A 72,089-nucleotide genomic window follows, 5' to 3' on the forward strand; every position below is an offset into this window, starting at 1 on the left:
TTTCAATCAAACTCGAAGGGATATTATGGATACAACTATCAAAATTCTTTGCATAAATGTAACGTGGGGACAAAAAAGAACTTATATACATGTATATGTAATAACTTTATTAAAAATTATGGAAGTGCCGCTGACTACATTTGAAACGCAGCATTCTGTTTTAATTGCTTTTAATCCTCTTTTTTAAGGAAAATTTCACTTATGACACATTTATGGAAATAAATGCTTCCGCCACAAGCCCATCAATAAACATGCATTTTAAAAATAATTTTTAAAAAAGTGATTAACAAGTTTCTTAAACCGGTAAATACAGAAAAACAAATCTGTAAACTCAGGGACCAACCTACTAACCTAGACCCAAAATTTAGGGAGACATCACTTCTAGGGCTCCAGAAGTTTTAAATTCTACGAAGACTTCCTAGTGCACATTAATCATTATTTAAACTTAAAAAAATAAATACGTGTGAATGTATATACCTTAAATAGAATACTTAGAGACAAAAAGGTATTTATGAAAAAAAATAATTATTTGATATTTTCCAATTGCAAGGCATATAAATGTCTACCTGGAAAACAAAATTTTAGGTAAATTGTCAATTTAAAATCTTTCAACTGATAGACTTAGGTTTATCAAAGTAACTTCATTTCTTGTATAGTTTATCAAAGTAACTTCATTTCTTGTATAGTTTATTTACATAATATTTACACTTAACGAGGCCGAGTCTAATTCGAGTGCGCATGACTTTGCGCAGCGTTTTAGTTTCATGCAGTCGTAGGTGCAACATAACAGCTTTCCTAAGTATTGCAATTTTAATACAAAATTAACATTATATTATATTATCTGTGACGTTTATGGATCTTAAAATGTGCTTTTAAGACAATAATTAGGAATGAACGCTGAAATGGCTATCACGACGTCACTGCCTTCCGGTTCTGTAAGCAATACATGGCGCTGAAGAATGACGCATGACTCGCTCGAGTATTTAAGATGTCTGTGGACATTTTATTAAAAACCGTTGACAGAACATCAAAAGAAACATACCAACAATGTATCTAACATTGATATTTTTTACCAAACTAATTCATCTGCTCCGGATCCGATATATACAAAATGTATACTGCAATATGGCAAATTTAGAGGTATTGCGTATTGGGGGAAAAACTTTGTAATAATTCCTTGACCAACCCAGATGGTCAACTTTTTTGAAAATTCACAGTTTGGTGACTTTTTACAATAACTTTCATGTATTTGACTTGAAAGGAAATCCCTAAGGCAGAAATACAAAAAACATGGGGAAAAATGTTATAATTTGGCGCTTTTCCAACAAAGTCCCATAGGGTCCAATAGTAAAAATTGACAACTTTTGAGACGGCACCCTAAGAAATCGGGATGGTAAACATTCGATTATTTTATCTTAAAGTAATTAAAATAATATTAAAAATTCATGCAAGAAAATTATCAAAATCTCTAGGGTAGAAATAATTAGACTCGGCCTCGTTAAGATTAAACATTTTTCTCTTCTCATCTCTCCATATTTTCAGAGTCTTATCATATAGTAGCAAATTTGTTACATTCTCTTCAAAGTTCATTCTTCAAATTCCTTATTATTATTTCTTTTTTGTGAATGTGTATTTACATGACTGTATTAATGAACAAAGAATCATAAATTAATTACTATATTATGAAAACTAGTAGATCTACTACTGCATGACGACTGAGCGACTTTATCATGCAGTCAGCCTTGATTTTCACATGTGTGATCGCCAAAGACAGTTAAAAGCTCTAAAATATTATGCTGTATTCACAGCATAAATTAATCTTTTGATAAAAAAAACTTGTAGTCGAATTTCATCTCCAACATATTTGGTATGACATCGGAAGGGGTCCAGCTGTTTTGCTTCTTGTTACATGTATGTATTACTTGTAACAACGTACTTTTTAATTTAAGCGTAAATTCTAGAGGAGTTCCGATCGAGTATTCTATGAAGTGGTCATTAGCAGCGCACAGGCGCCCTGCTGTTATTCACCTATTTCAACAATGATAACACCAAACAGAATAATTTTTTTATGAAATACTGACAACATTAGCACGTATTTTAACAGATTTTTTAAAATGATATACAAAACAGAGGGGGTGAAAATGTTAAACTTCGCTTTTGCGATAATTTAGTTTTGAGCTCATTAGCGACTATTGCGCCTCAGTCGCCCTTATGTTGATCCCCGAATTCAATTAACTGCATATATCAATGTAAGCTGAACGCTTCTTTCAGCTGGTTTTGTTCCATGATTCTGTTCTCTCCCTTGCCTGTGATCGACGTTCATGTAGGTCACGATCTCTGTCATAGCCATTTGGTTACATTTTACCCTTGCTAAAATCGTTGGGAGCGTAGGGATACTTCATATCTTATTCCAACTCAGGAACTTGTATTTTATATTTGCAAATCCATGAAAACTGCTTATTGCTTGAAAACCACATTAAATACATTTTCGATCTTGTTTTGCAATTTTGATTTCAATGCATGTAAAAACAGAGGTATATATTTCTTAGTGAACTGATAAAAATTAACGTTTTAATATTTCCAATCAATCTTGCAAGTGCTATTGTTTACATGTAAGAAACCTCTGATTTAATCATTGCTTGCTAAGGTATCACGTGTTAACATCAACAGTAGTGAATTGTCCCGAAGTGTGAAGATAAATAAGAAATTGCAAATGGAAGTGATCAGAGGGGTGCACCATTGAAGCTGGTCAGCAGCTTACGAGGCTGATTTGTGTCACCTCGAAAAACGGTCTTTCATGTTACCAAAACTGTAGTATTAGAGTATTTTTTTTGTAAGATTTACATGGTTTCGCCATAATGACAACAGAGAACATTTTAAATCCGATTGTACAGCCTTTGTTTTCACTTGTAAATTAAATGGTAGGTGTTTCACATATCGTATTGGCATTTATTCACAATTTTCAACAGATCAAGAATATGTCAAAGAAATTATACAAGAATCTGTATCAAATACTTGAAAGCAAAATACGACCTACTGTTCGTAAGCATTACTTTGTTTAAAAAATTATGGATGGTCGCTTAGCCAGTGGCAATTTCTTCAGATTATGTCAAGAAATTACTTAAGTTTGCTTCTTTATCACATTCATATAACTCATGTAAGTTGTTTTAAAGGTTTAAATAGCCTATAAAAATATACTTCTGCTTGATTCCAGACATGTTAGATGGTAAGAAATGGTAAGGTACTTTGATTTTAATAACCGATATTTTGTATAATATTTAATGCATTTGGCACCTGTGGTTAGACCTCTTTCTAAATTATACATATTCAAACAAATCTGCTTGGAAAGTAGCGTTTTGAATGTCTTTTTATGCCCCCGTATCGAAGATTCGGGGGTATATAGTTTTTGCCCTGTCCGTCCGTCTGTCTGTCTGTTTGTCCGCAAAAACTTTAACATTGCCCATTACTTTTGATTGGTTGGAGCTATGGCACTCATATTTCACATGACTGTGCATTCCTTGTGACAAGACCTTTCTTTGGGTACCACCATATTTGACCTTTTGACCTTGACCTTGGAGTTTGACCCGGTTTTGCAAATTTTACCAAACTTTAACCTTGGCCATAACTTTTGAACGATTGGTGCTAGGGCTTTCATACTTTACATATGTAATCTTTGTGACAAGACTTTCCTTTGGATACCAACAATTGTAATCCATCGACCTTGACCTTGGAGTTTGACCTACTTTTGAAAAATTTAAACCTTGGTCATAACTTTTGAACGATTGGTGCTTCAGTTTTCATATTTCACCTGTATATTTCTTGTGAGAAGGCCTTTCCTTAGGCATCATTCATTTTGACCTTGACCTTTATGATTGACTTACTTTCGAAAAATTTTAACCTTTTCAATATCTTTTCAATGGTTGCTGCTAGGGCTGTCATATTTCAAGGTATATTCCTCGAGACAAGACCTTACTTTGGGTACCAACATATTTGATTTGCATTTAAGAAAATTTAACCTTTGCTGTAAGTTGCCATACGGGGGCATCAGTGTTTCACAAACACATCTTGTTTTCAGTAACTTTTGCAACGCCATTTGATATGAAGTGATTTAGTAAAACCGAAAAAAATGTTTTGTTTACTTAGTATTTAATTAGGCTAACGGTCAATCATTGTTTATATAACTACTTTTAAATACATGTACAAGTACATGTAGCTACTCGATGCTCCTTGCGAGTATCGGTTAGTTTATTAGGTAATTCTTTTGCTTTGAAGTTGATGCTCCTTATGAGCATCAGCCAGCGGGTATATAAATGGGGGGAAATTTTGGGTCAGTCAGTCACTATGCCGTTTGGAATTTATCAGTATATTACAGATTGTAAAAAAAATAGAGGATTATTGTTTTCAAATTGTGATGTGTGTTACGGGCACCTTGCTCTGTAAATAAATTGTATATAAACTTACTAGATTGTTTCATTTCCAGCCTTGAGGAGAGTTTAAGACGGAGGAAATATTTCTTGTTTACTATTTACTGAATAATGGGATATATAAAGCCGTTTACCGCTCGACGGCGCTAAAGATATACATGCATGTATACTAACTTGTGTACCCCGCCTTGCACTTGGATTAAAACATTAGAAAAATTGTTTGCAAACATTAATTCAGACAAAGAAACAGACGAACGAACACTGTGCTATCACAAACTTACTGTGTGTGTAGATTTCGACGACTAGAGGGCATGATGCTTTAATAAATCAAACGTTTAACATGTTTAAATTATAAAAAAAAATGAGTACAGAGATATTTGTCATGTTTTCCTTGCATAATTAATTTGATGAAGTATTTAATAAAACAAAACATATAAAGAGCGGATTGGGAATTATACATTCCAAACTTTCCAGTTTTTTTTTTTTAAATATAGATATTTACAGTAATCACAATACACAAACAAACTAGCCAATATATATTGCTGAGCTGTAGACGGGTTTGCTTTCTTATCTCTGTTTCTCTTCCAAACTGTTATGATTTCTGTTTGATCTAAGAGCAACCTCTCCCTTTTCTGATTTCGACGATGATTTGCTCATTTGCATGTAATGATTTAGATTTAACATTAAACTTAAAGTCACTGAGTTTTTGTAATATAATAATATCATAATTTGACAGCATACCAACAAACACGTAACTATAAGAAAGATTACTGGTATTCAATTATTTATTTAGCAATCGAAGTTCACAATACAGAGTAAGATCAAGACGCAAGAATTTGAAAGGTTTGATATGAAAGCCCAGAAGGCTCATTCGAGATTCGAGTTTCGAAATACGAGATTCGAAATTCGAGTTTCGAGATTCAAGATCCAAACTAATCAAAAAGCGGATTCAATATTTGATTACTCCTCTTTATTAAGTTTTTACTATCAAGAAATCACTGAATATATTTATAACAAATGGGTCATTTGCTTTAATAATAATGCAAGAAAAAATGTTATATGTATCAAAACGAAATAAAAATGAATTTTGGGGTATGTTTTAAAAGATATATATAAAATCTTATTTTCCTCATTAAACAAAACAATAAATACGTATATAAAATATTATATGGTCTTATCGTTGATTGCAAAATTAATAGGTCGATAAATTATTTAATAAGGATTATGATGAGGGAAAAATTATCATTGATATGAAATACCAGGAACGTCTTTACACTGCAGAGTAATATAATTAAGGGTACATTTAATTACATCTAAGTACATTTATTTTGTACATTTGTGCAGTTAGACTGATCTATTATTTGATAGGAAATAAAATAAATTCCAGTTTGTATTGTATATTCAATTTTAATTAATTCAAGTATTCAAAGCCTAGGACCAAGATAAGTAATTGAAAGCTTAATTTTTATGTATTTCTCCTATTGGGAAACAGTGGTATATATTCCCTTCTGCTAATGTGTAGGTTAATGTAAAGTCACAGATTTCACCAAAATCGCATCATTGCCGAATTGCGGATAGGCAAGGAGGGAGTCGCCCCCTCTCAATAGAGGGGGGGGGGGGGGTCGGGTCGGAGGACCACTTTCTGCGATCTTGGATACATTTATCATTGTCATTTTCTCCAGTGAATATAATTATAAATCATTTAAACATATTTTTATGATACAGAAATTAAAATCTTCATGACCACTCTTAATAAAATTGAGAAATTTTAAAATCCTTACACAGTGCTTGGAAATTATGGAAACTTCTTTACTAAATAATCTAAATATAATTTTTAAAATATTTTATATTTGACTTCCTACTATTCCAAATATATTCCCTAATCGTAGACTCCTGCGGCTGTAATTTTTATAGTCTGATATTGACTTCATTTCAATTCTAGATTTAACCAGCTATAAAAATCAAAAGTTTTGTTTACTGTAAAAATTGGATAGGCATAAAAGTGTGGATTGCCAAAAATACTTTCATTGCATTTGATGAAAAAAATATTCTAGTAACTGGTAAATAAATAAGATTTATGATCAACTTTTCCCCGTTTTCAACCAAAGACATGTATACATAAATATATTTTTTTACATCAAGACAATGATGTGTAGGCTACAGCCTTATTGCCTATATGGAATATACGCCATTAAGAAAGCGAACGCGATTTTTCTTTATCTCTACTACGATGTCTTTCAAGATTTCCTGTGTACACTAAAAAGGCATACCTGAACTAAATAATTTTAATACGAACTCCTTTAGACTATACGATTTTTTCGAAGTCCTAAAGGTGTATAGAGGGTCCATTGTTTTGTTAAAATAATTTATTTTTTATCATTATTAAACACTTTTATATCTTTTTTTTTCTCTATGGCCATTACATCATGAATTGAAACTTGTGTATTGATTAATTATGTATCTTGCGAGACCCGAGCGGTTTCCTTATAAATAATTATCGAATATATAATTATTTTGCCCATGCATCGCAAGATTGAAACTGAATGTTGAAAACCGAACATTTGTCTACCGTTGTAATAAAATAAACAACATAGCCATAGGACCCTGGTCACTTGTCTCTCTCTCTCTCTCTCTCTCTCTCTCTCTCCCCCATTCCCCTCATATTTTTTACCGATATAATGTACAAAAGAAAACGTAGCAACTTTATGCTTGTGTCCTTTCAAGAATAACGTCTAATAACCCTGATACATGTAACCCCTGTTTTTTTTTTTTTTTTTTTTTTTTTTTTTTGGGGGGGGGGGGTCTTTATATTACATTTTTATTATGTCTTACGGGCCTGAACAAAGAGAAATCATTATCTTTATTAAGCATGTATATTTCAGCCATCCTTCCTTAAGGGGCTGTCTCTTGGTTTTACAAACTAGGTCACTGGTCACTTTCACAAACTATATCCACTTTGAAACCCGTATTGGTCACTGGTCAGTTTCTAATACCTTGTCACAAACTATATCCACTTTGAAACCCGTATAACTTTTTATCATTAATCGCTAGTCACTTGTTGAATTGCACACTAGTAATTCTAATAGACTACAATAAATCATTTAAACATATTTAACAGCCCCCCCCCCCTCCCCTTGCTCTTTGAATCCGATTAACAATATTTGTTATTATGACCACAAAAATATAAACAAACTAGATAATACGATATAGATATTCTTGATATAAATCTATCATAATATCTAAGACGTAATTATATAAATTAAAGCATACTTTGCAGACCAAAAACCCAATCTTTTTTCTAATTCAATTCTGATATATGTAACACTCTTTCTTGTACATGTATTGCAATATAATCGAATGACCTCTTCAGTTTGAATATATTAAACGATTTCTTGAATTGAAGCTTAAACCGCCTTTTGATTGGTTAGTTTGGATCTTGAATCTCGAATTTCGAATCTCGTATTTCGAATCTCGAATGAGCCTTCTGGGCTTTCGTAGTTATAATCCTCTAGCCAAGTCCCCATTTTATTTTTTGAAAAGTGTGCTGAATCAGAATTAACCAACAGATCATTTCGAACTAGTACTTAGGGAATACTGCAGTACATACAGCGTCGATTAATTTTGATTGACAGGCCAAACACGTGCACTTCGAGTGATACTATAGGTGTGACTAACTGAAGTCAAAGCAAAAAAAAAAAAAAAAAAAAAATTACATGTTGTAAATTATTTTGCATTTACCTCCCCCTAGTAAATTCAAAATTTACAACATGATATTTGACTGTTATAGAACGTTTCTTTGGTCTATGTACATGTATTGCAGGAGTGGGATTAAGAGGGACCCTTCTCTCTCTCTCTCTTTAATATAATTTATAAATTTCAGTTATCGTAATTTCATACTATAAGAAAAATCAACCTTTATAGAATATGACATTCTGCATACATGTAAACTGTAACTATAACCACTTGTTCTGGATTTAAATCTATAATGAATATACAAGTCAAATGCCTATTTGCGTTAACATCTCCAAATATAAATCAAGACAGGGGGAGGGAGAGGCTTCAAAGGAATTAGTTAGTTTAATGATTTATAAAGAAAATCAGAGGTGTCAGTTGCAGATTCTATAGCTATAGCAATGTATAAGGAAGGATACAAACCAAAGAACCGATGAATTTTTTTTTCAATTTTTCAATTTATTGAAGTTTGAATCCTCAAAATAAATATGTCACATTGTAAACCAAAAAGTATTCTTTACGTGTTTATTTAAACTTAAAAATCGTTATTTCATATGATTACATTAAAGGTTATGAAGGCACAAACTTTACATTAGCAAGGAAGCCTCTATCTTTCGAAGGGGTAATTTACTCATCAAACTGGAGGTATGTTTTTACATAATTTATTTGACCAACTATCATGACTATATTTTGTTAAAAATCAGTCACAAAAAAAACATGAAGTTTAAATATCTTGTTTACACATGTGAATACAACCTAATTAATTACAGATCAATAGTTTTTGTTCTGTTGCTGTGGATGCACATCCTCATGCATGGTGTGTGATTTTTCAAAAAATTTAAATTGCAATCTTTTTTCACACAGAGAACAAATCAAAATATCAGAATTAACAGCCTTTGTCCTCTGGAGACAATGTTTCTGAAGGCATGAACAAATTAAAAATTAATACTTCAGAGGAATCTGTAATTTGCAAGTTTTTGTCAAAGCCTATGATCTGAAAGCTTCGAAGAGAATATAAATTGTCAATTCAGTTTATTATGTATTACGTCTTCTATTCATCAATATTCTAAATTGTAAAACTACAGACATTTTATATGATTTTTTGTTTTAATTCTTAGAACAAGATGACAAGACTGGTATGAAAACCTTTCAAGGCCAAGGAGAAGTAGAGGTGAGGCATGACTCCTGTTCCTTGTTATGCCTGTGTATTTTTAGTATTGTGTTTGGATGTTCATCCTAAAATATTTTAAAATCTCTCTGATAATGTTATATAACATCTGTATTGATAGTATATAATAATTAGGGATGTCAACGAATATTCGAATATTCATTCGATTAGTTAATATTCGAATATGAATTTAAGATTCGAATATTCGGTGTTTTTCAGATTTCACAAAACAAGGTAATACATTTTAAGTGCTGGAATTATCAACGTTTTATTTACTAGCGATCCCCTGATTTCTATCGCTACTTTATTACCTTATAGATCTTCTAAATTATTTTATTTTGAGTAAGGTATAAGAATTATTATTGTACATGCATAATACAAAGGGTGTTTTCAATAGTTCAATATGATCGGATCTAGAATCGAGGACAACGAAATGAAACCTTTCTTGAATGTCTAAGAGACATAAAGAGTGTACTTATGAAAATAAATCTGATTGATCATTGAATTACATTTTTGATAGAATCAGTCTGTAATATTGTAAAGGACGCAATTTAAGAATAATACATCAATTACTTGATTTTCTCAAATTGAATACTAATTTTTAAATTTTAAGATCATTATCGGAAAATTAATGACCTAGGAAAATTGTCTATGGAAGTGTTTGCTTATATTTTCAAAACATTGTATCAAAAAATGTATTATATCTCTTCTTAAACAGATAATTGTAATTAATTACGTGTATTTAAATCTGAAGAGTAAACGACAAGCTTGCCCCTGGTTAGACGACTGGTTCGTCAGTTTGAGCTTGTGTAAATATCATTTGTTAAAATTATATTTCGGTTGTTTACACTTAAATCAATTTTTTTTATTTCAAGCATGACAAATATCAAATGTAGAATTCCTTATTGTATATCTACAAAAGTATACATCAAATTTTACTTTCAAATACCGACGCAAAACCTGCCATGAGAGTATAATGATGTACATTTAAAATAAACCAGGTTTTCTTTATTTTATCGAATATTCGAATATATTCGAATACTCCCATTGAATATTCGAATATGAATTATTGTCAACATTGACATCCCTAATAATAATATCAATTCATACAGTATTGGAACTTTGTTAATGATAAGTGTTGAAAATTTCAGGGTGACATTGTTAATAAAAGTTTGTAGTGAGTTTGTAGTTTGTAGAGTTTATTTACTGTTATGATGGTTCAACTGTGCAAAAAAGAATTATTCTTCAATTTGATGAGTGTAGGAAGGTACAGTATTCATTTTTAGTATTAACTCTATGGATCAATTTTTTTAAACAGAATTTTAGCATCAGAACCTATTCACAAATTATTCGAGGTATACCATCAACAAGTATTATTGAGATTATATGTGAAAATTTTGAAATAGTTTGTAAATTTGTAAGTTAAATACAGATCTCCATTGACTATCCATCTGGAAAAAAGTCAGTTCTTGTCGTCAACAACACTCTTCATGTCTCCAAGGGAATGATGAGGAACAATTAATATAACATCAATAATTGATCCTCTGGCTAATTCCTATCCTAAAAGTCCTGTAGATAGAGCCTCAAAATTGTTAGCAACAGAAGCAAAGCGGTATTACCAGAGGCACGGTAGTTCTATATTAAAAAAGAAATCTTTTGAAGAATTCCTCTACTTTTCTTGGGATTCTTAACACAAGGACCTTGAGAGCAAAGTACCAAATCTGCTGAAATGAATGCCATCTGTAAATACAAATAACGACCCTCATAGTATAATGGGGGGTGTCTTTTTAAACGACAAAAAATGACCTCCCAACCGTTAAAAAAATAACTTTTTGTAGATAAAGAGTCCTAGGGGTCATTTTTTATATGTGCGTTATATAAAAATTTGACTCCCTTTTGCATCAGAATGATACAAAATTTATAACAGTTGATCGATGCCAAGGTTTGAACCTCAATGTTTTATTCTTCTTTATACCCTCTACGACCAACACTAGACGAACGCGCAATTAAAATGCAATAAAACAGCATTACATTTACATGCATATTTCTATCTTTTAAGCCTATTGTGTTCTCAGCAGATATTGAAAATTGCAGAATGGCTACTATTGGTTATAGCTCTTAACGTAATCTCCCCTTATGACTGTCTTCCATTTGTTTCATATTTGGATATTTGACTGATTTTAGACATTCATAAATATATGAATCAATGACAGAGATAATATCTTGTTCGAACGCCATACTGTGGATATATTTCCTAATGAAAAAAGGTGAATATAACGATCATTGGTGTCTTAAAATATCTGCAAACAATACAATTCTGTTAACAGGGCATAAAAAGGACCCCCGAAAATTGCAGAGGTGGGATCAGGTGCCTAGAAAGAGTAAGCAACCCCTGTTGACCCGTCACACCCGCCATGAGCCCTATAAATAAATCAGGTAAACGGGACATTCCGTTGTTGAATTGAGTATAAAACAAAGGCCAAACAATTGACGCAATTATGTTTTATTTGTTGACAGGGTCATTGATACGACCATTGAATTAACAAAATGCTGACTTCAAACGAAGTTGTTGAAACCCTTGTAACACCATCTTACATGTATTTGTCAGTAGCCTGCTTCGATTTAAAAATTAATCGTGCTCTTTGGTATTGAATAAGTTGGTAGACGTAAACATCATATGCAAATGGTAGCGGAATATTACTACATAAATAAGGAAAGATGACGATAGAAAAAGATGTTCAGTCATCCTGTTTGTCAGACAATTTAGTTGTTACATGTAGTTGGTCTTTATCGTCTATAGTTAGTAGTTTGTCCAAATATGAAGCAGACGTGGCAAACATAAGAAGGACATAAAATTTCTGCATGTCTGAAATATATACAATCGTATAATGTGCATTCAGTTTAATTTATAAACAGTGGTCTATGGGAATTTCTTTTCAAATATATAGAAGTATTTAAGAAGAATCCCAGTATAATGTACATTAAAGTCTGTTAACATGGTCGTCTGGGAATAGGATATACATACATATAAGACGAATAGTTTATTTTTAAAAATCCACTTTACAACGGTGATACATATGTCAAATCAATATGGAAACATTTCAATACAGTGTATATTGAAGTAGATTAATGTTTTCAATTAATCATTAAAGACAGACCATTTTATTGACCTTCCAGGTGAATATAAGGATTTATTTTTCCTACACTGAACTAAAAATATATTGAAAACACTGCTTAAAAAATATTTCACCTGCACCCGAATTCCACTCAAGTGAACATAATATTCAGGCACAAAAAATCGGAGAAGGGGGAGGGAATGCCCCCCCCCCCCCCCCCCGCTTTATCTAAATGTAAATTTTATGCTATGCCTGGCATGTTTTTCTATATTGCACCAACAATAGATTTCAAATGTAAAATTAATACTGGCTATGTTGATGTTAACTGTTGTATAATATAATGAGATCAACATATCATCGATTTATTCCAAATTTAGCTCAGGTGAGCATTTACCAACAGGCCTCTTAATTAATTTTTTTTTGGCCCCCTAAAAATTTAAACTAAAATCCTCTTTAATCCCGAAATGGTCATTATTTTACGGAGGTCATTTTTCTTCATTTTTAGGGTGATGACACTTTTTCTAAGGGCAAAATGGTCATTTTTCGACGTCAGATATTGACCAGGGGTCATTTTTCGCCGTTTAATAATGACCTCCGGTCATTATTAGACGTCGAAAAATGACCTCCGGTCATTATTCTATGAGAGTCATTTTTCGTCTTTACCATCAATAGTGTCTGAAAAGCCAGTTACTGTAAGGAAAAAGCAATACATACAATTCCTACATGCTTCATGCAAGAAATTTCAGCACTGTATGTACACACTATATGTATTTCTTTTGAAACATGGAGGTTGTACACAAAGGGTTATTATTCTCTATATACTTTTACTAATTACATTTTCTGCATCATTCCTGATATCAGTATGTTGAAATTTTTAAATATTGCAATGATTTCATGATTAATGATTTCAGGACATTGAACGTCTGTGCAGATTAGGAGTGACTGTGTCCCCATTGTCAATGCAGAATAATTTGGCTTCATTACATCATATTCTTAATTGCAAGATAATGCAGTTGAGAGAAGACTGGATGAATCATCAACGTACACAAGTAGCAAAGTATCAGCTTGTTGGTGACAACTGGGACAAGGATATATTGCCGTCATATAGGTGAACATTTATTATACCATTGTAAAACAAAGCAAAATGTCTAGCCAGTATTTTGTGCTGTCAAACTAGCTTTCATAGTGTTCCGGGAGAATAACTGTTATTTTTTAAGGTAGAGTCATTTCTTTGAATGTTTTAATTTTCAAAAGAAAAAGTGAACAGAGTACCCAGTCTCTTAACCTATTTAATGTGATGGTTGTTGTGGATAGGGTACGATTTGTTGAAGAGAAGACACATTCTGTAAATGAAATCATCACTGTCTTCTTTTCTCTCTTCCTTAGAGGAACAAAAGATTTTGGAAAAGGAGCTTGTTGTCCTTGTAGCCTTAATATTTATTGAGCATATACACATGCACCTTCTCTGGAATCTATATCCAGACCATCTTCTGCATGAATTTATTAATTATGCTGGACTGAAAACCCAACAAGTATTGAATTCATTCAATTTTATTCTGTTCAACAGAATAATTTATGTATATGTCAGCTACTGAACAGTTTGTTAATTTCCTTAAAGAATCAGGAAAATTCAAGTCAATAACAATTGTCAGCTGCAACGATAACCTTCTAGCCATTATTTTCCTTTATATTTAGTTTCTACTGGGTTTATATGACTGTGATGAAAAGTAAACTGCGGATGTGATTCAAATTCTACAGACGCTTCAAAAGAAGTATGTTCCCATAAAAGAGGATGGTTCCCTAGTAGATCTAATAATTTTTGGTGGTGAGATTTTTTTTAATTTGATATGACATCAGATTTTATGTCAAGTTTAAGTATGATTGCCTAGAAATTCCAAAAGGGACCTGGACACAGATTTGAAGTCAAAATTTACTCAAATTTTCTGTGTAATATCATGACTTATATGTGGCTTTAGCATTTCACACGGAAATATAATAAAAGTGTGTTCAGAAACTTCTTTTATCTGGAAATTATTGAAACTACGAATTTCGGGACGTGTTTGATTGACACATCCGTGCACTTTCCACAAAGTTAACTTTACCTTAATACTAAAAAAAGTAGAAATTTTGTTGTTTATTTATAAAATGTGTTAAAACTATAATCAAAAAGAGTAGAAATGTGAGAAAGCAAAACCAACTCACCAGTATTGTCAGTCGGTGCTAAATGATGTGTGCAGAGATTAACAAATCGAACACTCCAGGTGAAACGTAATCATTAACAATAACAGAGCTCGTGCCCTGTTCACAAAAACAGATGTTTGACGTGATATAAAGATGAATATAGTTGTCATTGAATTCTAAGAATATTCATGTAAGTTCGATTCATTTAACTGGTTTTATTTTTTGGATAAGTATAGAATTTTAACTTGTTAACAGTGCAACTGTGCCTCTTTAACATACAAAAAAGATATGCATAGTTTACTGGCAACAGAAAAAAAATGTAAATCTGCATTATCGTATTTTTAAAGGAGACAGACTCACCGATGAAAGAATTCAGGGGGCACATGCAGCGATGAAAAAAAAAAAAAGAAATACCGAGGCATCAAGACTTGAGGGATTCATATCAAAGATTGAGGATTTTCACCGTTTGATGAGTTTATTGTAGGTAGTTTTTTAATCAATAAAAAGCTAATTTTCATTGAAAATAACTTTAAAATGATGAATGACGCTAGTCTTAAAACACAACACTTATATATGTAATAATAAAACTAATTTTTGCTATGAGTCTAGGCATATTATTAAAGGACTTATCGCATGTTTCTAAATTATTTGAAATTAAAAGCGTACAACGTTCATTATGACCACAGTTTATTAATTTTGTGTTTTATTGCGGATAAACCACGGTAATTAATCAATTATTGACTCAAATGAAAACCCCTGATTTAAAAATCTAAGTTAATTAGATAGCGATCACGTGACCCTGTGACGTCAAAGGCGACAATGGCTGATCATCTCTTCACGTTAATCTTACAAAAATATACGCGATACAACCTGAATTTTCTGCGTTGTGGACGACCAAATCGCTTATTTTATTGATATGAAATTGAATATCCAATCTTATATGTTAGAATTGTCAGCAAGAAAAAATCTGAAAAATCTGTTAACATTGTAAAAATAGCACCGACGATAGCGAGGGATACGCGGCGAAGACGAAGAAACTCGCTATCAGAATACGATTTGTTTTGTCATCTCATCACATTTATTTACATATTTGATTCACAAATTTACCATAATTTAATTTTGTTGTTCTTCGTTTTTAACGTAATATTAATTTATGCAAGTCTTCATATGTTTTTTAAAGGATGGCGATCCTGAAAAATACAAATGTAATTTCCCGATCACGAAATATTGCCGTAATCAGAGCTACAGATTCTAAATGTTTGGGAAAAAAACGAAAATATCTAATAAGCCTTATACCTTAGAACTAGTTAATGTTTCTATAGTTGAAAGGCACGTTAGGAATTAATTTTTTCACCATTTTTCGTAAAGCAGCATTTGTCGTTGATAACTCCGTAAATAGTGTGTAAATTCTCATCTCTCTATCACTGAACTGTCGCCTATGACGTCAGAGCAGTATTTCGCCGAAATCCGACTGAAATATGCATATTGCCGTATTTGAATTTCAACTCCCAATATCTCTTAAAATATGCTTTCAACAACGTTCATTGGATTCAGTATTTTAATAAACAAGGTTGTAGATAATATTTTTCATCAAATTACGATTTTTGAAAAATCATGCGATAAGTCCTTTAAATAATGATTGAAAAGTACTCGGACACATTCATCAGAAGAAAAAAAGTCATTTTTATTTCAACAGAACTCTGATTATCTTATGTATTAAATATTGTGTGCCAATTTCAAACTGACGTACAACACTGAATCTTCTATGGATCAAGGCACCATGTAATATTACCGAAACCTCCTTAATTCATGAGACGTTAAAGGAAAAAAAAATGCCTACAGGCATCACAAAATGCTGTATTATACAGTGTTAGATGTAATATGCTGTGCTATGTTTCTATATTTAGAAGGAGTGAATTCAGTTCAAGAATTCACATTTCCAGCAGATTTTAGTTGGTTGAATAGCAAAGCCACAGCTATTGCGCGGACATTCTTCTTTTAGGATGAGGAGGATGTTATAAAAGATGTCCGTGACCCAAATCATCCTGATAACTACTGGGTTTCAAACAAAGTTGAAGATCACTTGAAGTGTCACTACTGTGATAAAACATGCGTGTGCTTGGAAGCTAGCAAGTTCATAAAGCAAATCAACACAGAGTGTCTATTCCAAAGAAAAAATTGTGAAGCATAAAGATGATGATGAACTTTATCTGTGCTGGCTTTATTCAAACTAACATTGCTTCATAAAAATATTAACTCTGCAATCAATATGCATATGAGGGATGGTCACAGGAGTGTCAGATCTGTCCTCTATGAGTTACCACTACACAGCAAGACGGGCAAAATCAAATTTTTGACTGTTCATCTTACTGCTCTGACAAAAGATATGTTGGACAGCGAACAAAGACAGCGCCTTATAGCCAAGTGCTTCATAAATGTACAAGGAGGGAAGAATCATGACCTAGCCCTTGGTGGGTATGTTGAAATTTTGAATAGGGGCGGTAAGGTTGTGTGTTCAAGTTACCAGACTAAGGACAGAATAATGATCTGTAAACGTTTAACATTATTTATTTCTGAGAACCACTTGACCAATTTTATCCAAGACTGGCATAAAGCATCCTTGGGTAAAGGGGATTCAAAACTGAAAGGCAAATGGAGTTTATACTAAAAAGACAAATTTTAAAAGACAGGGTGGGGTCATTAAAAATTTTCTTCTCAAAAACAACTGAGCCTCAAAAGATGAAATTTACGTAAATTAAGCTTCTTAGTGTAGATTTTAAATTTTTCAAATTCTGGACCCCAGGGTAAGGGGGATCAAAATTTTAGATTGGAAAACATAGGAAAACAATTTTCAAATAACGTACGCGTGGAATCCTTGGAGAAGAAACAGACAGTTACCTATGTTACGTCCTTGGTTTGATGCGGTACCGGGAACGATAATTAAACCCCGTTCCTAACAAGACAAGCTCACGAGACAGGCTCCCTACCATTAGGCTACCGCAACCAGTCCTACCTCAAAAAAGCACCTTCAGCTTTGTGTAGTACATTATTATTTTCATTTCGTTCCCGGAAAAAAAGGGCGAGCCCAATTAAAAGGAAATTGAACAAACAAAAAAAAATTAAACAGGGTTAATAACAGTTTGTTGCCGTCACAGTAGCTCATCAGTCGGTAGAGCACTCGTTCCGTGATCTGAAAGTCGTGTGTTCGAATCACATCCGCGACTGACCAAAGTCGATAAAAAATTGGTAGCAACTGTTCCTTTGCGAAGCTTTCGGCACTTTGAAGTGAAAGTTGCGGGTCCATGGGATGAGGCCTTAAAAACTGAGGCCATGTGTCACAGAAGGGATTGGTACGATGAAGAACTCTCATTGCTTAATGGCCCTGAGTGCCGAGAAAAGGTCTAAATATGAAGTCCTTCACCGGTATATTGTGACATCTCTATATGAGTAAAAAAATTTAGAACAAGCGTAAAACAACATACAATCAATATAACAATTTGTTCATCATACTTGTTAGTATTGCACAATTATTCCGGAAAAAGAGTTATCGTTTCCTTTCCTTGTGTGATGCCAAAACTTCCTAAAAAAAGACTGTAAGGGTGCATTCGACTTGCTCCTTGTAGGAAATTCCCAAAATGATTTTAGCACGATCGATTTTTTGCAGATTTATCATCAAATACAAAGAACATGTCACGGTTAGCTGGAGCTTTGGCTATTTATTTTATGACGTTTGACAACGTTATTGCATCTTTAATATCTGCTCCCACTGTCTCATTAGACTTTTCTTGAAGAGATACTCAAGCTGGGGATACAAAACGACTGACTCATGCTTGTTTATATGACTTTGAAATTTCATAAACGGTCGATTTCCACAATACTAGTATACAAAAGTAAAAGTTCTTCACTTGACTGTCATCTTAATCTGCTTTTCAGAATTTAATTACTTGTACTTTGCATTGGAGCAATGTTACTTTTAGACTTGACTTATTATAAGATTCACTTGCCATGAATCGACAATAAATCCGTCCCCCCCCCCCCATTCTCTCTGAATATTTTCTATAATTCAAATCAATCTAGACAAATCTTGTCTCTTTACGGCCTTTAAAAAATCTTTAAAGGACTTATCGCATGTTTCTAAATTATTTGAAATTAAAAGCGTACAACGTTCATTATGACCACAGTTTATTAATTTTGTGTTTTATTGCGGATAAACCACGGTAATTAATCAATTATTGACTCAAATGAAAACCCCTGATTTAAAAATCTAAGTTAATTAGATAGCGATCACGTGACCCTGTGACGTCAAAGGCGACAATGGCTGATCATCTCTTCACGTTAATCTTACAAAAATATACGCGATACAACCTGAATTTTCTGCGTTGTGGACGACCAAATCGCTTATTTTATTGATATGAAATTGAATATCCAATCTTATATGTTAGAATTGTCAGCAAGAAAAAATCTGAAAAATCTGTTAACATTGTAAAAATAGCACCGACGATAGCGAGGGATACGCGGCGAAGACGAAGAAACTCGCTATCAGAATACGATTTGTTTTGTCATCTCATCACATTTATTTACATATTTGATTCACAAATTTACCATAATTATGTTCCCCAAACGAAGTTTGGGAACATATTGTTTTTACTCTGTTTCTTATTATGTTCCCCAAACGAAGTTGGGGAACATATTGTTTTTACTCTGTTTCTTGTTATTAAGGTCTTCCGTCTCCACGGAAGACCTTATAGTGATTCTATTGTTTCTTATTATTATTATTATTATTCTTTTTTTTTTAGACAAAATTTTGTGCACGCGATTTCTCGAAAACTATTCAATGAATTTCCTTGAAATTTTCAGGGATAAAAGGTCTTTATATGAATTTTATATAAAATTCCGTTTTTTGGTAAATTCGGTTCCAATGCCAAGTTATGGACAATTTTCTGATTTTAAAATGCAATTTTGTCCTTGAGTGTTCTCAAGAATGGCTTAAGATATTAACTGGAGACTTGTTAGAGATGATAGAACATGATTTCTAAATTGGAGAGGGCACCTTTTCGTTCGTCGTCGGCACTTCCGGTCGCCTACGGAAGTGATCAAAGAAATCGTTAAATTTCAACTTTCTTTTTTTAAATCATTTCTTACATCACAATATTGCATCTCTTTTGTAGTTTTGAAATATGTTGGTCCCACCGGAAACAAAAACGTCAACTTCCGGTTATAAGAGAAAAACTACATAATTTGAGTATTTTTCTTTCCCATTAACATCTTTTGTAGATAAAGTATTTGGAATGAATTTTAAATATGTTATTCAGACAGCAAATGTCTAGAGTAACCTCAAATATCTTTCAAAAATTCACTTCCGGTCGCGTGTTTTTCTGTTCTAAAAATGAGAAGTTGTCTAAGCAAGATCTCGGAAATGATAAGAGATTAAGACACCAGACTTATATGAGCAACAGACCTTAAGATGTAGCCAAAACCACTTGGGTTCAGAGCGTCAGTCGTCACTTCCGGTCGTCACAGGAAGTGATCAAAGAAATTGAAAATTTCAACTTTTCTTTTTTTCATTAAAATATGCATCACTTTATTGCATCTTTTTCGCAGATTCGAAAGATGTTGGTCCCACCGGAAACGAAAACGACAACTTCCGGTTATAAGAGAAAACTACAAAATTTGAGTATTTTACTTTGCTATAAATATTCTTCATATATAATGTATTTGAAATGAATTTTAAATGTTATTCAGACTGCAAAGGTCTAGCGTAACTTCAAATATCTTTCAAAAATTCACTTCCGGTCGCGTGTTTTTCTGTCCTCAAAATGAAAAATTGTCTGAGCGAGATCTCCAAAACAGGTAAAAGATTAAAACACCAAATTTTTATGAGTAGCAGACCTTGAGGAGTACGCAAAACCATTTTGGTGAAACGCGTCAGTCGTAACTTCCGGTCGTCACAGGAAGTGATCAAAGAAACCAAAAAATTTAATTTTTCTTTTTTAAATTAAAGTTTGCATCACTTTATTGCATCTCTTTCGCTGTTTTGAAATATGTTAGATTCCACCGGAAACAAAAACGGCAACTTCCGGTTTTAGGTGATAAACTACGTTTTTTCGATATTTAACTTTCTCATAAATTTTGCTTATCGATAAAGTACTTGAAGTGTTTTTATGCATTTTGTAGATACTGCAAATGTCTAGAGAAACGTCAGAGATTTTTTTTTTTATAAAATTCACTTCCAGTCACGTGTTTACCTGTCCTCAGAATTAGAATTTGTTCTCACAATATTGCTCTGCAACAGTAAATGACTGAAGCCTAAAACTTTCAGAACTGATGGTCAGACAACAGTTTATTTGAATCGCGAAGAAATCTAGTATCGCCGTTACTTCCGGTCGTGATAGGAAGTGATGCAAAAAAGTGAATGGTTAATGGTTAGCACGTTGGATTTTCACGCTGACAACCAGGGTTGAATTTCCAGAGTGTCTGAATTTCTTTTATCACCTTTTCAGCTTGAATTTACGTTTTTATTTTCAAAATTGGACGGAAGACCTCTCATTGCTCGCAATGAGTTTCTAGTTATTATTATTTTTCTTCTTCTTCTTCCTGGGTACTTTTTTGTCCGCGAGTGATCTCGTCAACTACTCATCCGATTGAGGTGAAACCTTTTTAGGGTTAATAGGCATGTTTTGTAGATATGCGGAATCAAGGTCATTTTGCGCGCACGTGCATGCACGTGCGTGCGCGTGCAATGCGTAAAATGACCAATATACTTGATATAGCTGTAACTTTTATATTTTTTGATGAAATGCTTTGATACTCAGAATATAAGGATATATTAGAAGTGAAAACAAGATGACATGGTCAACATGCACATGCATGCACGTGTGCGCAGGCGCAAAGCTTAAAATGACAAATATACTTGATATAGTCGTAACTTTGATACTTTTTGATGAAATGCTTTGATACTCAAAATATTTATATATATTAAAAGTGTAGACAAGATGACATGGTCATCATGCACATGCATGCATGCATGCATGCATATGCATGCACGTGCGCGCGCGTGCAATGTGTTAAATGACCAATATACTTTATATAGCCGTAATTTTTATATTTTTTATGAAAAGCTTTGATATTAAGAATATACAGATATATTAAAAGTGTAGACAAGATGATGTGGACATCATGCTCATGAATGCACATGCGCGCGCGTGCAATGTGTTAAATGACCAATATACTTAATATAGCCATAACTTTTATATTTGTTTTATGAAAAGCTTTGATACTAAGAATAAACAGACATATTATAAGTGTAGACAAAATGGCATGGTCATTATGAACATGCATGCAGGTGCGCATGCGTGCAATGCTAAGATGACCAATATACTTGATATAGCCGGAACTTATATATTTTTTGATGGAATGTTTTGATACTGAGAATATAAAGATGCTTTTATAGTATAGATGAGATGACATGGTCATCCTGCACATGCATGCACGTGCGCACGCGTGAAATGCAAAAAACGATCAATATACTTCATTGCCTTATTTAATGAAGCTTACAGGAAATAAGATACCAAAAGGGTGTTGGGGAGCGTTTGGGGAACATCTGTAACGGTCCCCGTTACAATTATAACTAGTTATTATTATTATTATTCTTTTTTTCTACTTTCTTCTCCGGTACTTTTTTGTCCGGGAGTGTTCTCATAGAACCACTCATCCGATTGACATGAAACCTTTTTAGGGTTAATAGGCATGTTGTGTAGGTGTGTGGAACGAAGGTCATTTTGCGCGCACATGCATGCACGTGCGCGCGCGTGCAATGAGTGAAATGACTGATATACTTGATGAAGCCGTAACTTTTATATTTCTTGATCAATTGCTTTGAAACTCAAAATATAAAGATATATTAGTAGTCTAGACAAGACAACATGGTCAAATTAGCGTGAACTCACGCGCATGCATGTGCGCTCTTCTCTGATTGGCTAATACAAAAATCTCAATAATTTCCTTGTTTTTTGACAAAATACTTTGAAATTTAGAATAAAAGTATATATTATAAGGTGCTACAACATGTTATATAGGAAATTTCTTGAAAACACGCGCATGCAGGTGTGCTGCAAACTGATTGGTTGAAACTTTAAATGTCTTTAACTCCCTTGGTTTTTAACAAAACAGGATGAAATTTAAGACATGGATAGGCACATAGAGCTCCTACATTATGATACTATCAAAATTGAATGCAAGGCCATGCATGCGCGTATGCTGAATTTTGATTGGCTAATACTTAAAGGGTTACATCTCTCTTATTTTTCAATGAAATTCTTTAATATTTAAAACAAATGTATGTATTGTGAGACACTATAAGATAATTAATGTAAAAAATGTAGCTATTAGATTGGCTCATACCCATATGGCTATATCGGAGTAGTTTTCCAATGAAATACCCTTAAAAATAAAGTGTCCATCTATATTACAAAAGTATTGTCTAATTTATTGAAGCTTGTAGGGAATGGGGCATCACAAGGGATTGGGGAGCCGTTTGGGGAACATCTGTAACGGTTCCCGTTACAATTAGCACTAGTTTAACTTTGTTGTTCTTCGTTTTTAACGTAATATTAATTTATGCAAGTCTTCATATGTTTTTTAAAGGATGGCGATCCTGAAAAATACAAATGTAATTTCCCGATCACGAAATATTGCCGTAATCAGAGCTACAGATTCTAAATGTTTGAGAAAAAAACGAAAATATCTAATAAGCCTTATACCTTAGAACTAGTTAATGTTTCTATAGTTGAAAGGCACGTTAGGAATTAATTTTTTCACCATTTTTCGTAAAGCAGCATTTGTCGTTGATAACTCCGTAAATAGTGTGTAAATTCTCATCTCTCTATCACTGAACTGTCGCCTATGACGTCAGAGCAGTATTTCGCCGAAATCCGACTGAAATATGCATATTGCCGTATTTGAATTTCAACTCCCAATATCTCTTAAAATATGCTTTCAACAACGTTCATTGGATTCAGTATTTTAATAAACAAGGTTGTAGATAATATTTTTCATCAAATTACGATTTTTGAAAAATCATGCGATAAGTCCTTTAAGGTTTTGACAAAGGTCAAGATGTCCAAAAAATTATTTTTACAATAGCTCCCAAACTATGTGAGGTATAAGTTTAAAACTTTTACAGGTTATATATATATATATATATATATATATATATATATATATATATATATATATATATATATATATATATATATATATATATATATATATATATATATATCGCTGATTGACAGATAGAAAGTATCACTTGTCACCAAAAAAAAAAAAAAAATAAAAAATAAAAAAAAATTAAAAAAAATACATTTTTCGAGAAAAGGGCAAGTTGGACGTGAAAGGCCTCTGAAAGGCTGTTATTGAAACCATGGCGTGTATAAAGACAAGACCCCAATAAGATCCGCCATTTGCAATGTACTTTCGGTTTCAAATCTTAACATATGGACAAAATAAAACAAGGAAAACAACTTTCAATAGGCTATCGAGGTCCAACTTGCCCTTCATTGATAAACATATATTGTTTCTGCAATAATGGCTTCACTGAAGGTACGGAATTAAGTGTAATTTTTAAAAATATATGCATTTTTTAAAAGATTTTTTCTCGATAAATATTTTTTAAGTATTTGTTATCAAGTGATACCTTCTATCTCTTAATCAATGATATGTTTATAAGCTGTAAAAGTTTTAACTTTATAAACCACATAGTTTGGGAGCTATTGTAAAATTAAATTTTTTGACATGTTGACCTTTGGCAAAACCTTAAACTCTAGGCTAGTTTTTAACAAATTTAAATGAAACTTAACAAAAGACGTTTTCCCCGTTTGACTGAAACCTAACACCTCCCCCCCTTGCCAAGCACTGGCGTCATTTTAAACCCTAAGATTTTATCACTCTTAACAAAATTTACATAAATATATCATACAACTGACTGAATGTTTGCTTGTCCTCTTAGGATAAAAAATAATTCAAAAATACTTTAAAGAATATGAAGTTAAAATAGTAATTAATAGGATGAGAAAATTTCAGAATGAATGAAAAAATAATTGTTTTTCTGGAAGTCAAAAAAAAAATTGGAGGTGTATTGTTCTCGGACAGTTGGTCTTACAGGGCAAACAAACAATTTATTTATTTTTTTTGGCAGAAAAGATGTTATTGAATAAATTTAAGAGTCATTCTCTGTAAGCATCAAAGAATTTAGAAAATAGTTGGAAATGGTACATCAGAGATTTGGCTGATATTTTGCATGTAATGTAGAAACACCATGTATAGGTCATATTTGGGGTCAACAGACAAATTTGAGTACCGGTTGCCATGGTTACCAAAACCATTTTTAGCTCATAAATGAGCAGCATTCTACTAAAATTGTATCCACTTCATCTTAATTTTTTATTTTCTACATACCCGTACGAACAAGTGAGGCGTAAACCAGCTGGATGAGACATGGAAACCAGCTGGTTTCTAGACGGAATTCAGAATTACGTGTCTTTACCAGGCGTACATGAGCAGGACACGTATTCCTGCTCTTTGCACACACGGAATACGTGTCATTTTCCGCCTCATGGGCCAGGCGTAATTCTTGTATCAGGCGTAACTTTTTAAAACCAGGCGTAATGCTGAACTTAGTAAAATTGGTAAGGCGTAATGTTGGACTTAGAAAAATTAGTGAGGCGTAATGTTGGACTTAGAAAAATTGGTGAGGCGTAATGTTGGTCTTAGAAAAAAATAGAAAAGGTACAATGTAGGCAAAACATTATATTTCACTTTTCTTTTGTTAACAATAAGTCCATTGGCAATATTTACAGTGAAATACTTTATAGATTAGAAAACTTTAAGATAAATATTTCAGCATTTGTGTTTGTCCTTCCCAACATCATTGTTGAGCTAAGATAATTTCTAGCTGAAATTACAGTCCCATCACAGATGTCCTTATAAGTTCCACCAGCTATATTTCTGTTAAACCACTCTTGCATTTTGCTTTAAAAAAATCCATCTTGAAAAATAATAGATTGTGGAGTAGATTTATAACAGGTATTTCCAGAAAGAAGTTTTTGGCTTCTTAAATGGTGTTTGACAAAATTCCTTTAGACAGATGACACAATCAACATTTTATTGGCCCCCAAACAACGATGACAATGAAAGTGGTAAGCACTGTCACAAAGGTTCCTTAGTTGTTTTTTTTTTTTTTGGACAACTGTTAAATGCATATATGTCAAATGGTATATGAAATGTGTTCTGCTAGCATCACATCTCAAATTATGTTCAAAAGTTGTTGGATTCATCATCTATTTTTGGTACAAATCACAGCAAGCACTAACATGAATACTCTTATTGAAATACGGATGTTACAGAGCAAAGAATGAAGTTGGAAGTCTTGATCATCATGCTCCGTAACATTGCAATTTCTTCAGTGATATCATCCAAAATGTATTCCTCTTCATCAGATAAATCAGAAAAGAGAATACTATCCTCTTCATTATCAGAAAAATCCTCATCACTAAATTTTATGTATCTTTTTGGCAGTTGGGGTTCTTTGTTTCTTAAATGTTGTCATGTTACTCATCAAATCGTCCAGCTCAGACTCTTCATGGTTAGACATCTAATTCAAGAATAAAACACTACTATTATCCAGTTAATCAAATGCATGCAAGTGAACATTAATTTAATCAACTAAAATAAATATATTTTTAAAAACCAGAAATTGGTGTGGAGGTTGTATTGTTACAAGCTAATCAATATGTACAAAAAAATAATTAATTTTCTTTAAACATATTGAGAAAAAAAAATCGATGAGAACTCATTCGTATTTTTTTTCTCTTGCTTTACATGTACTGTATGATCATCAACAGCTGATCAAGTAGCAGGGATCTATATACGTCCCTGCAAGTTGCAAGAAGTAAATAATTTGTGATCTAATAGTAAAGCGATACAAACAAAACAAAACAATGTTATTTAAGGTTACCTACCTCGCTCATGATGATTATTTCTGCGCCATCGTCTTCTAACTTTAGAGTCGATTTAGTTCCGAGATAATTCGAGTTGCAATCTGTAAAACGGAAGTAACATTCTATTAAATTGATTGTCGATCCCGATATATGTAGGTCGATCTTTTTTTTCTTTTTTTTTTTTATTAAAAAAAAACTGTAAAATACTTACCGATATCAGTTTCCTAGAATCTTCTACTGTTTTCGCGCAATCAATGATTCCTGTTCTTGTTATTTATGTCGGCAAATTTACACATTTCGATCACAAATTCTGTACCTTGTAATGCATCTCATATTTTAAATCTCCATCGTTCCATAAATTAACTTGAGCTGAAATTTGCTAAATTTTACAAACGCTTTCCGTAAGTAACCTTCTTTATTTTGTTTGGTTATTCCATGATTTTCCAGTGTGCCGAGAACAACTGTAAACTAAGGTGTTTTCTCAGAGGCCAAGGAGAATCGCCTTACAAAATGATCTCAGTGAAATTTATTGATCTACACATTGATTTTGCATCTTAAAAAAAAAAAATCGACAAATTAATACTAAAAGAACGCATTTTTTATTTTGAGAGATTATTTTGGGGAAAATTTGTAATAGCTTTTGTATCGATCCCGTCGTGAACCTCAACAGTAGAGCATCTTCGAACCGGGGCTGCAGAAACTTGATATCCCACGCTATCAAAATCCCGCCCGCATGGTCATTTCAAATTTTGTTGCTTTGAAAGAAACATTGCCCTGCCGATTTCTACTTGTTTCTGACAACTTGGTTTTACTTGAAAGTGAAAATACTTCGATGAGGATTGCAGTTTGACTGTCGTGGGAGAAAAAGACAAAACGTTGACAATAAGGACGGAATTCGAAGTGAGATACCATCATTCATGGCCCCATCATCAGTGGTAAGAATTTTTTTAGATTTTCATACTCATGATACTCCAGCGAGGTTAACACTTTGAAATATATCATATAGTATTATCCATAAAAATTTAAGAAATGTGCTTTGAAAATCATTTTGTTAACATGTATAATGATTAGATTACATGTAGCATTCGTGTTTGTTTACGCATGGAGACCTGTCGTATTTGTAAACTACTGCTGTTCTATACTCCATGATTTTTTTTAAAATTATCTTTCTATCGCATAATTATCATTTTTAGTATTTATCATTTCGAAAAAATATATACAAAACAAAAAATATACGAGGCATTTTCCACTTTTTTTTTTTTTTTTTTTAAAAGTCGGGTTCAAGATTAGGGAAATATAAAGTCGCATGGATCACAACATGGTATGATGGTATGAATTATAAATTTGCCACACGGCGCGGTGGCTGTCTTAAAAATTTTACTAGACAAAATAATTACAGTAATTTTAATCAAAAGCTGTCCTGATAACAAATAGAGTGCACTTTCTGATAAGCTGACCATGTTAATATGGTTAAGGTGATGTTTAATGGGTTGCTACAATGCATAGGTGGATCGGAAACTTTTCATACCCAATCAATATATATATATATATATATATATATATATATATATATATATATATATATTTATTCTCATAAGTTTCTTGTATTCGTTCCTTCCTACTGACTTACAATGGGTCTGTTTTGTGTTTCTTAAAAGGGGGGGGGGGGTCAAGCTCAGATATGCTACACAAAGCTCACATTTCTTGGTGATAATTTTTTTATATGTGTGTGTATTTGTAGATGATGAAGAGGAACTAACAAAGTTTGCTATTCGGCATGCAGCAAATTATTAGGAAACTTGCAGGAGAAAGCAAAAGATATTCCAGAGAGACTGTTTAATTTCTCAATCTAAACACAGAGAAAGCAAATGGGAAGAGAACAAGGGCTCCAACAGACAAAATAAAAGAAATTAAGGAACATGATGAAGATGATATCCCAAATAATAAGAAGAAAAACACTGAGGATACAAGAGAGAAGAAACAGGAGCTAAGTCCCAAGGAAAAGAAGATACCAAGTCACAAAACTCCTCCCTTGAGAAAACACTCTACTACCAACATTCTTTCATTGGTAGTAGTAGTAGATATTAGCATTTCATCCCATGGAGGATTGTGTTGAGGTTAGATAATAATAAAAAAATAAAAACCTAAATAAAGTATTTGTAAAATACGCATTCAATATTTGATATATTTAACTATATGCACGGCTTTAATATATTTCTATTCCTATCATCCAGATAATCAAGAAGCAAGCTTCCTGTGTCCAAATCCTCCTTCTTCAGAAAAACCAAGGGAGAATGACCAGGATATTTCACCCCCTGGAATATCTGAAGGGGTAAGATTTTCATGCCCCCAATTGAAGGATTGGGGATATATAGTGTTTGGTCTGTCTGTTTGTTTTCCTGTCAACCCATTATGTAATACAACAATTTTTTTTTCTCTAATTGTAAATACTGATCTTGTTGGACATAATGCATGTGATTTCAGACCTACATTAAAGCATGGCTACAATTTTCCTTCAGGTTATGCCCTTTAGTGGTGTGGAGAAAATGAAGGAAAAAAGTGAACCAAGAACTGAACAATGCCATCAAAGAGCAAGTCTCATTGCAGGACAAAAATTTAAAAAGGAACATGGGAAAGAAAAATATGAGAATGCAAAGAAGAGCTCAGTGCACGATACAAGCTAAGCTAATGTAAAACACACTTATTGCGAAGTACAATGAATGAACAATTTTGATTAGGCGTAGTTCATTATATCCATTAAGTTCACAGCAATATTCTAAAATTTAAGGAAATGAAAATCACTATAACCATGAATTCATTATAAGCATCTCTGCTGTAATACAAAGTCATCAGAGATTGGTACACTGTATTTTCAAGATAATTTATAATTTTTGTATAATACAAATTTTGAGTTTTCCTTAAATGGGAAGATTTATTAATGTAAAGTTTATTTGAATGACATTTTGTTGTCCATCAAAATGTTAAGAAAAACTGCCTTTGAATGTTATTTAAATTGATACTAAGATATGGGTGTTTTGATAAAATAAATACTTAGTTTTCAAAACATGTAATGTATTTTGTATATATCATTGTGTATTGCATGCCTGGACTTTTTTACGCCTGGACATTTTTACGCCTGGACAGTACGATCCTTAACGCCTGGTCTATTGAAGAGGCGTAAAATTTGCATATTACGCCTCTTTTTACGCCTGGTTTCCGTCTCATTTGACGCCTGGTTTACTTATATGGTATTGAGTCAAAATCTGCCTGGTTTTTGCAGAGCATGACGCCTGGTTTACGTGTTATTACCAGGCGTACAATTTCGTACAGGTATTTCATACAGGATTGACGGTTACCTACTCTGATGTATTAATTATAGGAGTAACTACCGCAATTAGTGAATTAATTCAGTAGTTGGTCATGAATAAATGATCTTTCAATGAAAAGTGTCAATTTTTAAAAATTTATCAAATTTTAAAAAAGGAGATTTTGGGCATTTTCTACAAATAATAGCAAAAAAATGCAGGCACTCCATAGCAAATGACCACCATCAGGTAAAAGTTCATTCCATACTCAACAAAATATAAAATTTCTAGAGTGGTAATATTTCTTAAAATAAAATAAAATGAAAACAGAAATGGTTGCTATGGAGAATTTCGATTAATTTGTAGATTCTATATTTGACTGATTTTTTGTACATATCTGCTTTGATTAAATCATTAATGAAAAAATAACTCACTAATTTACCTTTTCAATTCACTTAACATTAAACAAAATAGAAATCTAAAATTTAAAAAAAAATACTACGTTGCTATGGCAACCACAAAGTTCAGGAACTAATCAAATAATTATTGATATTAACAATATAAAATAACCATAGCCACATTGCATTATAATATTTCTTCTTCTGAATCAATGAATAAATCAAATTAAGCAACTTTATCATTTTACTTCATTTCAATTCATAATTAAAAAAACAGTTGCTATGGCAACCAAATAGTTCAGGAACAATCCCTATTATTATTGATATTATCAATGTACACATCGTTGAATGTTATGTTTCTTCTTCAATAAATTAAATCATGCTAATTAACCTTGTCATTTCACTTGCATTAAAATAGAAATTCATTTAAAAAAACAGTTGCTTTGGCAACCACATTAAGATAGTTCAGGAACAGTCCCTATTATATTGATATTATCAAAATAAAAAACTAGAGACTCAGTGCTAGATCAACTTCTAATCATGTACTTACCCTCACATACACAGACGAACACTTAAATTAATAAAATACAAATATATCAAAATTACTGCAACAGGAGTGGTTTTGCACTATGTTGTTTCCATGGAAACAAACAATAAATGGATGTATAAGCAATAACTGCCAATATAAAATTCAATGGAAATTCCCTTCCCCTTCCTTTTTTTGCAGTACCCCCCCGCCCCCTTGAAAGTCAATATTATATGCCTCATATTTTGCCATACAAAGTATGCTTGGATGGAGGGCAGAAAGGAGAATGGAACAACAAAAGATGCACATGGCAAGTTATATAATTTGTCATGTGCATCTGTGATTGTTCCATTCTCCTTTTTTGATGGAGGGCAGTAAGGAGAGTGGAACAATCAAAGATTCACATGACAAATTACTGTAAACCAACTATTATTCGCGTCATCTTTTATTCGCGACTCTTCAGTTTGAAAACAATCCGCGATGATTATTTTTCGCGATTGAGGAAATGTCCTTTACAAATATATAGCAAGATAAATGGTTTGCGGCGATTAATATTGGGGAGTTAAAATAGGTCGTGAAAATCGCAGATATTTTTCGCACGTGAATAGAAATTGGTGTACAGTATATAATTTGTCATGTTCATCTTTGTTGTTCCATTCTCCTTTCTGCCCTCCATCAGTTTACATTTTTGCTCATGTAAAAAGAAACTGTCGAAGATATAATTGTCTATCATCATACACTGATTAAATTAATTTTGATAATCACAATTCAAACATTTCAAGATTTTGTGATGTTGCCCCTCTCATTCATTACATTGCTATTACATTTCCTAATGTTGATTATACTCATTGACTCTGACATTAACATTGACCTGATTTTGCACTGACCTTGCTACATGTACCTTGAATTTCATATAACTTGAAGACAAGTTCAACCATGCTAATGTTCGACTCTGAAATCATTATTCGTGACTTTGACCTAACCTTATCTATTTTTCTACTGGCCAGAGACTACCCTCCCTGCAGGTTTAGTCAGACTTCAATATCACTTGGTACATGAGTAAACTAAATCAAGAATCATTTTATTTATAAGAATAAAATTTTGAGTCAAGGAGCTTATTTTCTCTTTTTTTATTATAAAAACAAACTAGTAGTCTTGTTAGAGATATTTGTACATGTATTTTGATTTTAGGCCAAAAAAGGGTTGGGCGCAAAAAAAGGGTCGGACGGGTAGCAGAAAACAAGACAAATTATTTTTTTGGCCTTAGTTAAAATTATTAAAGTTATGTTAAAGAATACTACATTATCTTGCTGGCATGCAAAGAAACAGAAAAATATGAAATTCTGACTTTAATGAAAAATTACTCTCAGGAACTAGAAGGTACTCTGTCTACCCAAACATTTTTTAACTTATCATACTCAATAAGATCAACAACAAAAAAAACATGTATTAACATACTTGATAAATCTGACAAAATTATAAATTCATATTTTGCTCTAGTTGACAAATCATGAAATTTCACTGAATAAAGATTTTGTTTATTTGACCACTTAATACCAATATGTATTTACTAAATAATACAACTAAAACAATCCTTTACTTCTAATTAGGCATCAAGTAGCATCCCTATTATGCTTATTGTCAATAATGGTTGCATAATTTCATGAAAAATTTATTTTGTGAATCTTCAATATAAAAAAATCTCTCTTTTCATCTTTCCTGATTCTGCATTTTAGATGATTTCACTTGTGCAATCACATAATGTCATTGCAAATTTTTTCTCGGTTTTGATTATTTCTTTGTAAAATCACCATATTAAGCATACATTTCTCAGTTCCAGATAGTATTCCAGCAATTTTGTGCACTGTTTCCTAAAAAAAACCATATGGATCAATTAGCATTTACATACATAAACACTTTAAAAAAAAGAAGAAGAAAAAAAAAAAAAAAAAAAAAAAAAAAAAAAAAAAAAAAAAAACAAGAGCCATTAAATGCAAATATTGCATGAGATATGATTAAGTCCCCCAACCCCACCCCCTCATATAAAAATAAGAGAGATCTCTTCTGTTCTCCCAAAACAAAGTCAGAGACAACAGTCGCAGCAAACATTGCCAACTGCATGCATCAATTTGATTGCATAAAAATATAGCATCCCCCTTTCTTCTCCATATTTTAAACATTTGAAGTTAAAATGAACATTTCAGCCTTTGCATTGCTGAGATACAAAAATTTATATTTTGATTCCTTATATCAAATTTTATAAGGATATCTCATTAATTACAGAATTCTATTAAGTGTGAAGTAGTACTGTTTTACTAATGAAAATTTCTTTCTATATTTTAAACTTTCTTACTTAGTTGCAATTATACATGTATAATGTAATTAGAGATTATAAAACAAATTTCAAAGTTTTTCTAATTTTATATAATTAGTTCTTAAATGAAATAGCACATGACACTACCCCCACCCCTCCAAAAATAATCCAAACAAACAAACAAAATTAAGCCCTGGACACACTGAAACCTACAAAACCTGCAATGTTGTGTTTTGTTTAGCAATGTGATGGTTTTACATGTGTTTACATTCTACCTGGATCAACATGTAAAAACAGTTAATGATTGAATGAATGCAAGACAGTAACTATATATTGTTACCCCCCCCCCTTTATGCAAACACACATTGAAATTTGATGTAACTTTAAAACCAATGTAGATTTTATCATATATGCTGTATGGATAACATAATTTTCAACAACAGATATTTATTATTATATGCAGTTTGAAAACTTGACGATTATTAATTAATTTTTTTTTTAATAATTGAATTCAAATGTCATTGATGTTTTTGGATACTTTGATGTTTCTTTCTTATAGACTGATATTCATACACTGTTATTAATTAATTTACTTATAATTCACAAACATGCATGAGTTAAGAGTAAAAATTGACAAAGGTAAATAATTTTTAAAGGTTTTTTGTACTTTGATACTTGCCTAGTGATCTTATTACTGCCAGGTATCTTTCACGGCCTTATCACAAAACGCAACATAATTGTAGCTCTGGAATCCATGTAACTGCTGTTGCTTTCTTATAAATATTTTGTTTCCAATGCTTCTATTGTTCATGAAGAGCATCGGTACGTATCAAACTTGGAATTTCAATAAGGTGAAATCCATTTCAGGCTTTTCACGACCAAACACATATATTTCTCAGACACAGCAAGGCTTGACCAAACATTTAAATTCCAGTAATACGAAATACTATACAAAGTAGGTTTAAAATGACTGAAAATATCCAAAACAGTGAGAATGTTAAAATTCCTCTGAATCATGTTCTGCTCTCTACTTTCACTTTCATTTTCTTGAAATTTGGCTGAAGATTTCCGAAAAGGGAAACAACTCTTGGTGAAAAAGTATGTAATTTCAGAGATTTTTACAAAATTTACAATTGATATATTTTCTTAAATCAAATATTACCACTCCAATTTTTTGATATGTTCATAATAATTGTTTAGGGTAAAATTAGAAGCATCAAAATATTCCACCAGTGCCTGCGTTTTTTAGGTACACTGTTATGTTTTCCCCACCTTTTTAATAGCATTTTTTGACATTACTTTGCATTTCTTGGCAGATCCAAAAGTTTTTTTTGCAGTTTTCTTGTTTAGAAAATACAATTCACAAATAATTTTAAAGATTAAAATTAATAAAAGTCATTTAAATTCATCAAATAAATATTAATGGGGTGAAATGACCTTTGTTGTTATTTCCCACATATGTGCAAAAATAGGTGACCCGTTACCATGGAAACAATGCCAATTGATCATTTGCAATACTATTTTTTTTAAATGGGCTTATAGTGTAATTATGTCACCAAGTTTAAACAAAATCTGTGAGAGTCTATTTCCACCCATTTTGATGCTTACAGAGAATGACTCTTAAAATTTCATTGAAGTACTTGTAAGCGGTTTTAATCTTATGGCGCAAGTCCACGAACTCTTCGATAACCCCTAGTAGAGTTAATATATATATATATATATATATATATATATATATATATATATATATATATATATATATATATATATATATATATATATATATATATATATATACAGTACCAACCAGACCCAACCTGACACCTAAGCAGTCCCAGAAAGCAGTCCCCGGGACTGCTTTGGGACCACTCTGGGACTGCTGTGGGACTGCTCTGGGACTGCTCTAGAAAGCAGACCCAGCAGTCCCAGCAGTCCCTGGGACTGCTTTCTGGGACTGCTTTGTTCACTCATGCATGAAAAAGGTTCTGAGTGACATGATAGCTCCGCCCCTTGTGCATTCTGAATTTGCAGGCTCCCTGTTGTTGTTTTGTTTACTTTCAGCAGAGAGGTGTTTAAGATAAAGAATAAAAAAAAACAAGGATTTTTTTAACAACATTTTAATAAGTAGAAATAGATATACATGTAATTATTAAATGTCTTCAGGGGCTGTAAATTTACACAATTGTAGTCTAGAATTAATTTTAAAAAATGAAAGTAGTTAAAAGGGAAGTCAGGAGATGACTTTTATCCTTTAAATTAAACTTTAATACAGGTGTTTGAAAAAAAAAAATATCGAGGCCTATTTAATCAATTAATGCTGTCAAGTTACGGAAAGTACTCAAAGTTTGCATTAGCACTATTTAAAAACAAACAAACAAACAAAAAAAAAAAAAAAAACAAACAAACAAACTTGTCATTACAATAAGACATTCAGAGGGACGTACTGTACTGGATTTTTTTTTTAAATTGAAAAAGCTAAAACCATATGCATGTTAAAAAAGAGCATTCCATGCTATTTTTTACCGCCCTCAAATAAAACCTAATAATTTATTAAATGACCATATAAATAAAATAATTCTACCATTCTTCAGTCATTTAAAACATTATATTTGTGAACATTTATTGGGGGATTTATTTATGAATTTGTTTTTGATTTATAAACAAGTAATTAAAAGAGTAAATTTATAAACATTTTAAAATATTGGGAATTGTGACTTATTTCTTATTTGTTTTGTTTGTGTTTTCCTGGCCGATTAATAAAAAGCAATACAAATGTATAAAATGGTGTCAACACCTGAAGTTTCAATCGCCTTCGGGCATGATTAGCAGAAAGTCAATGCATGTTATTTGGGTATCAGTGTTACACATCACTGAACATGCTGGTCAACAATGACACTAATTTCAATCTATGTACTGCAAAAAATCTTCGTTTCAATAAATGTGTATAAATTTATTTCGGGATTAATTAATTTTGAACATAATCTGAGGGTTCCATTCGCGTGATTTACAGATGTACACTCAAACGTTTATATAATAAAAGTATTATTGTTTTCTGTTACATAGATAATTTAATGATAATTAAATTGGCAAGTCAGTGAAAATAATCATGACTGAAACATAATACACAAAGAATTTTTCAAAAGCTCCAGTACTTAAGAAAACTGCATTCAGAGTATAGTATGGAAATCGGCCTTGCTCTATAATTATAAGGCCTATTTAAAGCTAGTTTTGATAGAAAATAAATAGCTCAAGCTTAATTATCTACAAAAAAAAAAAAAAATAAAAAAAATAAATAAAAAAATAAATAAATATGGAAACCAATATCATTCACAGTAATTTAGAAATGGATTTATTTTTGTGAAAAATTAATATACCACAAAACTGTGTTTAAATATTCATGTTATTTATAGGTGTGAACGTCTTCTTTGTTCAATATTTAGTATTTGTTTCTATACGCGTAGTGTGATTTTCTTAACAGTTAAAAAATGACTGTCGCATGAAAATTGATACTGCTCAGAAAGAAATGGATCATCAATTTCAACTGCCTTTTATAGTTACATGGTTTATTGGTAATCTCATTTCTGAGTAAGCTCCGCCCATTAAATTAATTAACCCCGCCCACTGGGACTGCTGGGACTGCTTTCTGGGACTGCTGGGACTGCTTTCTGGGACCGCTGGGACTGCTGTGACTGCTCTGGGACCGCTGTGGGACTGCTCTGGGACTGCTTTAGCAGTCCCAGAGCAGTTCCAGAAAGCAGTCCCCGGGACTGCTCTGGGACTGCTTTGTGTCAGGTTGGGTCTGGTTGGTACTGTATATATATATATATATATATATATATATATATATATATATATATATATATATATATATATATATATATATATATATATATATATATATATATATATATATATATATATATATAAGCGTAACAATCACTACTAGTTTAACCCTAAGGTACCCTTAGCTTGTGCTACTTACAAGTATTACCCTTCAAACAAACCCTCGTGTAAATACCCAGAATTCTTTGCAATCATCTTAGTCTGGTAACAATACCTAAATGTACTAAGCCATTCCCGGAAGAGTTGTCCAGTGTAAGAGACATGGTGTTATATGGCAGCATTAATCTCAGGTAAGTTTTGCACCAGTATAAAATTATGTTTCTAACTCACAGTAGCATTATGGGGACATTTTGTACTTCTTTCACGGAACACAGATCGTGGTAGGTATATATTACAGTATTTCAAGTTTTCATTCAATGTACTTTTAATATTATATTTTCTAAAACTTCCCCATGGCAGATACTCATCAGTGAGTTACCTGTGTGTGCGTTCAGGTGTGACGGTAGCGAAAGTTTAAATAGCTTTTCTTTGTCATGATTTTTTTTTAGCTCTGTTAAACACACATCCTAACCTTATTAGCATAAATTGGAACATTTCGGAGATACACATCGTAAAATATTAAGAGTTTCCTTAAACGTCCGAACATCCACGAGATATAGATGAGACCAACATGAACGTGAAAATCGAGAGGAATGTTCAACTCGGAGAAAGAGGTAAAACTTTATGTATTTGTTATGTACAAGGTTTTTAAAAAACAAAAAGTTGGAAAACAAATGTTTATCTACATGAAAACTGTAAGTTTGGATGAAGTATCTCATTCTCTTATGTGGTATTGTACATGAAAGTATTTAAACAGCACCACTTGGCTTGTAAACATTTTTACACGTTCCAGGGAGTAGTTTTGTCGGTAAGGATTAACTCACTTGCTTTGAAATAGCGATCAAAAGTGCATGTTAATTAAACGCCGAAGTATTTTTTCTATTATCAGATGTATCAAATGGCTAGATATTTAAGGACAAGTTTGTAAAATGCTGTTGTTGCATGCTTTATTAGAGGAGATGTATGCAGATGTGCTATAGTCCGTTTCTACGTATACACTAATCTAGGTAAACGTCCCAGGGGCTCGTTTCTCAAAAAGTCCTACAACCAGGCGTAAGCTTAGTCCGGACTAAGTCAGCGACTAAACCCAAAAATCGGACTAAGTAGCGTTTCACAAAAAGGCGCAGACTTAGTTGAGACTAAAATTAAGCTTAAATCTACGCCTGCCCATGAGTAGGCGTAAGTTATAAGTCTGTAAACAACTTCATGTTCATATATGATATGCGAATAATCGTGAAATATGAAATTATAATGTAGGTAAATAGAAAGGCAGTAAAAATCCAGCGAGGATGCAGACTTTTTTCCGTAAAAAGGTTTGATGAACTAGAAATTTGTAAGACTTTTGAATTGTGAAACTGGGTAAGAGATTTAGAAGTGATCGAGTTTTAAAAAAAGTAGGCGGGCGTAGAATGCGGGAGGGGGCTGCAACCCTCCCTTTTTCCATTAATGGTGTTTTGTGCTAAAAATTAAGTTGTAATTTAGGCTGACCTACACTTTCAGTATTTGTTTTCTTGTACCGTCAAAGTTTGCTGAATATTTTGGCTACTCAATTACCTACCCCCTTCCTCATCTCTCCCCCCCTCCCCCACACCCACACACACTGAGTCCCTGATAATTTTTTTTTTTGTTGGAAGAAATAAGCTCCTCAAACAATATGCATTTAATATACATTTGTATTTTCGATTATAAGAAATATTCGGTAATTATGCCATCAATTAAGTTAATGACCTTTTACCTTAATTTCCCCTTTAATTAGATATATTTATAGAACAGAAAAATATGAATTTGTAAAATGTCCCAGTAATTAATAGTGTTTTTTCTTATTTCAAAGGAGTAACTGTCATGGCGTTTAAGACGTGCAGACGGGTTTATCATTTTTTTAATGGGTACCTGTTTTTTCATTAATTTACAATCTATCGTACTTTTCTCAGACGAATTTTATTTGAGAGTGTCTTTTTATCGATTTATGAATAGATAAACACTTTATATTACATGCATTTGAAGAGAACGTGGTCAATAACGTGTTAAAAATGTTTTTATTGTAAATAATCATGAGAAAAAGTTTCAAATTTCTCTGTCATTCAATGCATTATACTCATAAAAGTATCAAGAAGAAAAAAATTTGCTTATCTAAAAATATATATGAATATGAAAGTCATGACTTGTGAATATCTTTATATCTAGATAAAATCTTCAAGAAACATTCTACATCTATGAAAGAAATACATGTATTTAAGAGATGAACCTAATTTTTGAGAATTCATGAGAACATGAACTACGAAGCTTCCCGCCAGCGTATTTCCTGAAGCGCGTTAGCGCTTCAGGATAAATATGCAGGCGTGTAGTGTTGTAGATTTTTCATGTACCTCACGAATTCTCAAAAATAAATTCATATTGTATATTTACATTATTTTTCTAATGACTTGCCACATAATCATTATACGATCATGTTTGAAGGAAAAAAGTTGACACTAAAATAGTTGACTCTAATCACATCACAATGGAAATATTCTTACCCATCCCATGGTAGTTCATGAGAACATGAACTTTTTTAATTTGCAAAGTATCTTAAGGGAAAATATTTTAAATATAATAAGATCATATTCCAATTAGAAATTGAAACGGAATTACTAGATTTAAAGGAAAAAGATGGTGATGTTTAAATTTGTACCTTTCTCGATCTAAATAAATCTGATCCCGACTGGAAATTATTAAATGAAAAATATTTCAGAAATTTATAAAAAATACTAGACTGCTTGTATTATAATACATGCATCAGCTTGAATGTAAAGAAATTTTATTCAGTTAGAATTAATTATATTATGAAACTATGAATTCAATACAACTGATACATTTTCAAGAATCTCTTATCCATATTTTAATAATGTATGATTTCATAATTGTTAAATTGTCCACAGGTCCGTAGAAGGCGGTAGGGACCAGGGGGCCCCGGCTCTCAACTTTTTCTGAGTGAAGTTTTTTGCTATTTTAATTTTTCCTTCAGATGCTGGTGCCACCCCCCCCCCCTCCCCCATTTTGTTGCTATAAGGTTGATCACTGACAAATTCCATAATTCCATGATTTGGACAGTTACCTAGGTTTTTGACTTGGACGGTTAATGAAGTTTTTTTGGTCACATTAATTTGGGAAGTTCCCCCCCCCCTGCAACCCAACCCCCCTCAGATTTTTATTTTTTTTAGGGGGGGGGGGGTCTCCCACTTTTAAACCGTTGCTACGAATCTGTTCCAGGCCTTTGCCACTACCTTATATGTATTTTTTTTAATGTAATACATAAGTGAAAAGACAATATGGCTTATTTTCAAAGGAATATTACTTCAGTAAAATTCTTCATGCTTAATGTATTCCAATTTTTCGCAAGTGCGTATGCTATGTACATCGTTTGGGTTTTAATGTACAATTGTTTTTTGTCGGGATCAGATTTATTTAGATCGGGAAAGGTATAAATTTGAACATCATCATCTTTTTCTTTTAAATCCAGTAGTTCCGGTTCAATTTATTTTAAGAATATGATCATGAAATATTTCATTTATATATGCAGAATGTTTCCTGAAAATTTTACCTAGATTTAAAGATGGTTTCAAGTCATGATTTGAATATTCATAAATATTTTTAGATAAGCCAAATGTTTTCTCGATATGTTTTATGAGTATAATGCATTGAATGACATCAAATTTGAAACTTTTTCTCATGATTATATACAATAAAAACATTTTTAACACGTTATTGACCACATTCTTTTCAAATGCATGTAATATGAAGTATTTATCTATTCATAAATCGATCAAAAGACACTAACAAATAAAACTCGGCTGGGAAAAGTACGATGGATTGTAAATTAATAAAAACAAGTACCTATCAAAAATAAAATAATAGACCCATCTACACATCTTATACGAAATGACAGTTACTTCTTTAAATAGGAAAAAACAGTATTATGGACAAGATAATTAATTACTGGAACATTTTACAATTTCATACTGTTCTGTTCTATAAATTTTAATTAAAGGGGAAATTAAGGTAAAAGGTGCATTAACTTAATTGATGGCATGATTACCGAATATTTCTTATAATCGAAAATATATTAAATATATATTGTTCGAGGAGGTTTAAAAAATATCCATTTCAAAAATAAAAAAAAAAATATCAGGGACCCAGTATGTGGGAGAGATGAGGAAGGGGGATAGGTAATTGAGTAAACAAAATATTCAGCAAACCTTAATAGTAACCCCCCCCCCCAAAAAAAAAATACTGAAAGTTTATGACAATTAACAGAAAACAGCATTACTGGAAAAAGCGGAAGGGTTGCAGCCCCCCTCTACCATACTACACGTGCTTGCTTTTTTTTTAAACTCGGGCACTTTTTAATATCTTAAGTTTAAACAGTTTCACAATTCCAAATTCTTACTTACAAATTTCTAGCACATCAAAAGGGGGTAGGTAATTGAGTAGCCAAAGTATTCAGCAAACTTTGACAGTACAAGAAAACAAATACTGAAAGTGTAGGTCAGTCTAAATTACAACTTAATTTTTAACACAAAACACAATTACTGGAAAAAAGGGAGGGTTGCAGCCCCCTCCCGCATTCTACACCCGCCTGCTTTTTTTTTTTTTTTTTAAACTTGAGCACTTCTAAACATCTTACCCAGTTTCACAATTCAAAAGTCTTACAAATTTCTAGCTCATCAAACCTATTTACGGAAAAAGTCTGCATGCTCGCTGGATTTTTACTGCCTTTCTATTTACCTACATAATAATTGTATATTTCACGATTTTTCGCATATCATATATGTACTGTATATGTATTAAATTATAGGTATTTTATCGTATACGTACAAATTACTATTTTTTTTTATCTCTTTTTGATCAAAACACTTGCCATTTTTTTCAAGTTGTTTACAGACTAAGAACTTATGCCTACTCATGAGCAGGCGTAGATTTAAGCTTAACTTTAAATTAGTCTCGACTAAGTATGTGCCTTTTTGTGAAACGCTACTTAGTTCGATTTTGGGGTTTAGTCACTGACTTAGTCCGGACTAAGCTTACGCCTGGTCGTAGGCCTTTTTGAGAAACGAGCCTCCTGGGGCTCGATTCTCAAAAAGTCGTAGATTTGGGGCTAAGTTAGTCTGACTAAGAAAGTTACATCAAAATTCAAACTGGCCTAAATCGCGTTTCAGAAAGCGGTGTAAGACTAGGCCTAAGATTAAGACCTCTCCGCTAAGTACTAAGCATGCGCAGATCGTATATTATTTGGTTTAGAGACTACAATTACATGTGGCGTATCAAATTAATATCAAACTTAAACCTAAATGCAAAAGTATTAAAGGCACGGAAAGCATGAGCGCGCGTGCATGTTTTCTCTCTTCATCATCTTTCAAACAGATATATTACGCAAACCTATCTGTATTTTCAAGGTCAAAGCATTAAAATTAAATTAATAATTTTGTATGCTCAGATAAATTTTAAATATCTATATAGGCACAAATTACATTTGAAAAACATAAATGTGCACGTACTCAATTGTGATATTTCGATATACATTCCTACATTAAAACCCAAACGAATGTACATAGCATATGTACTTGCAAAAAATTGGAATACATTAAGCATGAAGAATTTTACTGAAGTAATTTTTCTTTGAAAATAAGCCATATTGTCTTTTCACTTATGTTTTACATAAAAATAAATAAATACACATAAGTTAGTGGCAAAATTGAGCCCCCCCCCCCAAATCATCTGAAAACTAAACTACCAAAAAGTGGGAGTTGCGGGGGGGGGGGGTGCACTTCCCAAATTAATGTGACCAAAAAAACTTCATTAACTGTCAAAATCAAAAACCTAATTAACTGTCGAAGTCAAGGAATTTGCCAAGACAAAAAGCTAATCAACTGACCAAGTCATGGAATTATGGAAATTGTCAGTTCTCGGCCTTACCGCGACAAAAAGTGGGGGGGGGGGGCAAATTGTAGCATCTCAAGGAAAATTTAATATAGCAAAATACTACACTCAGAAAAAGTGCCCGGAGGGCCGGGGGCCCGTGGCCCCACCTCATTCTACGGACCTGTGGAAAATAGACAATTATGAAATCATATATACACTGTATATAATTAAAATATGGATAAGAGATTTTTGAAAATTTATCAGTTGTATTGAATGTATAATTTCATAACAGAATAATCAGTTCTAACTGAATTAGATTTCTTGGCATTCAAGCTGATACATGTATTATAATTATACATGTATTTCACTTTGGACATACAGTATTACATTGATATCGATATGATAATTTACATGTACACAGTCCATGTAAAAACACGCATAAATACAACATTTCCATTAGCACACACACTCTCAATAAAGGTTTGCGAAAGCTCAGTTAGCATTTGATCAATTTCTTGTAATCCATACCACAGGCAAGCAATCTAGAATTTTTTTTTTTTTTTTTTTTTTTTTTTTTTTTTTTTTTTTTTTTTTTTTTTTTTATAAATTTCTGATATATTTTCATTTAATAACATGTATATTTCCAGTCGGGATCTGATTTATTTAGATCGGGAAAGGTATAAATTTCAACATCGCCATCTTTTTCTTTTAAATCTAGTAATTTCAATTTCTATGAAGAATATGATCACATTCTATTTCTTTTATAGATGCTGAATATTTCTTGAAGATTTTATCTAGATTTTAAGATATTAACAAGTCCTGATTTTCATATTCATAAATAATTTTAGATAAGCAAAGTTTCTTCTTCTTGATATGTTTTATGAGTATAATGCATTAAACGACAGCAAATTTGAAACTCTGCTTCTCATTTACAATGAAAAAAAATTTAACACGTTATTTACCACTTTCTTTTCAAATGCATGTAATATAAAGTGTTTATCTGATAATTCTATCAAAAGACACTCTCAAACAAAAAATTCGTCTGAGAAAAGCACGATAGATTGTAAATTAATTAAAAACAAGTACCTATTTAAAAAAAAGTGATAGACCCATCTGCACATCTTAAACGCCATGACAGTTAATACTTTAAAATAGGGGGGAAAAAACAATATTACGGACAAGATAATTAATTACTGGAACATTTTACAAATTCATATTTTTCTGTTCTATAAATATATTCGATTAAAGGGGAAATTAAGGTAAAGGGTGCATTAACTTAATTGATGGTATAATTACGGAATATTTCTTATCATATTAAAATATATTAAATGTATATTGTTTGAGGATTTTTTTTTCAAAAACATTATCCATTTCAAAAAATTAAAAATTATCAGGGACCCAGTGTGTGTGTGAGGGGGGGGGGGGGATGGGGAAGGGGGGTAGGTAACTGAGTAACCAAAATATTCAGTAAACTTTGACAGTACATGTAAACAAATACTGAAAGTGTAGGTTAGCCTAAATTACAACTTTTAATTTAAACTTTAAATTTTTAACAGTCAACACCATTACTGAAAAAGCGGGAGAGTTGCAGCCCCCTGATTATACTACGCGTGCCTGCTTTTTTTTTTAAACTCGGGCTCTTCTTAATATCTTATCCAGTTTCACAATTCAAAATTCTTACCTATAAATTTCTAGCTCATCAAACCTTTTTACGGAAAAAAGTCTGCATCCTCGATGGATTTTTAATACTTTTCTATTTAGCGACATAATAATTGAAAATTTCACGATTTTTCGCATATCATATATGTACATGATATGATATTATATCGTATGCGTACAAAATAATTATTCTTTAATCTCTTTATGACCAAAACACTTGCCATTTTTTCAAGTTGTGTACAGACTAAGAACTTACGCCTACTCATGAGCAGGCGTAGATTTAAGCTTAACTTTAGTCTCGACTAAGTGTGCGCTTTTGTGAAACGCTACTTAGTCCGATTTTGGGGTTTAGTCACTGACTTAGTCCGGACTAAGCTTACGCCTGGTCGTAGGCCTTTTTGAGAAACGAGCCCTAGGGGCCCGTTTCATCAAAAGTCGTAAATTTAAGACCTAACTTGGGTGTACTTCCAGGGCTTACGCCAAAATTTAGTCGGGCGTAATTTGCGTTTCATGAAGTAGCGCAAGACCTTGTAGAAAACATGCATCTTCAATCTACTTATTATAAAATAGTAACTACTTACAACATATCATCTGATTAAACTCCGAAATTAAAGGGCTAAGAAAAGAAATAAATGTTCTTGTAAATGTATTTATTTTGGAATATTTACACCCCCCCCCACTTCAACCCCTCGATTTTGATACAGAGAGAGAGAGAGAGAGAGAGAGAGAGAGAGAGAGAGAATCCGTTACAATTGTACATACTTGTAAATATATATAACTGGGCATATGATGAACTAGTGTATCAAATTATTATGAATCGATAAAATAATACAAAATATGCATCATCATGAAAAAATAAAGACTTTTTTCTATTTCTTCTATGATTTTACCTTATACGCCATTCCGTTTGTTCCTAAAAATTGTAGTAATTATTCTTTAAAATGCGGATTCTTTTTATTTTTGCCCGATAAAGAAAGGCAAGTACCGTCGATCTTCATTTTGAAATTTTCAGAAATTTATAACTCATTGATTAGGCATTAATATATTGTCATATATGGGCGTAATAATTGTAAAATATTATTACAGTCATTTCCAAGTCAAGTTTCTCTGACAGCTGATTCTCAGAATCTACGAGTGATTTTGTTGCTCCCTAGTCCCTTAGACAAAAATCTTCTCTAATTTGTATTCAATATCAGGAAAAATTTACCTTCAGGTATATCTACGTAATCAACTGGAGTCTTTTTCGTCTTTTGAACGTTAACAACTTTTACTGGACGCAGGTGCGGGTCCGTTTTTTTTTCAAAGGAGAGGGGGGGGGGGGGCAGAGTCATCAGTAAACAGAACTTCCATCTGAGAAACTTGTTGACAAGCTAAAAGTCGTAATTTTCTTTCCCAAAACTGAAAATCTAAGGGGGGGGGGTCCTTCCACTCAAATTCTAAATTTCATAAGTATGGTTCTTCCGACCAACGTACTTACTTAACTTTATAACAGGGGTCCAAGGTCATTTTCATTTCTCACTTACTTTACTCTAGATTAAACTCCGGAAATTGTTGTTGGGAAGACTGGACCCCCTCCCTGACCTCTCTAGATCCACGCCTGTGGACCTGGAGTAAATAAGAAATGGAGTTTTCGAGCACGATATTTTTTTTTTTAAAAGTCTACTTGTTTCTACGATGAGATAAAAAAAAAATGGATTTTTGAATATAGATATTAACCATGCAAAGTTACAAAAGATAACTGTGCTTTTGTGGAAAAATTACTTTTTTTCCCCAGTGGCCCATTTCATCAAAAGTCGTAAATTTAAGACCTTACTTGGGTGTACTTCCAGGGCTTACGCCAAAATTTAGTCGGGCGTAATTTGCGTTTCACGAAGTAGCGTAAGACTAGTCGTAAACAAAACGCTAAGTCTCAGAACTAAGTCCTTGACAACGCTGCATTGCACATGCGCAAAAAACATAAACATACGTATCGTGTACAATGCAACACACAGTGTTGTTCTACATACATTGTACACAATAAGGTCACATATACATTAACTTAAATGAAAAATTACATGAATTTTTAGGGACCTTGTAGAAAACATGAATCTTAAATCTACTTATTATGAAATATTAACTACTTACAACATATCATCTGATTAAACTCCAAAATCAAAGGTTCAAGAAAAGAAATAAATGTTCTTGTAAATGTATTTATTTTGGAATATTTACACCCCTCCCCCCGTCTCACCTCCTCGATTTTGATACACACACACACACCCCCTCACACACACACACACACGCATACACAGAGAGAGAGAGAGAGAATCCGTTACAATTGTATACACTTGTAAATATATGTAACTGGGCGTATGATGGAGTAGTCTACTAAATTATTAAGTATCGGTAAAATAATACAAAATGCACGTCATCATGAAAAATTAAACACTTTTTTCTATATCTTATATGACATTACCTTGTACGCCGTTCCGTTTCTTCCTAAAAATTGTAGTATTTATTTTTTTTTTTTTTTAAATGCGGATTCTTTTTATTTTTCCCGATAAAGAAAGGCAAGTACCATCGATGTTCATTTTGAAATATTTCAGAAATATATTATTCATTGTTTACACATTAATATATCGTCATACATGGACGTAATAATTATAAAATTACAGTTATTTACGAGTCAAGTTTGTCTGACAGCCGATTCTCAGAATTCAATATCAGAAAAAAAATGATTTTCAAGTATACGTAATCAACTGGAATCTTTTTCGTCTTTTGAACATTTTATTAGTTTAAATTTCACGTAATATATCGCAAAATGGCTCTTTAACGTCAAATCGCTCGAACAATAATTCGCGAGTGGACGGTTGATTAAGAGATTTAACTATAATTCGCAATTTTATTAGTTTAAATTTCACGTAATTGGACTCCTCCTGAAAATCAAAACTTTGCAATACCATTCATCGAAATGATAAAAAAATACCGTAGATTCCTTTTTTTCTCGCTAGTACTTATTACATGAATTGCAAAATGGCTTTTTAACGTCAAATTGCGCGAACAATAATTCCCGAGTGGACGGTTAACCAAGAGATTTTGCATGTATATGAGCACTATAGAAATAAAAGCGAGTTATTTTTAATTTCGAGAGTGGTTTTTCTCGCGAAATTACGCGATAATTAATTTCTGGCGCATATTTAGGAATCAAAAGTATACAAAATTGGGTATCTTAGGCTATTCTACTGTACTCGTTTTTACTACTCAAAAAAGTCCGAAAGAGTACCAATCTGAATAATAAAGATAAACAATTGAAAAGGCAGACAAACAGACAAGAGGGAGGGAGGCGGATACCTTAATTTTCTCATGAGCTCTTTCGGTCTCTCACCAGTAAAGCTAAAAATAATTTCTTACAATCGATTCACGATCGAATTAAAATATATTGGATGTTGATTATCGGCTACAGATATTCAGTAGGAATGCGAACCTTACCTTTTTGAAAACTTACCGTAGCACAAATATTCAAATATTGATGCGATGGCTACAATTCGTGTTACTTGCAAGGTTATCATATTTCTTCAATAAATATTCAGTTTTTAACACTGCAACCAGAATGTCTGACTTAAGGAATTATTCCATCCATAGTTGTACAATATCATTTAATTACGAAGGTATGTTCCACTTTAAATTGGAGATTACCACAACATGCATTTATATACAATGTATATCTATTTATAACACTTAAATGCGTTCATTGGCAAAATATTTGGTAAGTTTTTAAAGTCTTCATCAGATAAATATGACAAGCGTGCATGGGTGATTTCCACATAGTCAAAAGAACACACGTCAAGATTACCTTAAATGTCTTTGTCTTTTTAATTTATTTGGCAAAATTTATTGATCGAAATGATTTGATTTCAGATAAAACATTTACAGCAATAAAGGCATACCTGTCATAAGGATACGGCAATCTATGTATTCCCCCATATATTCCCCTACCTTTTTAGGTGTTCTGTTTGTCAGCCACAAGGTCAAGCGCATCAGTGATATCAGTATGAATAATATTTTTAAAGACAGATGATACAACCAAAAAAAAAAGGGGATGCCTGAATTGGTATATTTTTAGGGAGCTATTTCTGTTGTTAGTGATGCGAATAATAAATCTCTGAAATATTAAGCAATTGACTAAGCTTTCTATATGTTTAAATTTTATCCTTCTGCATCCAGTCCTTATTAATCTATACAACTTTTTATCACTTTAAATCTAATCACATGTACATGTATTGTGAAACTTTGAATGAAAATTTAAAATATATGCGGTAAAACTCATGTATTTAATTCATATAAGCATGACTTAATTTTTTTTTTTAAAGAATTTTAATAATTGTTTGCTTGTATCATCCTTGAAGGATACATCGTTCCTGAGGTTATATATATATATATATATATATATATATATATATATATATATATATATATATATATATATATATATATATATATATATATATATATATATATATATATATATATATATCAATATCAATATCATTTATTTGAATACAAAACATCACATACATGTTACATACAATGCATTGATTAGATATTTTGAATCATTACTATCTGTCATTTATAGAGTCATATAGAATAATTTATCATAAATTATCAAAATGAGGGAAAAAACAGACAAAAAAAAAAAAACCCAGCTAAATATAATATTATAATATTGTATAGGTACCCTGTTATATCTGGGAGACCACACCTCCAGCACAGATACAGTCTATTAATTGTCTCCCAGATAAGATTTGTAGAACAACGGGCTTTTTCTACAATGGGTTAATGATTCATAATTTGTCTTTAATACATTTTATGACATTAAAATATTTTTATGGTGAATTTTCTTATATACATCAGAAAAAATATTCAATATACTCTTGATATGATAACATATTTCATGAGGCTTTTCTTGTTTGTTTTCTAGTCTACAGTACATTTTGTATTTGGAAGTTTTACAAGCAATCAGGGATATTATGCTATTCAAAAATAATATCTTTTCAATTTTTTCATTATAAAACCCAATAACAATATTTTCCCATGATATATCAAATTTCAAAACTTGCTGGATAGTATTCCATAAATGAGAAACATTCTGACATTTTAGAATAAGATTCTCATTGTTTTCTTTTACATCTTTACAAAAAACACACATTTCATTTTCAACAATTTTCCATTTCTTCAACATTTCTCTATTACGTAGTAAGTTATTTAATAATCTATAATTGAAGTCTGATATGCCTCTATCTTCAATAGCTAATATTTTTTGTTCCTATATAGATTTCCAAGCTGTTTTTGGAATTTCAAACATTTTTTCATAATAATGTTGATGTAACGGAGGTTTAAATTTATCATGACATAGAATGTTATAGATCAATTTTGAAGTAATGTCATACAATTTAACTTGATGTTGGTATAGTAACTCATATGAAGTATTCTCATACATGATGTTTTCATACTGTATATTTGTAAATTCATGATCTGCAAAAGCTTTAAAAACTACATTTTTCATTATCACATATTCACAAATCCAGTTTCTCTTACATACAAGTTTATCATAAAACTATTCTATAGGTTGCATACCATTTTTGTCTACAATATCACCAATATATTTAAATCCACTTTTCAGCCAATTTACAAAAAACAGCGGCTTGTTTTTGTACTTAATTTTATTATTACACCACAATCGTTCCTTTAATAAAGCGTTCAGACTCAGTTCTCTTTTGTTTCTTTTACATTCATTAAAAAATACAAGCATTTCTTTGTAAAACAAAGGAAAGTTTTCCATAATTCGATAATCTTTTGTATCAATAATGTTTGTTTTACATAGATATTCAAAATCAAAATTTCTTTCCTTACAAAAACTATCTACAAAAAGGAATAAGGAGTTTTTTTTACTTAATATGTTCTTAATCCAAGATACTTTTATGGATTTTAGTTTTTATAGGTACATCAACAATACTAATTCCTCCATCCTGGACACTTCAATCTGCGTGTTTCTTCTAATTCTGTCTTTTTTATTCCATATAAAATTGAAAAATAGACTTTGTAATTTCTTAACTATATATTCATTTGGAAAACTTAAAATTGACCCAACATATATAATCTTTGATATTGCTAGACTATTAATTACACAGACTTTGCCAAAAATTGTTAATTTTCTTTTTTTTCCAAGATTCAAAAAGTTCTAAATCATCAACAATTTTTGTCCAGTTTTATTGTAACATATTTCTTTGTTATGTCCTATGTAAATCCCTAGAGCTTTTATGCAGGAATTATTGACGTCAACATTTTCTATTTGCTGGTACAAATTTTTCCACTGACCTGTTAAAAGACACTCTGTTTTGGTCATGTTTAGTTTCATGCCAGATACATTACTGAATTGTTTTATAACCTCTAAAGAATGTTTAAGGGACTTCTTATCTTTTAAAGGGAGTGTGCAGTCATCTGCATGTTGTATTATTTTAATGATATCAGTCATTCCAGGTTTTTGAAAACCCTTTATGTAAGGATTTGATCTAATAGCAATGGCTAATATTTCTACTACAAATAGGAATACAATTGCAGAAACAGGACATCCCTGTCTTATACCTCTATGCATATCACATGTTTTGGATATCCACCCATTATTTTTTATTCTAAATATAGGCTTATTACATAATATGCTGATCCATTTTAAGAAATTTTCTCCAAAATTGTATTTCTTAAGAACTTTCAACATAAAATTCCATTCAACAGAGTAAAAAGCCTTTTGGAAATCAAGAAATAAAAATATTGAATCTAGGTTATTTTCTTCACAATACTCAAAAATATCAACAATTAATCTTGCATTTAAGGCTATAATACGCTTTTTATATATGCAGATTGATTTACATGTATTGCATTATCTAGTATTTTTTGTAGGTTGTTAGCTAAGATAAAGGCAATTATTTTATAATCAGTATTTGTTAGACTAATAGGTCTATAGTTTGTCAGATTCTTAGAGTCTCCTTTTTTGAAAAAAAGAGTAATTAAAGATAACCTTTGTTTATATGTCATTTCGTTTTTTGCAAAAATCTCCTTGAGAGTCAGATAATAAAAATCTTTAATATTTTCCCAGAACGTTTGTTAAAATTCACAAGGTAATCCATCAAGTCCTGGTGATTTATTTTTCTTCATTTTAAACACTGCTTCTTTTCAGTCCGATAGGAAGTTTATCTAGTTCTTTTCTTTTCTTATCATTTATAGTATATTCTAACTGTAAATCGTTGAGATATTCATCTATCTTAATCTTATTATCAACTTCATTTTTTGACGTGTATACCGTAGTTTTTCGAAAAAAGGTGCATGTTGATTGTAATATTTCATCTTCATCAAAAAACAGTAACGTGTTCAGTATTTAAAGATTATATTATATTTGATATCTGTCTTTACTTTTCAAGGGTTAAAAATATGAAGTATTTTTCTCTCCATGTTCAATCCAGTTTGCCCTTGGTCTAACGTTTAACTTGAGCACCTTTTGCTTTTTTGTTAATCAGTTCTGTTAACTCGTTTTCTAATTTTCTTTTTCTATTCATATCTATTATTTCATAGGGTAGGTCTTCTATTTTATTTAATTCTTCTTGCATAAAATTTATTTTACTTTTGTAAGATTTTGATAGATTCTTAGAAAAGTTTATACATTTTTTTTTTTTTATATTTCTCTTCAGGTCTTCCCAAGATTCTGTTGGATTTTCTCTATCAAAATTAGAATGTTTGAGAAAAATGTTCATATCAGTGATAAAAAGTTTCATTTTCAATTAAAGATGTGTTAAATTTCCAGTATCGTGGACCTCTAAGGTTTTCATTTTCTAACATAGAAAAAAAATATACATTTATGATCAGACATTCTAGTTCCGTTTGAAGATGAACCAGGAATGTTTTGGAGTCTTATAGTTTTACATTGATAACAAAAAAATATTTGAAAGTAAAATATAGTCAATTCTACTTGTTGGAAAATTTTCTCCATTACACCAGGTATATCCTTGTTTATCATCTTTCATAGTTTTCCATAAATCATGCAAGTCTAAACTATTCAATAGTTGTTTTAAGGAATGAATACTTTTATCATTATTATTGTCTGATATACAGTTCAGATCTCAGCATATCAAAATATTTTCAAAACTTTCTGTATATTTACTTATCCAGTCTTTAGCACGTTTAAAGTGTTATAATTTTCTCATCATAATCTACATTCACCAGAAGTTTTCTACCACTTTTTGATCTATGTGTGCTAATTATTCTGATAGGTAAATCTTTTCTAAATAGTATTGATACACCCCTGCTATATTGGGAATCTGAGTAGTTGTGAATAGATACACCTTTCCAACGAGCATCATATTTTAAAACATTCTTTTCGATATAATGATTTTCTTGAATAAATATAATATCAAACAGACTATCATTTATCCATGTATAAAACTTTACTCACTTTTCTGCAGTATTTAAACCTCTGCAGTTAACTGAAATTATTTTTTTTACCATTGCTGTATATCTAACTTTGACTTTTCCTTTGTTGTTCCTCGCCGTTCGGGTGCTGCTACTGGATCCTGATCTGGAGTTCGGGCGTTTTAAATTGGCGGTCATACGGTCGAGCAGGCGCCCGAGTCTATTTTGGCCCGGCCAATGCTGCATGACTGTATGCGATGTTCCATTAAAGTTCAGCCCATTACCCCAATACTCATCCCATGTCGATTCCACCAGGATATCTGTTTTTCTTACTTCTCTTAAGGAATCCCTAAACTGGGCGCACTGTTCAAGTTTGGCCTCCAGAATTTCACCCATAACTGAATCCTTAGATGATAACCATGCATCTGATTCAAGAACCTGACCTCCTATGCGCTTGGCTTCTAAGGCAGTTTCCGCTCTACAAACAGCTTCTGCACGGCTAAGGTCTCCCGATCGTAAGGGCTTTATATGTTTGTAGGCATGCTCCGCTGATTGGCACGATTGTTGGAAAACCTTGATTTCGGTGGGAAAGAAGTTGGACAAAGGATTATTTTCCTGCCCAGAAAAGCACACTATATCCTCTTGATTAGCACATATGACTTACATTGATCAGATGCCGGATTGCTTATTGCTTACTGGTTTTATATCCAATACCATCCATCAACATATCAAATAAAAAGGCACAATTTCAAGTTTTAATGTTTTAAAAATAAAATTAGTCTGGAAAATATATTATGAGCTACAAAAGAATAAAGAAAACTATTGAAATTTCACCTATTAAGATATGTCACTCGTAAAATTAGTTATATCAAGGATTTTTGAAAAGTATATTCCAGATAAGTACTCAGATAGCATGTCCCAAAATCGCCAAGGAAATGAGGGGTCAGTGTGCATCTTACTGAGCTACGGTACAATTAAATTGATCTTTTTGCACTTAAATTGTAAGTCTTTGGTAAATCACTTTAATCTTTATAATATTTTATCAGATGTAATTATTGCAATAAATAAATTAATCTTATTTTACGTAAAATTGTTTGAAGAATATTTATCATTGAACAAATCATGCAAATTAATGCGCATAAATTATTGTGTGACCTTTTTTGCACTAAAAAGTATCATATTTTGGGTTTAAAAAATCTAAGTAGGCAATAAAATATTTTCTTGTATCAAACTTTTCATGACCTAAGTGCTGATCGGTTGAAAGTATCGTATGGTTTAAGATAATGAAAGAAACAGTTGGGGTCAGTGGTATAAATTTCCGAGATATTGGTCAAAATGTGCAATTTTCAGGCAAAAAACGGTGTAAATTTCTTCTTGACTTCCTTAATATATTTTCATTTCTTGAAAATGTCTGTTGAGTGTTTGTGTAAAATTTGTTATAAAATATAAATTGAAACATATATTTAATATCCCTAGCATATCATAACGGAAAATATTCTCTAAGTAAACATTTGTGGGACTAAAAATCCAAGATATTAAAATTACCAAATGTGTTGATTTAAAAAAATTTCTTCTAAATTTCCTTCCACCACAACAAATAGTCCCTCATTAATCTTGTTTCTTTAAGAATTTATGAGCAGGTTTTTAATTGAATTTTGAATAATTTGCTTTGTTTAAATTAAAACTGAATTGCAATAAATAGTTTTGAAGTTAGAGGTTCTGACTGAACTTTTCTAAAAAGCTGAAGAGTGACATACCGTAACAAGATTTTTAAAATGGAGTCATTTTTTGCTGAATTAGTAAATCTATGCAATGCAGGAAATTTCTCATTACTAGTGCACGGAGTTTCTGTGTAATGAACCTTGTCTCACTCTTTGAAGATTTTGAGTTCACGTATTGTTTTGGGGTGTGTTTTATAAACTATGATCTTTAAATGTCCCTAGAGATAAATAAAAGTCAAGTGGATTTAGGTCACTGTATGTGTAAGAGCCAAAAATAATCATGTGAAGGCCTTCGGCCTTCTCAGAAGATTTGATCACGTAGCGACCCACTTCATTTCTCAGTGAAGTTTTAAACTTGTTATTTATTACTTATATATACATTTGAGACTGACAATCGAATATAATCGAATATAAATATTGCACGGACTGTTCGTCGTAGATTTTGACAAATTACACAAGGTGTAAATCGGTTTGAAAAGCGGTTAAGCTTCAAATTTATCTGGGTAAGGATTCTGTTTTGAAGGGAATATTCTGTGAAAGGCTACATGTACTTGTGATCATTTATAGTGAGCATATTGGTGTCTGGGAATTTTTGTTTTCATGAGAACCCATATTCAATGTTTAAAAAAAACACAAGAGACACGTCCGATGATTGATAATAAAAAGTTGGAGGAATTTCGGTCGGAAAGGGATGGATTGGGACACTTGTCCGGACCAGTTAACTTGAAATCAAGTATAAAATATGATCAGAAACATAAAATCTACGATTTCAGTAAAGCATATTTATTATGATGTTGACATGGAGACACTGGCGACAACTTACATTGTTAAGATAACGCTCTCGATAATGGATGTGTGCCTACTGAACTGTTTGTCATTTGTTTGTGACGTGATTGCATTACATTGATATTTTCCGACAGATATTCAAATTTATTGTGAGTAAAGTTTAATGAAAAAAATAAACCATTCAGAGGTCGTCAAGAAAAAATAAGGGTAAACGTTGAGACTATGCAGCTTAGACTTGAAACATAACAGGTAGATTTCTATTCTCCATGTAAAATCGAGCAAGAACTGTATTAAATACTCGTTTACATTTTTAAAAAAATTGATTATTATTTTAATTGTGTATTTTGTACATTTTTATACATGAAAAGCATGCTATATTGCTAAATAGAGTAAGTCTTTTTATGTAGATATTACTGCGCTGTGTGATAAGGTCACGTAATGACCTATGACCTTCGAAAAACTTCATACAGATATGAAAATATTTCCTCTCTGTATGTTAATATAATAGAGAGATGCCACAAATTATGTAAAAACGTCATGCTACGTTATCTTCAACGCATAGCGTATAAGGGCGTTTTGAGACGAAAAATAAAATATTTTAGTCATATTCAATATAGTATGTCTTATGAATCCTTTGTCAAAGACCTTCATAAATACGACTGACATGCAAAAATGAGCATATTGACGCACATGTTGGAGGCATCGATGGAATAACGCATAAAGGAAAAAGTACTTACTGATTTCACATAAAATATGATAGATACAATAGATCACGTGTAATTATTTATTTTTTACTCATTCTTGAACTTGACTGTCATAATTTCTCGGCATTTGATTGTTTATTTTCAGCATGTAAAAAATGACGTCACAATCGCATTCGTTTACAAACAGCGCGGAATTTCCCGAAAGTGACGGAGTTAGGGTAGTGACAGAGTTAGGGGGTTTGTATGGCAAGCCCTTTTACTATTTATTCGTAAAATAATTTTTTTCTTTCAAAAAGAGAGATATCTCTTTAGCTTAGAGAGATATCTCTTTAGCTTATAGAGATATATCTTTAACTAAAAGAGATATCTCTTTGACCAAGAGAGATATCTCTTTGACTAAAAGAGATATCTTTATAACCTAGAGAGATATCTCTATAAACAAAAGAGATATCTCTTTTTGCAAGAGAGATATCTCTTTTACTTAGATAGATATCTTTTTAAACTAGAGAGATATCTCTTAAAGTGACAGGGATATCTCTTAAAGTTAGAGAGATATCTCTTTAACAAAGTTAAAGGAGATATCTTTCTAAGTTAGAGAGATATCTCTTTAGATTTTCAAAAAGAGATATCTTTCTAAGTTTAAGAGATATCTCTTTTAATGAAAGAGATATCTCTTTTCAAGTTATCCTGAAAATGAAATAATTATTCCTCCCCTTTAATACGAAAGCGAGGCTAGACACCACATGGCAGGAAGTGTAATGCATGATCACGTACTGATGTAGATCTCTGCCTCTGGAATAGATTCAGCATGCCCAATCCCAGAATGAAGTATGTAGAAAGAAATGCTAAATCCCCTGTTTGAAACAACAAAAGAATAACGACTACTTCGTTGATAAACATGCTAAAGTCTTTATATTCTGGAAAACGAAAGTAGCAATAATCTCAACTGCAATGGACCGAATTTTCTCAGCTTTTAAAATAATCAACTGTTTCTAATTTTAAATCTAGACAATTTTATTTAAGTTATAATGTAAAATAGGTTAAATTTTAAGACTACTTTAACATCCTCGTCGAAATCAAGTTGGAGAAATCGGGTGGGGGTCAAGGCGCGGATCCAAGAATTTTTTCCGGGGTGGGGGTTCACACCAGTTAAAAAAAACCAACCCAGAAATTCCTTGACAAGCAAGGGGGGGGGGTAGTATAGACGCTACACTTCGCTTCTTATACTTCATATGTATGACTTTTCTGCTTGCCAACTTAACAGATGGCCGTATTTTCTAGATTGGAGGGGGGAGTCCAAGGTCATTTTAATTCCCATAGCATATACATTTTATAACGCTGCAAATTCCAGGGGGGAGGGGGGGGGCAGACCCCCCAAAACACCTCTAAATCCGCGCATGGGGTCTATTCCGTTGAACATAGAACTTTTGCTGAATATTTTTATTGGGCGTTGTTTACTGTTGTTAATTAATTTTAATGTTGTATTGTGGAAAAAAGTGGGGAGATTTGCTCCCAACACCCACCGGCAATTCTACAAGTAAGCCCCATTAGGTTCTGATACTCATGGTTAAATGTATTTTAATGGGTGCTTGGGGACAGGACCCCCCCCCCCCCTTTGCATCGTTTTCAAAAGGCGAGGGGGGGAGCAACCTCCCCAAAAATATTTTTGGCTCCCTGAATTATTTTTCATGATTTTTTAAGCATTTGTTGATTTATAATGCACTATAAAAAATAAGCTATATGTTTCCAGAGTCTCTGATGTAACAACCCCCCCCCCTCCCCCCCGAAAAAAAAATAAATAAATAATCTTACCTCTCTATTAATATCATTTGTGTATTTTTTATACATTGCTTAATTATTAATTATGAATTTTTGTAGCGCATTATACATCAACATATACTTAAAAAAAAATAAATCATAAAAATTAACTCGGGATGCCCAAAATTAAAGGAGGGTTGGAGTGGGTTGTGTTTCTGTCCCCTTGAAGCACCTGTGGTTTAATTGCATACATTTTGTCTCTTGTCTTTTATATAATAAGCTTAACTCTGAGTGATTGCAAAGATCAATGATATGCACTGGTCATTATCCTTCAATAAAATAAATTATCCTTCAATAAATTACAAAAACAACAAATTTAAATAAATTCAGTCTAACTAAAATTAGACCTTTATTCCGCTCAAACAAGATTGCTACACATTGCGATCTAGTTGGATCTAATTTTAATTTTTTTCTGCTCTCACTAAAGGAAAGAGATCAAGGCATTCTTTGATTTTGATGCAAATTCTATTGTGTGAAATAGAAATAAAAATTATAATAATGGATCGCCAAGTCATAATTGCAACACTTCTTTTGATGGAAATCTATAGCTTGAACTTGTTTTTTTTTTTTTAGAAGTTTAAAAATTTGCCTTAGCAGAATAGATGTACTTTCCTTATCATCTGAAATGTAAGAGAATATAGGTACCCCTTAATCTTCAGAATTTTTATCCCCCCGCCATAAAATGTTCAGGGGGCATATAGTGTTACCCTGTTCCGTCATTCCATCATCATTCATTATATCGGCAAAAGTTGTACACATTCAACTCAAATTTGATATATGGATACGTCATAGGAATACGCAGGTCAAGTTTGAGTCAAGTTTGAATTTGGTCATTGTTCGATGATTTTTGACAGTTATCCCCTTGAACTTGGAAAAGATTTAAAAATTCACAATTTCTAATCAATTTCTTGGCTACAAATGTGCAATTTACAATTTGCAATTTGAAATTTTGGCTGTCCGAGGGGGCATTTGTGGCGTTACCACACAACATCTAGTTTGTGAAATAAAATCCTTGCCCTTTGGTCTTTGTTTTATTTCCCAACAAAATCGATCATGGTACATGTACATTCTCTGAAATTCCTCAGAATTTTTTTATATTTTTGAAATCAAATATTTCTGAAATTAAGCACTGTTTACAGTTCAGTGCAGTCATAGGTACATAATATTCCAAATCACTTTACATTTTTATTTGACTGCAAATAGTGTAAATAAATTGTATGCCAGTAATTGACTGTTTGATATTGACAGAAAGCAGTTTTAGTGACTATGGCACAATTCATTTAATATTCCATCCATAAAGTAACTATGACTGGGAGTTTGTTTTTTTTTAATCTCTGCATAATAGTGTAAAACAGGTCACTTCAAGTGATTTGTTTTTGTGTGTTGCAGGTTGAGACATCTGAGTTCTGTCCCCTCCTTTGTCATAATGCCAGCAAGTGTAAAGCTGAGATTGATCAATGTACTCTAAGCTAACTAAGGACTGTGCTCTAGACCTGGTGTATTCCTAAGGGAATAGAGAGTCAACATATACAGATAGTTTAGAAAGGTATTTATTCATACTTTTTGTTTAATGAGATTGAATGACTAAATATTAAAAAATATATATTAATCATAACTTAATGAATTCCATCTATCCATCAACGTTAACCTTTGATTTACCAATTATTTAAAAATATTAAATTAGTTACACATAGGAATTGTTCATTACAGAAAGACAACTATAGTTGTAAGGGTCCAATCACTACAATACTATGAATCGATGCCATTGAGCATTAATGTGGAAATTGGATATAACTCGACGGTCAACAATATTAGTTTTCTTTGTAATATCCTTAGCTTTCAAATTTTATACATGTTTGGCCACAGATGGAAGACACATGTAGTTTATGAGATCTTACAAAATAAGTTTGTTTGTGGGCCATTCATCACATTTATGGTGGTGTGTTAAAAACACACGTACATAAATAAATACATGTATAACTTTTATAAATTCACCCTGTCTTACAAATTAAAACACTTCAATATTATATACAGAAGTAGTTGATGAAAGGTTGACACCTACAGTACAGCTCACGAGTATCTTCCGGAAAACACCGGCCACGGTGGACCCCTGGTCCACGCTTTTGCGTGGACTTTGAAAAATGTCGGTGTCTTTGATGTTTCGTTTTCAGCGCTAAGCTGGCACACGGTGCGACACAGTGTGTACACGGTGGGAAACGATGCGTTTGCTCGGTGGAACTCCGTGCTGGTTAATCAAAGTTAAGTGGTTTGAAATTACTTTAAAATAATTCATTGAAGATTTTAGAAAAAAAAATCATTGAAATGCATATCATCCGCAGCGTGCATTTTCCTACTTTCGATATTGTACTGACGTGTCAATGAATTTAACAAAGACGGAATTTTACCATGCAGTCAGCAATCTTGTGTTATTTGGAAGATATCTTCTTAAAGATTATTTTGTTTGTAAAACAAAAGTTAAATCTAAATTTAAAAAAAAAAATAAGAAAGGAATATTCTGCATTTGTACTATGTTCAGGAAATCCATGTGGAATTGTCAATTGATTATCTTATCCGACGTACTTTTTTTAAAATTATCAATTACTGTAGAAACTGGTTTATATGTAAATAATTACTACATCAAAATACGACACAGAAAATATATTGTTTAATTTAATTTGAATCGGATGAAAAAAATAGCTATGAAAAGATTGACTTAAATTTCCGTCCCGTAATGGAATCCATACTGAGATGAGACCCGATGTAGTCTCTGTGTAATGAGTAAATCTCTGCCCAGCCCATCAGAAAATATGAAATGTTGATATTCAGGTATTGAAGATGCCCCACTTTTTCATCTGTGTCTGTTTGTAATCGTTCAGAATTATGTTTAAAATATAAACCTTAATATTTAACTTGCATTTTGTGTACAGATCGAAGCATTATGGGCACAACATTTTTCACAAAACTTGTCGCCAAGAATAATCACAATATGTAAACGATAAGATGTAAAACGTTATAATTATGCTCAACAATAATGTCAATGACGTCGATAATGGAAAAAATTTCCAATGATACTATTCAATGAAAATGATATTTCTGCAATATGTTTTATGTTAAACAATGATGTAAAAAGCCAAACAGTTTTCTTCCGTAACGTTATGAAAAAAAGTCTATAATTGTTAATAGGTTCACTGCCTAATTAACCATATGCATAGGAGATATGAAAAACTAGATTGAAGATTTTATATTTTACTAGTACCTAGCGGAGATTTTTCAAACCATTAAATAAAAGCAAGCATACTGTATATGTGCTTTCCCTACATGTAATAACAGCCCCCCCCCCCCTTTCCATAATGAGATTTATGGATAATTTCTACACGGACATGTTAAAAAAAAAAACAATATTTACATATGCCTATTAAATATTGTATTACCTGTCCTTTTTAAGGATTTATTCTAATCCTTTTCAAGAATAGCATTTTAATGATAAATAAAATCAACGAAAGAGAGACAATTTTACGACATGGAGAGTTATGATTTCTTTTTTCTTCATTTCACCAGTAAGTTATGTTACAGTATATATATAACGACTTTATATAACCTAGATACAGTTGAATAATATTCGTTTGTAACTGTAACTTGTTTTTTAAAAATATGCTGCTGTACTAAAAATTCTATAAACAATTAAATAAATACTAGTAGTTGTTTATTTTTCAAGTTCCAATTAACTTCCCGAAACGTGTAAGTTTTGAAGCCAGTTGAGGTGTATAGTATACACTCGTCTAGAGTTTCAACATGTGAATAATGTCCCAAGGGCCACAGCTACTGAATGTCCCAATATATTTTTTTCTGAACAGGTGTGAAATATATTAGCCAAGGAGCGACTCAATACATACACGAGAAGTTTCTGCAATTCATCGATATCCGGTATTTGATTGACAGGTAGAGCACGTGGATTCCGTGTGTGATGCGTTGAACTTGTACCTAAATTGCACCGATTATATTTCGTTTCGATTAATATAAACTGGAGGTGAACTATGATTTCTTAAAAAAAAAATAAGAGAGGTACATTATATGTATATGAGAAGAAAAAAAAGAACAGAAGGATGAACCTGAAAGTAAAATCTCTCTCTCTCTCTCTCGTATCTTAACATTATAAAATATGGAATTCAAAATAATTTTTAATTATTACGAAAAAAGTGAATAGTATATAATTTGTAAAAGAATTTTTAGAATGCTGCATTGGCAGTTCAAGCGATTTTTTTTTTACTTTTCGTACTGATCGTAGAAGATTAAGTAGTAATAAAAAAAATATCCAGGTAGAAATACTGACACTTTACATATTCGACAGAAATAAACGTTCAAACATTGAATTTTTTTTTTTTTACATTTATGTCTCTTAAATAATGTCAATTTTAATCAATGGATGCACACAAGTGCTTGATTTTCATGTGAACTTGCCGATTGTACGGCTACCAAACTGCGTATAAGATTTTTTAGTGAATGCTATGTGTTTTGCTTTTTTTTCTTGCATGTACATGTACTTTGTAGCAACTTAGTATCTTCATTGATAAGTGGTCTACACTTTTTATTTTATTTCTGCAAAATAAGACTTTATTCATATACCATATGAATATCATAATATACTGACTCGACATTTTTTTTTCACTATTATTATTTACGATGTAGTGATCAGATGATGCTAAATTAATTATCTGATATCATAGGTATTTTTTGTAAATGCCTTTACTGTCAATACCTTTAATACCATATTATTTCACAGAGAAAATAACAACTAAAATTATCGATCCGTATCTATGTTTCACATTGAATAATTATTAAGTTCAAAGACAATGTACCTGTACTTGGATTTGTACCTGCGCACTTATAGCATACGTCAGAAATATATTAATTTGCACAATCGACATCTAGTTGTTTTTGTTTTCAATTGAATATGAAATATGAATTCAACAGAAATCCAAATAAATTTATTCAATTGATATATATTTGTATGCCGTCAACGGTGAACCAAAGTCTACACTGAACGCCGCTGTTATGTTACGACCTTACATGTATGAAAGTAAGCTGTTTGAATTAAATAATTTTTCATTTACTATTTCTTTCTAGCAATTAAACCAACATACCTTTAATTTCAATTCTAAAATTATTTTTATAAACAAACCATTTTCTTCCGTAATTTTCTCGCACGGTGGAACACGGAGGGTCACCCGATGAAACGGTAATGTCCACGGTGTGACACGGTGCGTCTTTGGTGTAATTGCAATATATGCACACGGTGGAACTCCGTGTACACGGTATAACACGGGGTATTTTCCACCGTGTGTTTTCCATGGTGGGGTGGAAGAAACTCGTGAGCTGTACTGTACATACACTGTATTATGAACTTAAAATTTAAGACATACCAGGTACAAGTTCTAAGATTGAACTGTGTGTCTTTCAAGCTTGTTTACTTCCATTATGAATTAATAATTAAACCCTTAGGCCCTCTCTCATTTCATTTTTTTTTTAGTTTTATATTATCTATTCCTTATTTGCTTAGCTGTTTACTTGACATTTGAATGATCATAGTTACATTACTACCTTTTGTTATGTTCCCCAAACAAAGTTTGGGAACATATTGTTTTTACTCTGTTTCTTCTTCTTATTATTAAGGTCTTCCGTCTTCACGGAAGACCTTATAGTGATTCTACTGTTTCTTATTAGGGTCCTCCGTCTCTAACGGAAGACCCTTCTATTATTCTATCGTTTCTTTTTCACTTTTATTATTAAGATCTTCCGTCTCCACGGAAGACCATATAGTGATTCTATTGTTTCTTCTTCTTCTTATTATTATTAAGGTCTTCCGTCTCCACGGAAGACCTTATAGTGATTATATTGTTTCTTATTAGGTCTTCCGTTTTCAACGGAAGACCTATAGTGATTCTACTGTTTCTTATTATTATTATTATTCTTATTCTTATTTTTTTGACTTTCTAATTTTGTGCACGCGATTTCTCGAAGACTATTGGATGGATTTACATGAAATTTTCAGGAAAAGTTTGTTGTAACATAAACTTGATCTATCTGAGAGATTTTTTGAAAATTCCCTTCCGCTGCCAAGTTACAGACCATTTTCTGATTTCAAAATGACATTTTGTCCGCGGATAATCTCAAGAACGACAAGAGATATCAATGTCAAATTTTCAGGGATTATAGTTCGTGATAGATACTAGCGGGGTCGCTACTTTTCGTTCGTCGTCGGCACTTCCGGTCGCTTACGGAAGTGATCAAAGAAATCGTTAAATTTCAACTTTCCTTTTTTAAATCAATACTTACATCACATTATTGCATCTCTTTTGTAGTTTCGAAATATGTCAGTCCTACCGGAAACAAAAACGTCAACTTCCGGTTATAAGAGAAAAACTACATAATTTGAGTATTTTTCTTTCCCATTGATATCTTTTGTAGATAAAGTATTTGAAATGAATTTTAAATATGTTATTCAGACTGCAAATGTCTAGAGTAACGTCAAATATCTTTGTAAAATTCACTTCCGGTCGCGTGTTTTCCTGTCCTCAAAATGAGAATTTGTGTGAGCAAGATCTCGGAAACGGTAGGAGATTATGACACCAAAGTTTTATGAGCAACAGATCTTAAGATGTAGGCAAAACCATTTGGGTCAAGAGCGTCAGTCATCACTTCCGGTCGTCACAGGAAGTGATCAAAGAAAACGAAAATTTCATTTTTTCTTTTCTTAATTAAAAATTGCATCACTTTATTGCATCTTTTTCGCAGATTCGTAAAAATTTCGTCCCACCGGAAACAAATACGACAACTTCCGGTTAGAAGGGAAAAACTCAATAATTTGAGTATTTTACTTTTCCATAAATATTCTTTATAGATAAAGTATTTGAAATGAATTTTAAATACGTTATTCAGAGTGCAAATGTCTAGAGTAACCTTAAATATTTTTTCAAAATTTCACTTCCGGTCGAGTGTTTTCCTGTCCTCAAAATGAGAAGTTGCCTGAGCGAGATCTCAAGAACAGGTAAAAGATAAAAACACCAAAATTTTAAGAGTAATGGACGTTGAGGGGTAGGTGAAACCATTTGGGTTAAACGCGTCAGTCGTTACTTCTGCTTGTCACAGGAAGTAATCAAAGAAATCAAAAATTTAAACTTTTCTTTTTTAAATTAAAACTTACATGACTTTATTGCATCTCTTTTGCTGTTTTGAAATATGTTAGTTTCCACCGGAAACAAAAGCGTCAACTTCCGGTTTTAGGAGATAAACTACGTTATTCTTATATTTAACTTTCTCATAAATATCGCTTATCGATGAAGTACCTGAAATGATTTTATGCATGTTGTAGATACTGCAAATGTCTAGAGAACAGTCAGAGATTTTTATAAAATTAACTTCCGGTGGTGTGTTTACCTGTTCTCAAAATTAGAATTTAGTCCCACAATATTGTTCGGCAACAGTTAACGACTGAGGACTGAAACTTTCAGGACTGATAGTCAGTCATCAGTTTATTTCAATCGTGAGAAAATCTTGCATCGCCGTTACTTCCAGTCGTGAAAGGAAGTGATTTAAAAAAGAGAATGGTTAATGGTTAGCACGTTGGATTTTCACGCTGACGATTAGGGTTAAATCTCCAGAGTGTCTGAATTTCTTTTATCACTTTTTGAGCTTGAATTTTCGTTTTTATTTTCAGAATCGAACGGAAGACCTCTCATTGCTCGCAATGAGTTTCGTCTTCCGTTTTCAACGGAAGACCTATAGTGATTCTACTGTTTCTTATTATTATTATTATTATTATTATTATTTTTATTATTTTTTTGACTTTCTAATTTTGTGCACGCGATTTCTCGAAAACTATTCAATGGATTTACATGAAATTTTCAGGAAAAATGTGTCGTAACATGAACTTGATCTATCTGAGAGATTTTTTTGGAAATTCCCTTCCGGTGCCAAGTTACAGACCATTTTCTGATTTCAAAATAACATTTTGTCCGCGGATAATCTCAGGAACGGTTAAAGATATCAAAGTTAAACTTTCAGGGATTATAGATCGTGATAGGTGCTAGCCGGGTCGTTACTTTTCGTTCGTCGTCGGCACTTCCGGTCGCTTACGGAAGTGATCAAAGAAATTGTAAAATTTCAACTTTCCTTTTTTAAATCAATACTTACATCACATTATTGCATCTGTTTTGTAGTTTCGAAACATGTTGGTCCCACCGGAAACAAAAACGTCAACTTCCGGTTATAAGAGAAAAACTACATAATTTGAGTATTTTCTTTCCCATTGATGTCTTTTGTAGATAAAGTATTTGAAATGAATTTTAAATATGTTATTCAGACTGCAAATGTCTAGAGTAACGTCAAATATCTTTGTAAAATTCACTTCCGGTCGGGTGTTTTTCTGTCCTCAAAATGAGAAGTTGTCTGAGCAAGATCTCGGAAACGGTAAGAGATTAAGACACTTAACTTATATGAGCAACAGACCTTAAGATGTAGGTAAAACCATTTGGGATAAGAGCGTCAGCCGTCACTTCCGGTCGTCACAGGAAGTGATCAAAGAAATCGAAAATTTCTATTTTTTTTTTTAATCTAAAATTGCATCACTTTATTACATCTTTTTCACAGATTTGAAAGATGTTGTTCCCACCCGAAACAAAAAAACCCACAGCTTCCGGTTATAAGAGAAAAACTAAATAATTTGAGTATTTTACTTTTCCATAAATATTCTTTATAGATAAAGTATTTGAAATGAATTTTAAATACGTTATTCAGAGTGCAAATGTCTAGAGTAACCTTAAATATTTTTTCAAAATTTCACTTCCGGTCGAGTGTTTTCCTGTCCTCAAAATGAGAAGTTGCCTGAGCGAGATCTCAAGAACAGGTAAAAGATAAAAACACCAAAATTTTAAGAGTAATGGACGTTGAGGGGTAGGTGAAACCATTTGGGTTAAACGCGTCAGTCGTTACTTCTGCTTGTCACAGGAAGTAATCAAAGAAATCAAAAATTTAAACTTTTCTTTTTTAAATTAAAACTTACATGACTTTATTGCATCTCTTTTGCTGTTTTGAAATATGTTAGTTTCCACCGGAAACAAAAGCGTCAACTTCCGGTTTTAGGAGATAAACTACGTTATTCTTATATTTAACTTTCTCATAAATATCGCTTATCGATGAAGTACCTGAAATGATTTTATGCATGTTGTAGATACTGCAAATGTCTAGAGAACAGTCAGAGATTTTTATAAAATTAACTTCCGGTGGTGTGTTTACCTGTTCTCAAAATTAGAATTTAGTCCCACAATATTGTTCGGCAACAGTTAACGACTGAGGACTGAAACTTTCAGGACTGATAGTCAGTCATCAGTTTATTTCAATCGTGAGAAAATCTTGCATCGCCGTTACTTCCAGTCGTGAAAGGAAGTGATTTAAAAAAGAGAATGGTTAATGGTTAGCACGTTGGATTTTCACGCTGACGATTAGGGTTAAATCTCCAGAGTGTCTGAATTTCTTTTATCACTTTTTGAGCTTGAATTTTCGTTTTTATTTTCAGAATCGAACGGAAGACCTCTCATTGCTCGCAATGAGTTTCGTCTTCCGTTTTCAACGGAAGACCTATAGTGATTCTACTGTTTCTTATTATTATTATTATTATTATTATTATTTTTATTATTTTTTTGACTTTCTAATTTTGTGCACGCGATTTCTCGAAAACTATTCAATGGATTTACATGAAATTTTCAAATGTGTCGTAACATGAACTTGATCTATCTGAGAGATTTTTTTGGAAATTCCCTTCCGGTGCCAAGTTACAGACCATTTTCTGATTTCAAAATAACATTTTGTCCGCGGATAATCTCAGGAACGGTTAAAGATATCAAAGTTAAACTTTCAGGGATTATAGATCGTGATAGGTGCTAGCCGGGTCGTTACTTTTCGTTCGTCGTCGGCACTTCCGGTCGCTTACGGAAGTGATCAAAGAAATTGTAAAATTTCAACTTTCCTTTTTTAAATCAATACTTACATCACATTATTGCATCTGTTTTGTAGTTTCGAAACATGTTGGTCCCACCGGAAACAAAAACGTCAACTTCCGGTTATAAGAGAAAAACTACATAATTTGAGTATTTTCTTTCCCATTGATGTCTTTTGTAGATAAAGTATTTGAAATGAATTTTAAATATGTTATTCAGACTGCAAATGTCTAGAGTAACGTCAAATATCTTTGTAAAATTCACTTCCGGTCGGGTGTTTTTCTGTCCTCAAAATGAGAAGTTGTCTGAGCAAGATCTCGGAAACGGTAAGAGATTAAGACACTTAACTTATATGAGCAACAGACCTTAAGATGTAGGTAAAACCATTTGGGATAAGAGCGTCAGCCGTCACTTCCGGTCGTCACAGGAAGTGATCAAAGAAATCGAAAATTTCTATTTTTTTTTTAATCTAAAATTGCATCACTTTATTACATCTTTTTCACAGATTTGAAAGATGTTGTTCCCACCCGAAACAAAAAAACCCACAGCTTCCGGTTATAAGAGAAAAACTAAAAAATTTGAGTATTTTACTTTTCCATAAATATTCTTTATAGATAAAGTATTTGAAATGAATTTTAAATACGTTATTCAGAGTGCAAATGTCTAGAGTAACCTTAAATATTTTTTCAAAATTTCACTTCCGGTCGAGTGTTTTCCTGTCCTCAAAATGAGAAGTTGCCTGAGCGAGATCTCAAGAACAGGTAAAAGATAAAAACACCAAAATTTTAAGAGTAATGGACGTTGAGGGGTAGGTGAAACCATTTGGGTTAAACGCGTCAGTCGTTACTTCTGCTTGTCACAGGAAGTAATCAAAGAAATAAAAAAATTAAACTTTTCTTTTTTAAATTAAAACTTACATGACTTTATTGCATCTCTTTTGCTGTTTTGAAATATGTTAGATTCCACCGGAAACAAAAACGTCAACTTCCGGTTTTAGGAGATAAACTACGTTATTCTTATATTTAACTTTCTCATAAATATCGCTTATCGATGAAGTACCTGAAATGATTTTATGCATGTTGTAGATACTGCAAATGTCTAGAGAACAGTCAGAGATTTTTATAAAATTAACTTCCGGTGGTGTGTTTACCTGTTCTCAAAATTAGAATTTAGTCCCACAATATTGTTCGGCAACAGTTAACGACTGAGGACTGAAACTTTCAGGACTGATAGTCAGTCATCAGTTTATTTGAATCGTGAGAAAATCTTGCATCGCCGTTACTTCCAGTCGTGAAAGGAAGTGATTTAAAAAAGTGAATGATTAATGGTTAGCACGTTGGATTTTCATGCTGACGACCAGGGTAAAATTTCCAGAGTGTCTGAATTTCTTTTATCCCTTTTTCAGCTTGAATTTTCGTTTTTATTTTCAGAATCGGACGGAAGACCTCTCATTGCTCGCAATGAGTTTCTAGTTAAGGTCTTCCGTTTCAGTCGGAAGACCTTATAGTGATTCTACTGTTTTTTCTTTTTATTATTATTAAGGTCTTCCGTTTCAGACGGAAGACCTTATAGCGATTCTACTGTTTCTTTTTATTATTATTTTTTTTTTCCCTTTTCTTTTCCGGGCGATTTCTCAGAGATGGCTGGACGGATTTTCTTGAAATTTTCAGGGATGATAGAGAATGAAAATACCCCCAGGCGTTTTTTTCATTTTTTCAAAATTCACTTCCGGTCGTCAGATATGTCCGATTTCCGTTTTTTTCAAAAATATTTTGTCCCAGTGATATCTCAGAAACGGTAAGAGATTAAGACACCAAACTTATATGGTTAATAGATCTTGAGGAGTAGGCAAAACCATTTGGGTTAAGAGCGTCAGCCGTCACTTCCGGTCGTCACAGGAAGTGATCAAAGAAATCGAAAATTTCAACTTTTCTTTTTTGAATCTTTTTTTGCATCACTTTAATGCATCTCATTTGTAGTTTCGAAATATGTTAGTCCCAGCGGAAACGAAAACGTCAACTTCCGGCTGTAAGCGAAAAACTACATAATTTGAGTATTTTACTTTCCCATAAATATTTTTTATAGATAACGTATTTGAACTGATTTTTAAATATGTTATCAAGACTGCAAATGTCTAGAGTAACGTCAAATATCTTTGTAAAATTCACTTCCGGTCGCGCGTTTAGATGTCCGCAAAATGAGAAATTGTCGGAGTGAGATCTTAGAAACGGTAAGAGATTTAGAAACCAAACTTTTATGAATAATAGACCTTGAGGAGTAGACAAAACCATTTGGGTTAAGAGCGTCAGTCGTCACTTCCGGTCGTCACAGGAAGTGATCAAAGAAATCAAAAATTTCAACTTTTCTCTTTTGGAATAAGACTTGCATCATGTAATTGTATCTTTTTCACAGTCTTGATATGTGTTGGTCCCACCCGAAACAAAAAACAACAACTTCCGGTTATAAGAGAAAAACTACATGATAGGATTTTTGGATTTTCCCATACTATCGCTTATAGATAGAGTTCTTTAAATGATTTGTATATATGTTACTGAGACTGCAGATGTCTAGATTGACGTCAAATATCTTAGTAAAATTCACTTCCGGTTGCGTATTTTCCTGCCCTCAAAATGAGATTTTATTCACCTAATTGCTCAGCACCAGTGAACGACTGAAGTCTAAAACTTCAGGACTGATAGTCAGTCACCAGTCTTTTTACATCATGTGAAAATCGTACGTTGCCGTCAGTTTCCGTCTTGATGCAAAAAAAAAGTGAATTTTCCAAGTTTTTTTTTCTTTTTACAGAAATGTTTGGATAATGCACATGTTAGATAGACTAAAACCGTGCAAATTATTTTCGCTGGAAGTGCCGGCCGAAAAACTGGAAGTTGTTTCAAACATGAGTAGTTTTTCATGGAAACTTTTAGGGAGAATCAGTTTTGAATGATTTAGGTGTAGAATGAACATTTTATTTGTTTGGAGTAAATTCAGTCTTGATGAAGTAAGAAAAAAAAAACATAGAAAGTAAATTTATTTCCGGGATTTTCTCAATGACCTTGACCTTTGATCTTGACCTTTGATGACCTTGACCTTTGACCAAAAGGTCAGAATCAATAATTAATTTACTCCTCTTTCCCCCCTCCCCTTACCAAAAAAAAAAAAAAATAATAAAAAAAATAAAAAAATAAAAAAAAGTCAGATTAATATCAGCCTAGAATATTTCTCTAGAACTCATACAACAACTCGGATCGACATGAAATTTCGGGGTTTTGCAGAAGATACCTGAAAGAAAGTTTCCTGAAAAATTGATGGTGAATCTCTGAAGTATATAGAAATTATGAATGTTAACGGCAAACACTGCATCTTTTTTCGTATCTGAAATTTAGCTGCCGATGAACATAAAAATTAATTAAAGCTTTTCTCGCTTATTTCTTCAGTTGTTATGAATAGCACTCGATTCTCTTGATATGATATGATATTTTAACACCAAGCATTCTTGCTTTCTCTAGTATGTGGAATTTATTTCAATTTTATTTAGAATTAATATTAATCGAATGAATGTCGAAAACAGGGATTTTTTTACTAGCAAATAAATTTTCACGCTCTCATTGACACCTTTTTCTTCCTAAAATGCATATATGAAATTTTAATTTATGCTACTTACATTTAATTCAACCCACACAGCGATGCTTATTTTAATCTTGCCTATTATTTCAGGATATTCAGTCACATCCGAACCCGATCCGACATTTTCATATATTTGTAATCAAAGTCTCGACACTGCAGTTCTAATGCATCATAGGCTCTGAATGATTAACTCAATGCATTCCAATTATAGACAAACTCAAATATTTTTTTAAACCGAAAATCTGTATTTGCATTATACACCAATCGTGTTTTTCAATCTATTCAATTCTGATCACTACATTCCATAACAAACAAAAGAACACGTGCTTTTATTCCTATTTATTCC

General features: G+C 32.2%; 2 long non-coding RNA genes across 2 annotated transcripts; both read left to right on the forward strand.

The window, feature by feature from the left end:
* The first annotated feature begins 13,201 nt into the window (after positions 1-13,201).
* LOC133176949 (uncharacterized) lies at positions 13,202-13,794 on the forward strand. Its single transcript, XR_009719594.1, has 3 exons — positions 13,202-13,243; positions 13,352-13,548; positions 13,695-13,794. It is a non-coding gene; the product is annotated as an uncharacterized LOC133176949 (long non-coding RNA).
* Positions 13,795-28,560: 14,766 nt separating this feature from the next.
* LOC133176950 (uncharacterized) lies at positions 28,561-29,197 on the forward strand. Its single transcript, XR_009719595.1, has 3 exons — positions 28,561-28,734; positions 28,852-28,949; positions 29,137-29,197. It is a non-coding gene; the product is annotated as an uncharacterized LOC133176950 (long non-coding RNA).
* The last annotated feature ends 42,892 nt before the right edge of the window (positions 29,198-72,089 follow it).

Source organism: Saccostrea echinata, unplaced genomic scaffold, assembly GCF_033153115.1.
Source record: "Saccostrea echinata isolate AGI-Se365-2 ecotype Australia unplaced genomic scaffold, CSIRO_AGI_Sech_v1 ptg000085l, whole genome shotgun sequence".
Taxonomy (NCBI): domain Eukaryota; kingdom Metazoa; phylum Mollusca; class Bivalvia; order Ostreida; family Ostreidae; genus Saccostrea; species Saccostrea echinata.